At 40.5% G+C, this 72,089-nt stretch overlaps 2 protein-coding genes across 3 annotated transcripts in view; both read right to left on the reverse strand.

The window, feature by feature from the left end:
• Positions 1–1,257: 1,257 nt before the first annotated feature.
• On the reverse strand, positions 1,258–43,628 carry AFTPH (aftiphilin). Of its 2 annotated transcripts, XM_066546345.1 has the most exons (10): positions 43,581–43,628; positions 32,952–34,731; positions 23,111–23,262; positions 22,478–22,604; positions 22,106–22,162; positions 20,399–20,521; positions 13,910–13,970; positions 12,184–12,267; positions 8,154–8,277; positions 1,258–2,473 (listed from the first exon to the last, which is right to left on the reverse strand). In XM_066546345.1, exons 2-10 carry the CDS (start codon positions 34,698–34,700, stop codon positions 2,329–2,331), a joined length of 2,622 nt encoding a protein of 873 aa, XP_066402442.1. In that variant the 5' UTR covers positions 34,701–34,731; positions 43,581–43,628; the 3' UTR covers positions 1,258–2,328. The 2 variants fall into 2 exon arrangements, with proteins under 2 accessions (XP_066402442.1, XP_066402443.1); XM_066546346.1 differs by lacking the exon at positions 12,184–12,267.
• Positions 43,629–67,056: 23,428 nt separating this feature from the next.
• Positions 67,057–72,089, reverse strand: part of LGALSL (galectin like) — a 6,433-nt gene continuing 1,400 nt past the window's right edge. The window contains exon 5 of the mRNA XM_066547813.1: positions 67,057–69,450. Coding sequence (XP_066403910.1) covers positions 69,307–69,450 — 144 coding nt within the window. The 3' untranslated portion in view covers positions 67,057–69,306. The remainder of the gene's footprint in view (positions 69,451–72,089) is intronic.

Consider the following 72,089-nt stretch of genomic DNA (forward strand, 5'->3'; position numbering starts at 1 on the left):
CTCGCTGCCAGACAAGGATCATGAGTCAGCTCCTAAACATATTCTCCTTGGAACAATAGCTATAGCTCTGTGCTGCAGCTATCCCACTGCTCCAGCTCCCAGGGACATGCCACAGTCACGGAAACAAAGGCACCAATTTTAACCTAGGGCAGCCCGAGACCAGAACTGAAGGATACAAAAAGCATGCACTAAAGAATACTGTGCTAAACCTGGGAGATTAGCAAAGCTCATTTTGACATGTAATGGGCATGAAGTCAGTGCTGCAATGAAAATCTGCAGAAACAGCAAACAGAAGTGGGTTTGGGGCTACATGGTAAAGCAGATGGCTTTTGCTTAAACCTTTTCTGCTACATCAGGGTGCAGTTTGATACCACATCATTGTATACTGCAGTACTAATTAGAGGGCAAAGGAGACAATTTAGCCTTTACAAATTAACTTTACCATAACCACAGGAGCAGAATCTCCTGCACTCACAAAGATGGAACGCCAGCACTGGTCTCTCAAGGAGAGTAAAAAGCTTCCTTTTGCAAGGACAACCTTTCAGCTTACCCAGCTGATGACATCAAACTCAGGCTTTTCTGACCCAAGTGCTGTCAGACAATAAAGAATTCAAATGACAGATAAAAAAAAACACACTAGAGATTTCTCCGAACAAGATGTTAGGTGATGAACTGGTGGTGACTACTGAGCACTTAAAGAGTTGTGCACATAATAAAGACATGGAAGAGTTTATGTCCATGCACTATCAAGAAACAGCAGCACCTGAACATGCCTTACCTGCAGCAGTAGAGACCCTGAGTGCTCCAAGCCTTACCTCCACTGAGAGCCTCTGATGAGATGTTTACAGAGCTACAGTGCAAGCTAACGTGAGAGGAGAAATCTGTGACTGCTGTGTTTCTGGTTTTCTCTAGCTAAGAAATCAGCAAACCCAGTTGTCCTTTCTCACCTCACCATAGCTGGTGCTTCTTACGGCTGAATCTTGTCAATTACTTTGAAGAAGTCTCTAACCCTAAATATCATGAGCCACATTGCCCTACAAGCCAGAAGGGAAATTGGAGACAGAAGTAAAAGACTGACTCCCAACACGATAAAGAGATAGGAGAATTGAAGGAAAATCTGCAGGACCCTGCCAGGTGTGGTTTGTGGGACTGAGCAGCAGAAATCAGAAGGTCCTACAGCATATCAATTTTACCACTAACAGAAAAGTGAGCAATGCACACATTCTGTAAAAAAAGACAGCAAGCTGTATACATATGTATCTTTTAAATTATTTTATTTTGTGTAAGCTAAAAGGAAATTTACACACTTAAATCTCAAAAGACCTTGGGCATGCATATTGACCTTTTTAGAGGTTCTTTGACATAGCTCTCTTTTTTCCATAGGAATTTCCCCAGACATTTACAACCCATAGTTTTTTACTGTATATACAGCCTAAAACCATAGCAATCTATGATTATGTCATTTTACACTGTGCAAAATCAAACAGGAATAGTGGTACAATAGAACATAAAAATTTTTAACAGGTAAATTTCATTGTAAGACATTCATATTGTTTTGGTCCTTCATTTCCAAATCAAACTGATTAAGAGCAGACAACCTTCTAATGACCAAAAAAAAAAATAAATCAAGTGTTTAGACAGTAATCCATAACTGGAACAAGAAATTACTGACAGCATACCTTTCAAAAGGCTATATAGTGACAGAGCCATACTACTGAAGTTCAAGAACATAAAAACTGATCAGCCAACCAATCAAACAGGGGGAGGGGATGGGGGAAAAGAAAAGGAAGAACACATCTTAAGCTTGTTAAAACACAAAAGAAATTACTGGGTTTTAAAGAAACGATAACTGAAAAACCCACAAAAGGGACAATATTACCTTTTGATTTTTTTTCCAGCAAGAAATATTTTAATATATGCAGGAAAGAATAAGTTGCTCAATACAATCTGAAAGTCTTAAGGGGCAACTTCACAGATCGTGAAGATTGAAGTTTTCATTATGTGTTTATAGGTTTTTTTTTAAACTTTTAGAAGTTTTTTAAGAAGGACACCACCAGTGTATTTCACAAAGACATAAATGTATACAGCCCAGCACAACAAAAAGAATAGATCTTCAAAAAGATTTACCCCCAATTATTTACATTTTTCTCTAATATAAATTTAGGACTCCAGTATGTAAATAAATATACATTACTATGTATACCTTTCTAGTGCTGCTTACCAACAAATCATCTGAACTTGATATTTTTTTAATTAAAGCAAGATTGCTTTTTACGACCCGCAGAGGGAAGAAAAAAAATCAATAGAAAACGTCCAATTCACATCACTTTAGTCTACCTTTTCTTGGCAGCTTGTTGAAGGTGTTAATGTGGCTGGGAACATCAACACCTTGGCATGCATGAAAGTTAAGTCAGGAAGGCTAGAAATCACCTTGGCAGCCTCTTCACTAAGGTGTTCTTCCTTTTTAGGCTTCCTGTTGGGAAGAAGAGAACAAAGTGCATTAATCCAGTACCTAATATCCCTGGGATCACTGAAACAATCACTGATTGAAGCAATGTTCTGTCAGCTTGTCTCCCACTGACAGGCACTTCTGCAAGCTACTTGAAGGTAGTCTAATGTTATAATACCTACCTGCCTACCAATCGTGTGTTAACAGAGAGAGTCAGCAAAATGTTCCTGTGTATATTGTTGCAATAAGGAAAAAATGTCCTATTCAAATAATAATTTTTACAGATATTTTTTTTAGCAGCTTCAAGAGTCAAGGGACTCAGCTGAAGAGATAACCATGCCCATATTCTAGAGATAAAACAGTTGGAGCATTAGTTCTAAACTACCTAAATTTGGTACAATTCTTTAAAAATACAATGGAAAAGATCTTAAAAGGACATTAAGAAACGTCTAAGTTACTTCTCAGTAATTTTAAAATAAAAAAAGCACTTATGCTGTGTTTTCAACATGACTGTTCTCACACTGCCCATCATGCCACTCTACACTGTGATTCCAAAACCATTTTTCCCCTCAGGATTCAGCAGCAGCAGAAGGTGCCTCACAAATAAGTGTATCTACTTGCTTTGAAGTACAGGAGTATGAGCAGCCATGATGCATACAGCAGTTTGGGAATCACTAGGGTTTACTTTGCCTTTTGCATTATTCACAAGAATTACTGAGCACAAATGAATAAAGAAGTCTGAATCCCATGTCACTTGGTTCTCACTATTATGCAAAAAATTCACACTTCCCAAGTAAAATGAAGCCTGGCTCAGACTGCTATAGACCCCCCTCCTTTGCCCAAACATCCATACTTTACACATATCTGGCTTATCTTTGAAGAACACTGCCTACCACTAGAAATACTCAGTTTTCCATCAAACATTATTCCAGTTTCAAAAAGGCACCTGCTAAATCCTGTAATGATGTAAGAAATTGCAACTGCATAAGCTCCCTCACCTTTGTGGGAAAAAAAGCTGAGACAAAATGCTTGAACCAAAGAAACTGCTTTCCCTAGGGCACTTCAGAAATCTCCTTTCTGTATCTGGTCTTATTTATAAGCTTTAAACCAATCCCATGAGAGGGCAATGTCCACTCCAATCATGAAGCAGCATGTACTTTTTGTCAGCCCCCACGAGGATTGTTTCCTCAGCTGAGCAGAGACCAGTGGAAAGCAAGAGGCCACATGTTTGCTTCCACAAAGCTCAGAATTCCTTAGCTAGAAGAAAAAAAGAGCTGGAGTCAAATGCATCCTTGACATCTGATGATTGTGGTGACCATCACCACTGATCATAGTGCTGACACTGAACTATCACTTCTGTTTGCCACTGAAATCCCCACTCGATGAAAGTTCTCCAGATGAGGCAGCCTAAACACTAAATCTGACTTACCTTCACAGAACAGCAATATTTTTTTTTCTCTGCTACAGTGGAATTTCACGAGCTACTGACTAGGCAGATTACCAAATTCTGGAGGATAAACAAAGCTGTATGCTGGTTTTACTGAAGGAAGAAGCAGAGAGCCAATATGTGCCTCCTCTAACAACTTCACAGTCAGCTCTGTTTGCACTCAAAGGACTATCTCTGAGCTGTTGAAATGTGGTTCCCACCCACCCTGTGTTATCAGTATCTGGTGCCATTATTAATAATCACTTACCACAAGCCCCTTAAAGGTACCAACTCCTGATGATCAAGGACTTAGAGCTAACAAAGGAGTGTTTGGCAGAGGAAGCCAAGGGAAGAGGGCTGCATTGGAGATGTTCCTGTAATTGTTCATCAGGCTAGATGAAGCTCACACACTCCTTGCTATTTATATTCCTCTTCCTCCTCTGCTCAACTGCAGCATGCAAAGAAATGGCACTGCTGGGTCCCAGAGGCAGCGCTGCCTTTCACTCCACGGTCACATGCAGCACCTTTGTCACAGGACAGTGCCATCACTCCTGCTTTGCAGAACAGCACACCAGTGAGGGGTCAATCCCACCCAGTTACCCACTGCTCCCCTTCTGGCTGGAATATTCCCCTTTGCAATACTTTATCTACTCCAATGCAATGTAAATAGTATTTCTAAAGCAGGAGAAGCTAATGCACTAACACAGCAACCACTGCTTAACTGTGACCAAGACAGAACTATAGATACAATCACTAGGTAATGAGACTCAAACCCTTTTCTGAAATCATCTCAATGCAGAAAGGGATGAGATGGCCAAAATTCTCCATTCCTCAGTGGAGAGAGGCAGGTTCCTCTGCAATAAAACAAAACTGGACACTACGAGTACTCTTTCTGGGTAACAACCACCACTTCTGGTAGCAAATATCACCAGGACAACCCTAAAGAGTTCCTCATTAACTCTAATTTTAAAAGACAAAGTAGCATCATCACTGCAGACAGGTTTTACCTTTTAAAGGTGGCAAACTGCCCACTAACTGTGATGTCCATTAATAGAGGCAAGAGAAGTGACTGCGCATTAACTTCAGGCACCACTTTTGCTGAAGATTTCCCATTGCCAAGAGATTCTTTTGCTGAGCCCTGATCAGTGGAGAGGAGTCTTGCAGAGCTTTTCCTGCTCAAGCACTCCTCATTTCTAGGTGCCATGGCTTAAAGAACAGACACCTGAGTGAGTGGACTGTCAGTGGCAGCTGTCCTATTTCTATCTGCTTTGGAATCAGAACTTTTGATTACAAAACCATGAAAGGACCCATCCCTGGATCAAAACAAAGTCTCTGCCTCATTGAGGTTTCAAAATAATCCTCTACAGCACACTTTGCCCCTATCCATCTCTTTTCTTACACTAGGTTAGATACCCTCCCAAGAAGGACAGGAAGGATATACCCCTACCCAAGCATTTGTACCAGCCCCTCTGTCTGTAGGCACTAAATTTCCTTTTCAAAGGCATGTTAACACTAAGCCACAAGAAATGAACCAGACTTACAGGCAGGAAAGTTGCTGGAAGAAAATCAGGCAAGAAAGAGGGAATGCTTTGTCCATCCATCACTTGCATGTCACTGTTCTGTTTTGCATTCCAACCCCTTCCTGCAGCATTCAAGTCTTTCAGGGCTTCAGTCACCTCTCATGTTTGCAAAGAGTTTTTAGGATAGCACCAGCAAGGCCAGGCTTTATCAGCAACAATGATTAGAGAAATGCACTTTAAAAACACTCTGTAATTAAGAGTTAGCCTGCTCCATCCAACACCATCCCCAAGGAGTATTTCCAGTTTAAATGAAGGTTTTGGCCATTTCTTGGAAAGGTATCAGTGCTCTGCTTTCCTTCAAAAAGACAGCAGATAAACTTTTGATCTCTGCCAATTCTATGGAACTAGGCAAGGCTGGAGACTCTGCGGAATGCTGCTCTGGATCCCTGACCTTCAACACTTATTGCTGCTGTCAAAGTTTCAGGCTCAAGCTGAGGACCAAGTTTCCCTCCTCTCCCAATACTTTCCTGCTGAGAAACAGACTTTCTGGTTCAAGAGATGGCTTTGCAACAAAAGACAAGGCTACTTTAGACAAAGACAACTCTTCACACGGCATCCCACAGCTGAACAGTGGTGTTTTCACTCTAAACTTTACCCTAAAGATCCTGAGTTCAGCCAACAAACATGGGATAGCCTCAGCACTACTGAAGTTGCCATCAAAGTGATCCTAAATCCACTGATTTTGTCTTCCTCAGTCAGTTATCACTGATGTCTAATAGTTAACATTTCCAGGCTGGTGCATGAAGCTCATTGTCATTGACCTGGCTGTACCCAGCCACTCCTATTTTAAAGGCTCCAGTTCATTACAAAAGAATTTATAAAACTGAAAAGAAAAACAAATTTATTACAAAAAGCTAACATTGTACCACACTAGTTGGCATACTACTGAGCCTATACCTTCTTATTTTTCAGAAGGCTTCTGGCCTGAAAAAACAGACTGCTTTTCTTTTGGGGAGCATGAAATCAAGAAGAAAAAGCACATGAATTTTTTTTGTTTAACTCAGAGTTGATAAGAACATACAAAATGTATTAAACCATGAAAACAGCAAATCCTTGTGTGTGTCTGAACTTAGCCCCCAAGTCTGAGGTCCCAGCCTGGTACAATGCTACATCACAGATCTAGAACCAGTTCCTGCTGGTAAGCAATGCTCTCCAGAACAGGGGAAGAGCTCTGACATCTGGATAAAGAGCTTTAAGAGCACAGGTAAGAGCTTTCAAGTGCATTGTGGAAGCACTCAGGAAAAAAACAAACTCCTCATATCAAAAAAAACAGTACAGAAAAATGAGGGTCAACACTTATTTAAGCAAAGTTCCTTTGTAAACAAAAAGCTAAGACATCTTAAAGCAAGGTACAAATCTAAGAGTGCAGATATAACAAAGATACATTTAGAGTTTGCATGTCCTGCTGTGGTTACTTTTAAATTAAGCTTAGAATATAATACAAAAGTATTTCAACTGTAACTATGTTTTCTAATTCCTGAAAGCCAAACTTCCACTACAGTATCTCCAGGAAGAGCATGTGCACTCCATGGATAGAAAAAGAAGCAATCCAGAAGACCCAAAAATCAGCATCGAAGTGGGGAGTTCCCTCTACTGGTTCTCCCTTGAAATTTCATGGCTTGTTGATTTCATGCTCACTTTCAAAATTATCACTGCAGGAAAACTGGGAAGATAGTTTTCTTAGTAAAAGAGCATATTTGACAAGAACTCTTGAAAATTACAAATCAGTCATTTTAAGCAAGCCAGCTCCACCCCACCATTACTGTGCCTCCTCCTAAGGGCTGTTGCATGAAAACACATCTACTTTAAGAGTGCTGAATAAACCCTAAGGCTCACTTGGGAGTGAAGATATGTTATCATGCACTTGTTGCATGTTGAGGCACACATTTCCAAAAAACCAATGTTTTACTTGGTAAAGATTCCTCAGCATTTCTTTTGAAGGGCACAAACATTAATTATATGTTAAGACAGTCTAGGATCCTACTGCTAAGACACACATAAATAAATAAACCCAAAGAATACAAGCTTATAAATGGAGAGATGATTCTGGACCAAATCAAAGCCCAGACTTCAAGCAAGCCATTTCATGTCTAAAGCCTTTCTACAGATGCTGCCTATAAAAAAAAGCACAAAACTACTTTATGTGTGCTCCATTGAGGCAGAAGTGACATCCTAAACCAACTACACATTCAATTCTTAACATGCAACAGCAAAATTAAACTGATGTTTGCTCACTGAAGTTTTGACAGGTGTTAGGAATATTTGTGAAGGGACAAATATAGTCATAATTATTAGTCTGTTATCATTTTACTTGTGCAACATTCTGTATTTATAAATTACACAGAGACAAAGGAGAGTCTCCTGCCTCAGCCCTAGGTCACTGAGCTGATTCAGTTTACCCTGCCACTCTCAGCTCTGATGTTCAGAAAGTTGCTTCCTACAGTTCAGTCATTGGCTCTACCTTTTCAGCATAAGTCCTGGTGATCTTTTTCCTTCAGCTCATAAACTCTTACCCATCTCATTTTAGACTTCTGAGATAATTTGAAATAAGAACTACAGTACAACGAACTTCAGATTTAAAATCTAAAGCCTTTTGATCATTCAAGAACTTCTGCCCTAAAACTGCACACAAATTCACACCTCACATTTCACACCACCCTTAGAAACAGAAGAATAATGTGCAATGAAGAGCATTTACCTTGTGGACGTGCTTGCCTTCTCCACTGTGGACATGAGCCTTGCAAAAGCATCAGTCACTCTGCTGCTTGCATTGGAAGTTTCCAGTTTTGAGGTTGTCAATTCATACAACTCAGGATCCACACCTTATAGTATAAAACAATAATCAGTGATGGTTGGAGGCAAGTAAAGTCATAATTAGTCACAGACCAACTTGCTAGAAACTGCTTTCTGTAAACATCTGAATCATTTATAATTTGAAGATACATAAAAAGAACATGACAGAACATGTTTGTGTTTCTGAAGCATCATCCTCTCTCCCCATCATTTTTCAGCAGCTTTTTTAGCTGTAGTAGAAAACACGTGCCTTGGATCAAGTCTGGCATACAAGGTCTCAGTCTGTGAGTAAAAAAAAACACAGTCTGATTGACTTTTCAGAGTGAAACCTCTATAAAAATGTCAGCTGTGTCAAAAATGGATTGTTTCAATTATTTCAACTCAACTGCCTGTATTAAAAGAACACTGCATGTTAACAGGGACCAACTCTTCACCTAGAGATTACAAACAACACTGGCATGCAATAGAGTTCATTTAGTATCTGGCTTTTCACTAGGGGTTGTGTTAAAATTTTAAGTGAGGAAAAGAAGCTTTTATGAAACAGAAGTGGAATGGCATTAAAAAAAAGTTACATACTAATATGCACAGAACCACCAAAACTTTTAGTCTATGCTCCCTTTTCAACTTTCAAGTATTCATAAGTATTTCTAATGGCATTAAGAATCTGAATGTTTCAGCCTTGAATTTCTAGCTTCAGTTATCTGAGGTCAGATGCTGAATTTTGACATCACTTTTGCTGAAAATGGATTTCAAATTTTAGCAGCAGAGGTCATTCTGAAAACACTGCAAACAATGGAAAGCTATATGCAAAAAATACATATGTATGAGCTAAATTTATCTGTTTAGTATCAAGCATCACATCTCAGTAGGAAGCAGCTCTAGGATTTTTAAATATTACATACTGTTTCTTAAAAAAACTTCTAGGAATTAGAATTACCAAAATAAATCAAGAGGAAAGAGTGTTACAGCAAGTTTTGTTACATTTGAAATTGCTGATACTTCCCTAGCTACAGTTTCAGATATTTTATGCTTCACAGGTTTCATGAAGCGTACATATGTGCCATTCACAAGGTGTTTTCAAAGACAGCACAGAATTTTTGTTCATAAGCACTGTGTTTATTCAGAGAAACCTCTGAGCTAAACAGGTGTCACACTTGTGCCTGTTGATGTGGACAACACAAAAGCATTTCCTACTGCAGAACAAACACTGCAAATACTGGGACCTGGTGCTCCCATGCAGCTCCCCGATACAAAACCAGCATTTACTAATGTTTGCTGATGATTGTATCCAGTTTACTTCTCAGGATCAAGATGCTTTTAGAAGTATTCCTGAAACACCAAAAGATTACCAGAAATAAATGCCAGTGCCTATTGTCCTGCCTTTACCAGCAGTAACTGCAGCACTGTGTGTGCTAAGAGACGATGTTAATCATCCCCAAACCTGCTTTGCATGAGCTCTCTACAAGCAGTGTCTTGACCATTTATCCTTTTGGGACACAGTAATTCTTCTTTTATTGTGAGGAAACTTGGCTGACCAAAATGTGAAATAAAGAAAATCATCTGGTTAAGTTGCAGGACGTGGAAGATTTGTTCCACATAGTATGAGTTGATTAGAAATTAATCAGCTGTCCTTTTAACATACATGTTTTTTTAAGTCTGGATTTTCGCAATTGATTTGATGCAGTTCCATGCAAAATATCAAAATATGTGCTGTCCTGAGACCGGTATACCAAGACTTCTAGAAATGTCAGATGTTTACAGAACATAGAAATAGGAAAAAGCCTGAATATTCCATAAAATATCCACTTTCAATCAGGGAGAGGAAGCCTTGAAGAAATACACTTTGACTTGCAGAAGCCTGCGAGATCCCATTAAGGTACAAATTGGAAAGCTAATTGAAGGAAGGAGCCCTTTGACATGCAACTCTGCAACAAACATTAAATGCAACCTTGTAAGTTACATCATTTAGATATTCCCATTTACAGTCCTGTCTTGGGATGTCACTGCTCAATTTACTGCTCTTTAGGCACCTCTTACTCAGCTGCATTTATATTAAACTATTAACATGAAAAATAAAACAATACACTAAATCTGTGGGAAAATACGAGAAATGAGTAACTCCCTATTCATAACTTGGAATGAAAATTTTTATTAAAAAGTTATTTTGAGTACTGATGAAATCAGACTGAGAAGAATTCCATGTCAATCTATAGCAAGTAAAACTAAATCTCCAAAGAAAGAATAAACTTCTACTGAAAAAAGTATCTTCCTAAAGCAAAAAAAAAAAAATCTAGCAATTTGTCTTTCAATTATTTTATGTATTTTTTAAGAGTTGCATATTCTCCATTTTATTCAGATGATGAGAGAGTATTTAAGGAAACCACTGCAAAACCTTAATGAGATATTGAAGGAAAGTTAGCCAACCAAACCCCACACAAAGCTCCTAAACACACACACAAACACACGAGCTGCAAGCCATGAAACAAATGACTTTCCCAGAAACAAGTCAGTAAGAAAAAAAACCCAAAGCCAAACCAAAAGAAATGAAGGGAATAAAAAAAAAAAGGCACTATAGGGCATACCATAGAAGGTGATACCTGTAACTTGATGAAACAACAACATAAAAAATAAAATGCAATAAAAGACTAACAGAGTATTCCTCCAGTAACACCTTCCAGTGTGCACTCCTTCTGCACAAGCAATAATGCATGTACCCAACTACACAAGCAATAATAGGTGCAATGGGCACTGGTGACTTGTGTCAATGGACTTGGCACACACAAAAGAATCTGTAGGACTCAAGCACCTTGCCTTTGCTAGCTGTCACTTCCATGACAAATCTGCCCTCTTTCATCTGATAATGGTATTTCTCAAGGGTGGAATAAAAAGTCATTTAGATTGCCATGCCATAAAATTGCTTTCAGTGATTAGATTTTAAAACTAAAAAAGTGTGTTTCTAAAAAGAAAAAATACCATAATAATTATAATAATTTGTTTGAAATATGGGAGGACCCCAAACATCTTATGAATGGGTTCTAAAAATTAAAATCACTAAGAGGAAAAATATCTTTCCTGTGAAGAAATTGATTATCATGGCTTCAGGCATTGTATTGAAGGAGTACTTGCATTATCAATTTAACCTATGCACTGGAACAAATCCCCAAAGTGTTCCCTGAAATTCCTGCAGGAATTTATTCAAAGTGTAGGTTTTCACAAGCTAGTGCAAAATACTCAGAGCATGTAAAAACCACGTGAAAAATGAATTAAATTACTTTCACACGTTATTCATGGAGAGAGTGGTGTTTTCATCTCCTTTTTAAGGGAGTAAGTTGCAGTTAAAATGCTTTGGGTCCAAAATTAACATTCATGAACTTCTAATACCCCACAAACATGCAACTATCCTTCTTTTCTATTACAAAGGCTGTTAAAACACCTTTTTGACTGTATTATTGGTAGTAGCCCATGACCTCCTGAGCTGTCATGTATCAAGGTTGATAAATTTATATTCACACATGGCTTCCAAACATCGTCATAATCCTGTAATTTAGAGGCACTCAGAGAAGAGAGCAAGCCTCATCTTTTAGGAATTGCCACATCAACACCATTTTTCAAATTTCCTTAAGTGCTTAGAAGAGTTAACTTCTGGAATTTCTCATTTGAAACAAGTGTTTTAACATCTTATTTGCAAGAGCATAAAAGCCATTCATTCCTTCAGCAGGTGACAAATACAGAGCTGACAGTACCTTTTAAATACTTGTACTCGATACAAAACATCAGAAAACAGAACACAGATTAAAGGAAAAACGCAGTAGAGAGACATTTTAGAGAAATGCAATGTAAAACTTCTCCTTGTTTGTAGGAAAGTCAAGTGATGTGCTCATGCTTTTAGTAAGTCGTTATATTCGTAATAGTTGTGGTTTGAACACTCTGCTGACCTGGGATTGTGGTGGTGCTGCTAGAGCTACTGTCATCCACGGGCCCAAAGAAATCAAGGTTCAGAAGAGTGGAACCTCCACTAGCTTGAAATTCAGTGACCGTGTTGGTAGGCAGCCATATAGAAGGTAAGCCAAGGGAGGGGTTTATGTGTAAAAAGGGGTAAGACACACACTTGAACATGCAAGTTATAATTAGTACTCAGTACGCAATTTAAAAATCGACATGAAAACAATGCTTACAGTATTAGTTTGTACCTTCTAAAATGTTAACAACTTAATTCAATGCACATTTCCTCATGTACAATGCAGCAAGGAAATCAACACTAGTAACTTTAAAATAGAATATTTATTTCAATCTAAAAATGAAAGAGAACCAGCACGACCCAAAGAGAGAGATGTGACCAGTTAAAGGGAAACAATATATAAGTCAATTGACAGTTAAAATATAATGGGCTTTTTCTCCCCTCACTGAAATTGAAAGCCATTCTTTCATCAGGAAAACTTAGCAGATCCTCAAATAGCAAAGAACAAAAAGAAAAAAAAATTCAAAATTTTATTTAGCGGCTTTAAGCTATTAATTATCATTATCTTAAAGCAGTGTGACCACTGGGTAACAAAGGCCGCTCTTATATCCAGTTCCTCACTGGCAAATTATACTGTTCCCCTTTAGCACTAAAACAGAAATCAAACCAGGATACATTTTAAAGTTGTTTGTTAAAAGAAAGCATGATGATTGACTGAAGTAGTAAGACACCAGACAACAGCAAAAGGGTCCATCCAGGCTTTCCTTCAGCACCATGATATTGCTATCCAAACTCTTACACACCACACATTCTGCAACAACACAGTGTGGCAACACCAGTGCAGTAAGAGATGCACTTTATCTGAGCCTGCCTTTGAACTTGTGTGTAATCAATCAGTTGCTGTCAGAAGGCTCCTTGTAAAGGAGTTTCTTAATAGGTTTCTATTCTGTCAGTAAAACAAGTTTCTAGAACTTGTTTTATTTCCTTTGCATGCACTTACATTTCTGACACTAGAGGCAGAGGCACAACTCACTTTGCTATTAAAATAGACACAGGTGAAGGGTTTTTTAGGTGATAACTATATACATTTACAGCTATTAATAAGTTTGTAGCTACCTCTTTAATATAATAGCTATAATCAGCTCTTTAGTGTAAGCAAAAGTGATAATGAATGAAGTCACATTTTTGAAATATAAAATTATCTTTAAATCTGAAAACTTTCAGCTCAGGAAGTGTATATTTTACAAACAGTTTGTGGTTAAAATATTGTGCTTTGAAGTAGCCACTTTACAGAAGTTTGTCATTCAGAGGATGTCTAAAGAGATAGCTGACTGGTGAAAAATACTTTTAGGAAGTAAAACTCATCAACCTAAAATGCTCATTTGTTCAGAGTTTCATTATAATCTGCAGTTATATGTAATGAAGTGTTAATATTGCCACTGTGTCACTAGCATATGGCAGGAATTTAAATAATACTTAACTTGTATTTTTCAAGCTATGTAATACTTCACATAGGGGAACTGTAAATCAGAAAGAAAGCCTGAATTTCCAAAGTTAGGAGTAAGAAATAAGTATTATATATATTTTTATATATGTGTGTGTGTATATATCTTAAAAAAATAATCAGCAGATAGATGTTTGTCTGAACTTTGTAGCTTTCTTATCTCTAGCTCTGGTGCTAGAGGCTCTACGGAGAGACGTACCATCTAAAGGGTTAGTAAGGCCACTGCTACTCCAGTCAAACTGGACAGGTGGTAGAGATTCCTAGAGTTGAAAAGTCAGAAATCAGATTTTACAGTCAGTTCAGGTTACAACAATGCAAAGCAGTTCAAACAACAGATTCTTTAGCATCTAAACACTAAAAAAGACAACTAAATGATTAAGCCCCAACTTTTGGGAGGTGTGTCTTTTCATAATATGCACTAGAGATTCAAAGTAGATTTCTTCTACCACAGGAAGTCCATCAAATTCTGATCAACACAGATTAGGTAACTTCTAACTCAAACAGGATTTGCAAATTAACTGAAACATGAATTGAATAACAAACCTTAAGGCATCATTGAAAATTAAACTATTACTTTCATGGAAGATAAGGCACTTAGCATAAATAGTTATGTATACACAATTACAGGGCAAATTCAGAACAGTGAAAGCTGTCTGTGCATCCATTCTTTGTCTTGATCATATATATTATTTATCATCAAACAACCAATCATTCTTTTGGTTTGTTTTGCTCTTAAGAAACACAATCTCCACACATGAGGGACAAAGTATCAACACCCTCTCCACTCCACCCCCTTTAAAAATTAAAGTCTTGTGAGTTATTATCCTTTCACAGTTGATTCATCCCCATCTATATACAAACCATTGGCAGCAATGCTTGAACAAGAGGAGTATGGAAACACTGACTCCTCCTGGGAGTCCATCCTTGCCTTTTGATTCCCTCTTGTTAAGCCTTTTGGACACAAGCAAGCAGCAGGGGCCATGCTCTACAGGGGCAGTGTGAGTTGCAAGCACTGTCTTCCTGTACTCCCAGGACACAAACTGATGGGACAGTAGCAGAAATGTCTGGAAGAAGCTGAACCTTTCTACTTCTGTGCATTACACTCTGCTCTCTCCCCAGTGAAGTCAACTGTCATGAGGCACTGGGAAAGGATGTGCCCTCAACTTCTAAAGAAACAATCACAGTATGGAAGAAAAACAATGGATTTTCTCAGCAATATTCTTTAAAACACATCAGTACTTGTTAAGCTTCCAGTGGCTGAGCCATACCTTCTCTTTGCTTTTGTAGAAAATCAGCCTTCATTTTTAATTTTAAAGATTCCAACCATCTGACACTGAAGAAAAATGCAATTCACTAATCAAGACTGTAGCAACCTGAGGTAGCTTTGTAGCACAATTAAGCTCACTGCAAATTTCCTCAGTGCTAGATGTTTGCAGGAAGCAAAACAAAGGGAGCTGGAGACTTCTGTATTTATTTATAGGAAAGATCTTTCTAAGCAAGACATTTACTTTCTAATGTCTTAAAAATACTTTCAGTACTGAGCACAGCTTGAACAGTATTCTCTCCATGGAGGTTAATAAACTGATTCTTCACTTTTAACTTTGCCTTGGGAATGGTATTACTGAAATGATTTGCATGTAGATATAATGGCAGCAGTGTGGAAGCTCCACCGGATGAAGTAATGATCACCATTATCAGTAGCTTGTTTAAACTTTGTCACATGTAAAATATATTAACATTAAAAGGAGTTTGTAGGAAAAGAGAAGGGTAGTGAGTATAACAATTTAGCAGCTTTCTGCCCTGAGCAAAATGAACTCAAATTGAAATAAAGTGGCTTCCTACCAACTCTTACTGAGGAAAACACCCAGTAGATTTTGTGTCAAAGGCCTGAGTTAGGACTAATGACTGACAGAGCTGCATGGAAAAAGTGGCAGCAATGGTTTGCCAAGTCTTTGCCTTTAATGATGGCCTGACTCTCAGATTTGACAAGGAAAGGACACAGGATGTGACGAATTCTTCCTAAAATGGGAAAAAACGAGTCTGACTCCAAATCAATAAGAATACACCAAATATATTAGTCTGCTCTGTGGGATGAGGCCACCCTGCTGACTTCAAGTACTTTGCAAAAGAGAGGGTAAGTAAAGCAGCCCTCACCTATACAGATGCTGGCAAGTACCAGTCTATACACTAGCAAACCAAGTGAAAGGAAAAGGCAGAGGAAAAAGCAAAATTAAACTGAAAGTTTCCTGTTTCTTGCTACCTCAGCCCTAAGAAACACCTGAACACAGGCACTGAAACCTCAGCCAGTGGGAACATACCCAGCAAATGGGAATATAATGTTCAGCCTTTCTGAAACTGTGAGGTTGTTAGGTTACTGCAATTATTATTTTAGTAACACGCTTTAAGGAAAAGTGCCTAATCTATGAGAATATTGAGAAATGGAGCACATTGCTTTCACTCCTCAAGGCCTCCATCTTAGATTACAGGACACAGTACAGAAATGAAAAAGTATACTCAGCTGTCAGAATACTACTCTGAATGTTAAGGAAGTAAGAAAGAGGAAATTAAAATGCCTGCCTGTTTTACTGCATCATATTTCACTTTGATGCAAGTGAGAGATGTTTTCACACAGTAATTTTAGAATGTATTATGTAAGAGCTCTCATAATCCAAAAGAGTAAAATGTAAATGTTTGTGTCTGTGCCAATAATTACTCAAGGAAAATTAAACAAAATAAATAAAAAAGAAGCATTTTTCTGTCTTAAAGTTGGGCAAAAAGAATAAAAGGACTTGTAATACAAATATAATGTCAATATTCAGATGGATCCCAAAAATGAGCATCATACCCATTCCAGAAAAAGCTTTACATGCAAGTAATTCATACATTTCATTGTGTGTATTCATTGGCAAAATTTTATCAGTTCTGAAAACTGCTCTTTTCAGACAACCCCTTTACACAGCTGTCACATCTGAGAGAACACCAAGTTCTGTAGCATCTCTTACCTGCAAATCTTTCTTCCTTACTCTGTGAACAAAGCCATACACACTCTCACACTCTTGGATCTTTCTCACACATATAACTGGAGAGCAGTTCCTGATAGAGCCTTTGGCTGGTGGCCAATAATATGGTAGTTTGCATCTGTCATTGTTAGAAGTCCTGATGGTCTCTTATGTAATTAAAAGTGTTTTTAGAGACTGTCACCCCATGGGGTTTAATTAAGGTTCAGTCCCTAATAGCCACCAAGTGTAAGATGTATATTTCTGTTATAACCTGATCCCTAATTCAGTGGCTTACATGCAAGCAGATGTGCTGTAATGGGCACCTGCAGAAAAGAAGCACTGGTAATTTTCTTCTACAAAGGTCTGGGTCACTGCAGATTTTTATTCCAATATAAAACTTACTAAATAAAACTTGGCAGGTAACCCTACAAAAGAAACACAGTCCCAAATGGAGAGAAGAGAATGCTTTGAAGCAATAGCAGAAGAGCAGAAATATCTGGACAACTTTCTTCAAAATATCCAAAGAGAAGCAGATAAATAAACTTTAAAACAACATTAGCCAGAAAACAGTATCAAACCAAGAGAAAGCAGTTATCATTAAGTCCAGACAGCAACCCTTTAGACAAACACTGGAATGTAATTTGCATGCACTGCCTGAAGACTTGGCTGCAATTTAGAAGCCCACTAGAGCTGCACAAAAAAGAAGAGAAAGGCACCTGTCTTGGGTCTCACAATCAAAGGGTGCCTATTTCACCAGCCACTCCTTACACCTGATGTGCCTTGACAAAGCCTTTTACTTCAGCCTTGTGAAGTCTTTGAGACACCATGCTTAGATCAAGGCAACAGTAATCAGGGGATTATTTCATATTCTGTTTACTGCCTTACAGTTATGAGCACAGAGGAACAGAGAAATAAACCCCTCAATTGTCAAGATAAACAACAGATCAAAGAAGAATTTAGATTCTACCTTCAAATAAAAAAGAGAATGACTCTACAAAAATCATCTTTATACAATAAACTAATGCGACAATCCAGTGACTTGCTTGAGAACTCAATTTCAAAACCCTTGTCCTTATAGCTTAAATGGCTCAGATGGAAATTTGTCTACCCTATTTCCCCAGCCTAACTCAGTGAGACCCAGTGGAGGGAATGAAGGCAAAACATTCAGAGTTTATGTCATAACTAGGAAGAAACACTGCAGCTCATTTGTTGTTTTTTACCTCATTCTATTAGTTCTAAAGTTCTCCATTTTAAATCTCTGCATGGTTTTGTCTGTTTGCCTACAACAAAACCATTTAGGAGGCATTCCTGTGTTTCTACAAGTGTTCTTTCCAGTATTACTTTCACCTCATCAGTCTTCCAAAGTCTTATTCCCTTAGCAGGAAGTCATATGCACAGACACTGATCTGTATACAAGTGCCATAAATGCCAGCCCTCAGAGGAGAACTTTTCCCTGAGCAAAGAACATGAATCTATCAACCAGAGCCTCTCCTTCCAAAGACAATGTCAATATTCTGAAGTTTGTGAAAATACGGATAAATCTTCATTCTGAAAATGGAGGAATTTAGAAGTTTAACCAAATAATTACACATTAACCAGGTACACGAAAGAGATACTTGAATTGCTGCACCTAAATAACTTGCACTTAGAATAAGAAGTTTCAGACTAAGAATAATTTTAGAATAAGAAGTTTCAGAGTCCACTAAAACTGCCTGTATTTCTACTGAATAGTTTAACAATGTTTCTAGCATAGGTCCTAATGAAATGTTCAGGCACATCATCTTATCACCACAACAATCTGGAATATTCTGAAAGAGCCATTTGTACAATGTGATGTGAAACTGGATTTTCCCCAAAGCAAACAGAAGCCATCAGTCATTGACAGAAGATGAGACCAAGAAAGAAAGGCGGTCTCTGAGGTGGAGAATTGATTGCTCATGCCCTGAAACTTTCAGAATGTCATCTAACTGTAGCCTCCTAGAATTCTGAATGGTTACAATCTCTAACCCATTTCTTCCCCAAAAGCTTATTTTAGTGTTTGTCTTTTTGAAAAAGCTAGCCTAATGCCAACAGTGCAGACAGACAGCACACAAGCTTCTCAGATGTATTCATGGACCACAACTATTGAACAGAGACAGCCTTATCAGAAAAAGCTGTATGTCAAGATTATCACACCGTGACAAGTAATGGGATATTCTGTATCAGGAATTCATAATTACAGAAAAAGAGAGACTTTGGTAAGTAGAGGTTCTTTTTTTTCAGCACTATGACTGTCAAGCAACTGAGAAAATGGCACTTGTCAAAGATGCTGTTACTTCAGACTCTCACAGCTCTCTACACTGTTTAGTGTATGGCTTAATTTATGTTTCCTCCTCTGTAAAAAAGGGTACTTTGAATGCTGCAAAAAGACTGAAATGTTCCTACTTTCTTACCACACAGTAGATTTCTTCAGATCAGACTGCTTGCAGTAATCACTGTTGTTACCTTTTCTTATATCCACTTCAGCTCCACTGCATATGAGGAGCAGCACAGGAAGCACCAAATGTGTATTGCTGTATAAAGCAATGTGAGCTCTGAGCCCACTGACAAACTGCTGCTCAATAATGAAAAAGAATTCTCCTCTGCTACAAGCATGTCACACTTAGAGCTCTGCAATGTGGCAGAACAAGGACTGCAAGAACATCACTATAGTCACAAGTACCTAGTGTTAAGGTTAAGTGTAGCCCAAGAATAATCCTTTCTGGAATGCCTTCAATCAGAAGTCACAAGCATAGCAGGTAACTGAAGATGTTGGGTGGATTAAACAAGATCTGCACTAAGGAGGGACACAGCTGAGTCTCTGAATATGTACTGAGCATCACTGTAATGACACTGAAAATGAAATATCTCTGCATATCCCATTAGCTTGTTGACAACCACACACATTGAAACACGCATAGCATTCAAGTGCTCTTCTAATACCCTTACATCAAAACAACAGCAACAAAGAACTCAGGAAATTCAAAAGCTCACTCCTAAACTCCTCTGAATTCATTTTGTATCAGACTTTAAAGACAGAGAAGCCAGCAAAGCAACTGTGTGTAACAGATAATTCAATAAATCTGGCACAAAGAGCCAAGAGAATTCATACAATCAAAAAGTCAGACATGTATGCTTGTAATGACCACACCAACAATCTCTCTTGAGGCAGCTGGGCTGCTTTGCATGACACCCTGAAGAAGTAAGAAAGGGCAAAAGGAAATAAACATGAACAGTATAAATGTAAATAGGATCATTCAGAAAATTGAGTGCTAACCAACATGTAGAACAACCTCCAACAATGAGCTCCAGAATAAGCAAAGATGAAGAGCCCTAGCCAGAGGTCGGATGAGTCTAACATTACATATAAAATCTGTCTACCTGCCCACTGCCTTTGAGAGCAAACTGCTGTGTAACAGTAAGGATCATCAGGACTCTGAAATGGTGGCCACCAACTGCTACAGCCTCATCACAGGGACTCCCAGTCACACATGAAAAGCAGATCCAAGAGCAGGACTTCAATCTGACACAACCAACACCTGCCTTTTATATATAGGTGTCTTTGAATACACCATCCAGATATTTTAAACATAAAGAAAGAGACAATGCATCCCATTATTTCCCTCATTCTTTCTTTGCGTCTCCTCTCCCTTCTCTCCCTATTTTTTTACCTGGAACTGATCAGATGCACATGTGCTCATCTCTGGTGATACAGGAGGTGTCTGTCCTATTGAAGCTATTTTTTCTGCTGCAGATATTGGTTTCAATGGTTCCTTGGTAGGTTCTAACATGCCCTGAATAAACAAACAAGAAACAAATAAATAAATAATCCGATTTTTAAAAATGACTTGCACACACACAGACACACACATTTACAGACACTTCAAGAACTGCAGATGCCAAAAACTAGAACACACTACTAGGTAGTACTACCCTCAGCTAAGGGCTTGGGGGTAACCATGTATCTCTGGGACACTTTCACTGTGTTGAGAGAGGTGGGAGTAAATGGAGCAGGGGAAAATCATCATGGGTCCTTAGGCCTAAGAAATATTTTAGAGCTAGTAACAAAAACCCAAATGTTAAGCTGGAGCTTGCTTTTAACTTTCAGTAAGGTAATTTAAGCTGAAGAAAACAGTTACTTGATAAGGTCATGTCTTCTCCTCCCAATTGTGTGTAGACTATTCCAGAAATATCAAATGACCCATCACAAAAGTACAACTGCATTCATTCCATTTCAACAATTAAGTCATCCAAAATAAACAAACTAAATTATCAATTTTCAGAATGATACCAAGAACGATAATTACTGAGATGGCAATAAATGCATTAAGAACCATTAAGAAAATAAACACATATTTTAATTTTAAGCAAACATTTAAAATACAGATAGTATTATGAAAAATGTCTGAAATCTGATCTTGAAAAAAATGTAGGGTGAGAAGATCTACAGAAAGCCCAAAGTTTGCATTGAGACATGCCAACCACCCGAGAACAATGAGGAGCTCCCAAATAAAAGCACAGGATTTGCAACTACAGCATTTTAAACAATTTTCAGGAAGTCACTTGCCAAGATCAACTGTCCCACAAATGTTTCTACACCTTATCAGGGGAGCTTTGAATCTACCCACCAGTTCAATAATTTCTTTTGGACAGCTGAGAAACACAGAAAGCAATATGGAAACAGAAAGCAACAAGCCACTTTACTCCTACTCCTGCTGCTATCCAGCTTATTGTATGCAAAAGTATATAAAAAATTTAGGAGACAATTATCAGCAACAAAAATCTGCTGCAAAAAATAACTGCATGTGTTGCAAACATAGTCCCGCTCACAAACAGGAAGAAAAAAGCAGTATCTCAGAGTTGTTTTAACTACCTGTATCAGAATACCATGTTAACATCCAAAGAAGTACACAAGCTGACCTTGATGCACCAGAAAACTGTAGAAGTCACTCTATAAAATTAACCTACGTAATTAGATCAGCCTAATATAAACCAAAGAAAAGTATTTTTTTACTGTTCCATTTGTGGATGATCATATGAAAACAGAGGTGTGTTTGCCTGTGTGTATACATATACATGCACTGTTTTTTTGAGAAAAAAAGAACATTTATTCTGCTCAGACCAGCAAAAACCACAACCCTTATCTTCTCCTTGTTTTTACTGAATACTTCTTTCACTTAAAATCAAGTATTTGCTCGCACACATAATGAAAATTATTTATTTGGTAATTCTTTTCTAGCATTTCTACTGATGCCTAAGCCATAACTGTATATGCAAAAATATCTTTCAGCACACTTGGTGTTTAATGTCATTTAATATATTTCATTATATGATGTTGCCAGAATTATAACAAAAAAATAATACTAAAAAAAGCTTACCAGTCCTGCTGCATACATGGGTACTATAACAGGCTGCTTCTTGTTGCCTGTAAAGAGCTAATAAAACAACAAAGAATTTACTTAAGAGTTTCTTCTATGTCAGCAACAGAAATGTTTTTCAATGCTACATAACTTGAATAAGGTTAGTATCACAGAATAAATGCTATGTTAATTATAACACAATGGTTAAAAACTAATGCAACTTTTTACATTAATAGGGCTTGTAAAAGGTTGTCAGGTGGTCTGTCATGAACAACCATGTTCTGTGCAACTATGCAATTAGGAGAAGGCATTCACATAGAACACCTCCACCTGATTCTACATATAAAGCAGATTCCTTATTTAAAAAGCCAGTTTTACTGGCAGACTCACAATATTTCTTGTGTCAATTCCCAGGGAGCACAGAAGCTTTTTGTTGCTGTGGGAGCCACCCCACTGGTATCTCAGTCCATATGCATCGTGGATGTCCTGCAGCTCTGTCCACACGTCCATCAGTTCCCTGCACAACCCATCATAAATCAAGTTATCATTCAGAAATACAGCTTAGTAGCCTCGAATATTTATTCTGTTTTTTAATGCAAGTGACTTATTATACATTCCAATTAAATTTATGCCCAAGCACAATACCCAGGGGAACTAAAACTGCAGTGTTCTCAGAGCAATTATAGTTCAGACTTCTTACTGGAAAATGATGTCCATGGCAGGCAGGACAAAGACTGCTTAGACTTCATCATTACATGAATAAATACAGTAATTTATATAGCAAGTGTAACTAATAAGACATATTTGGTTAATTCAGAGACAAAATTGAAAAGAAGATGATAGGCTGCTGAGTTGCTAAGTGAAGTACTCCTGGTGTATGTAGTCACTGAAAACAAGAATTCTGATAGATAGCTGATTTTCACTCGATGGCTTCTCAAAATACTTGAAGCAAACACCTCATTTTAAATTACGGCCATATGTGTTTCAAGTTCATCTTATATTTGTTGCACTGTGGTTTCTTACCCAGTACTTCCTAAGGTCTCCTCAGTTGTTATCTGCTTTTCACCTGCTTCCAGCAAATGATTCAAGGAACTTATTTCTTCTTCAATTTCAGCAACAGGAATGGAAGGAAAACAGACTTCAAATATTCGTTCCAGACGACTTAGCAATGTTGTCTATACCAAAGAGAAAATATTTATGTCAAGTTTTGCTAACTGCTACAAAGACAAGTCCAATATTACAGCAAGATGGAAAACAACTTATAGCTAACACAAGATTTCACTCACCACAAAATATTAACTGCCAGAGGACCACAAGACTCTTTAAACACCAAATACAGGCTAGGATCCTGTATACAGGATCCTGTAAACAGTAAGGATCTTGCCCCCTGCAAAGTGAGTTGTAACAGAAGTGTCCAAAGTCACTCTGGTAGAAATTACCAGAAAATGCACACAACAAGATTTAGGCTATATAAGGATAATATCTCAGCAATATAAACAGCATATATTGGAACTAATGGTTTCCAGACATTTTAATTCCAAAGCATGCACTGGGCCTTGGCAGATGGATCTAACATGAAAAAGAAAACAAAAGTCAAACAACCTCCTGCCCTCACAAAAACAAAAAAAAAATCCCCCCTGTTTTTTCTGATAAGCAGAGTATGCTTTCTTCTTTTCAAGTTCTTCCCTTACATTTCTCTTTTCTCTTTAGTATTTCCATATAGACAGGATTTCAACTTCTTTTACCTCTGTTAACTGGTCTTGGACATCAGATGTACTAATGATATGGAATTTTTTTCAACCCATTAAAAACAGGTAAACATCAAGCTTTTATTATTTATTATAATACCAATTTCAATGGTATTTTTTCAAGATATGCTTGTAAAAATGAAAATAAAGCCTTTTTTAATGTACTCATTTTTGCCAGAAACACCTGAATCTCTTTTCTTGCTAAGGAAAGGAGGCACAAGCCTGGCATTCAGTGGAGTGTTTCCATCTTTCTAGTTTAGTGCTCCTCAACAACCACTTTCCCAGTGCTCTGCTGCAACACACACAGGGCAGCATCCAGCAGCTCCAGCACCTGCTTTTCTACTGGGGAAATGGAAAAGAAACAGAGTAGGCGGAAATCCCAGGAGCATCCCACAGCATGTGCTGTTTTAGCCGTGCCAGCAGAGCCCTCCTGTGGAGATGCAGCATATTCCAGCAACAATGTTGAATTTACACACATAAGCCTCAAAACAGAGGGGTTTTGTTACAACTGAGATGATTTACAGTTCAAAAAAGCAAGGCTGTAGGAGGAAGTTACCTATTTTAGTTAGGCCAATCAATACAACTGGGACAAACCTTCATGCAGCAAAATGTCTGCTTCACAATTCCAACAATTATCTGCAACATTTCTTATTTGAACTTTTAGCTGAAAATTTGCCTTGTCTCTCATCTCAGCTAAGCAACTCACTGACCATGTACATCAGCAAACATAACAGAGGTAAACATGTTATCAGAATATCTGGATTCTGTATTGGAGTTGGGATGATGAGTCAGGAACTGGGATGGAGTCTGTCCAGACTATTCTTTCTGTTCAGCCTCTAACTGTAAAAAATAGGAAAATGAATTGGCTTAGAGCATCAGCTCTTCGGTTTTACTGCCTGTGAAAGAAATGCCTGAGAGGGACAGCCACCAGGTACAGCCACTTGCAAACCATAATGTATAAATGTGCAAAGATCTGAATTCAGAGCATACCTGACTCATCCCCCCCACTTTTTTTTTTTTTCTTTTCTTTTCTTCTTCATTACCTCTCTGGTAAATTCTGACCATATTTCTGACCATAATGAGTCATGCTCTACAGTAAATAATTCTTTTTTTAATCATCTTTCAATGCTCAGTCATTCTGGCCATACACTAAGTTGCAATACTTGTAGGTTGTTTCCTGTTTGTTAACCAGAACTAAGACACTACCTTACATTTTTAGGAAGTAAAACTAAACACTATTCCAGATTCTAGCCTAATGCTTTAACACACTAAAGCATACTTTGCTTCAATTTTAAACCTTAACTTTGCCTACAATATCACTTCCCCTTATCTTACATTAACAGGTGATGCTTACTTCATTTCTGTAATACAGCAAGAGTACAAATCCCCAGGGAAAAGCAAGAGGCAGATGAATGGCATTGGATCACAGAAACAGCAAGGCATCACATTTCTTGAAAAGGGTCAACATTTGAGAACATGCTAGTGACTAAAAATATGCTTGCTTAGGTAATGAAAGAACTAACAGAACATCTCTAAGAACCAAGCAGAATCTCAGTCAGTGTCACATTTCAAATTTGAGTTTAAGAATTGTGCCAAAATTTCAGGAACAGTTTAACTATAGCATTCTTTACACTTCCTGTCATCTTTTCTAAATTCCCAGCGATGCTCAGCCCTTATTTCTATATGATAAAGAATGGTTTCCATAGCAAACCAAAAAAATTAATTCTGTATGTGCAAATGGACAAAGGGATGAGTGCAAAAACACACATCTCGACACAGTGGCAATGGAAGCAGCTGAACTTGTTTTTGTAATGAAATTACAAATCAACTGAACTTATTTTGGTGATGAAATCCTGTGGTCACAGCTTCCAGGTATTAAGGGCATCACCAAGATTTTAATGCTGGTGTCAATGTCCACCTCCTACAAACTCTAATCTATTGTTGCATAAATCAGACTGCAAGAAAATACTGTGCATGACCAGAAGTAATGTCATGTCTTTCTGGAAAAAAAAAGGCAGAAACCAATAATTTTTATTCACTTCTCATGTCACTAAAAGTATCTGATACATGATTGCTCTGCATGGCCATTCAAGAAGAATAATTCTTGAAGGCACTTACAGAAGATGTGAAAAGGCTACAGCTGCCATTAAACATTAGCTGTGATTCTCCAAACAAATGATAAATAGATAAATACATTTATTTATTAATAAATTTAAAGACTCATAGTTTCTCTAAATGCATTTTGGCAGACACTTAAGACATGGTAATCACCACCAGAACCAAACAAAGTATCAGAGATGCTTTTTTAAAATAAGCATAACCACAGGATTAGAATTTATCTATGTGGCAATTAAACAGGGGTCAAGATCCATCCCTCAGAGCTGAAAGCCCAAAGTACTTGGTTTACACAATTTGGTTTTTTTTCTTCTCCACCACAAGGTCATAGAATCCAAGAACTCCTTCAACACAGCAATTCTTCACTGACCACTCAGCACACCAAATCCTCCCCAGGTGCCCCCACATGAACCCAACAGTGACAGGTCACTGCCTTTCTTCAGAGCTATGACAAGAGGAGATAATAAAATTTGCCATAAAAACAACACACTTGAGCCCCACTACAGAAACAGTGGACACAAATGGCAGTTTTCAACATGTAACTGCTGTAATGCTTCTGTGGGTAAAGTTTTGGGGAACTCTGTGTGCAAGAGTGGAAAAAACCCAGTCTTGCTTCTCTCCACGGCTCTGGTCCCATATAACCTGTGGAGCAGAACCAAGAACTCATCCAGGTGAGCTCCCTTTCAAAGAGTGGAGTGGCTCTTTGTCCTTCCACCCTCTCCCCTTTCCACTGGAGGGCACAGCCCCAATTTTTAACACAAGCCCTTATCTTCCCTTAGGAAATCTCTTATATTGCACAGCATCTCTGCTCTGGCAGCCTCCAGAGGTACTTTAAGAAGGGGAGAGTCAAAAACAGAGGCATGCCTTCAACCCTCCTCATCCTGCTGCCAAGCAAAGAGGCCACAGAGGAAGCAACACAAACTCTGGGCTCTTTGCCTCTACCAAACACAAAACTGGAAGATCTAAGAATAAATAAAACCAGTGTAATAGTTAAATTGTTGAGCATGTTTAGATATTCAAGTTTATGTGAAAAGTAATAAAAGAAAAAACATATTAAAGGGGATGGAAAAGAACCTATGAAAGATCCAAAATGCTAAACATATAAAGTAGGAAAGGAATAAAGTCCATGTGGACATGATTGGCTTCTGATTGGAACTCAAAAGCTGAATGAAAGCTCTCAAAAAATGACAGAACAAAGCTGAGGGGCCAAGAAAAGAAAATTATTAACCACTGAGATTTTATTTAACTGAAATCATGAACTCACTGTTCTGCAGAGTGCCTAGCACAGCTTTTTATGACTATTTTAATAAAATAAAGGTTAAATGAGAAGCTCCCTTTGCTGGGTTTTTTAACAACCAAACCACATTTTCCAGCAACACGTTTGCCTGTAAAAAGCTAAGTAGCCATTTACTCTTCTACCTTCACCATGTGTGTGCATGGGATGGGTGTATTTGGGGTTTTTGTTTGAACAGCTTTATTGATGTTCTTGGAGTATTTTGTGGGGGTGGGTTTGGGGATTTTTTAAGAGCTAAACTTCATGACCATATAGACCACACAAGGGAGCGAAGAACCAGTTTCAATGGATGTAACTCACCATGGGGAACACACCAATTGACTTCCTCAAAATTTTCTGGACTCAAGCATTAAAGCTAAATGGTCAACTAAAACCCCACAAGCAAACGAACAAATCCCTAAGTTCTCAATTGAATGGGGACAGTTTTTTCCTTGAAACAGCTTATGGACTGTTTAAACTATGAATCCATTTCCTTTTCACATAGCAACAATTTGTTTCTTTGTCTGAAGCACAGGCAACACCTCCTCAAAAGCAACGGGAGAACAGCTGCAGGCAGAAAAACTCCTGAGTAAAGAAGACAAGCAAAGCTTACAAAGAAAACTAGTTTAACTTCTCATGTTTCAAATGTGATGGCTTGTCTCCATCCCCACTTTAAAAGCAGGTTAATATAACGTAGTGCCATATATTTCTTAAATGTAAAAAACTGAATTGAAATGGGTGTTTTTATTTACATGGGAAATTTATAATGGAAACACTCATCCTAAACTGAGATTTGCAAATCAGAAAGAGGATGCCACAAGAGCTAAAAAAACCTTCATCAACATAAAATGAGGAATCAGATTTTTTTTTACCAATAATTTAAAGAAGTAAAGAAGGCAATGTTAGTCCTAAACATCCCAAACCCATTTTAAAAGAGTAACTATAAAAGTTTTGAGTTCAGCTGCAAAGCAAATCTGAAAATGTAGTGGCTTAAGGGGAAAAAAAAAGGTTAAGACTTCTTTGCTCTTTTTACTGCTTGATCTGAGAGAGTTAGAAACTGCAGGGAAGTTCAGGCTAGAAATATGAAGCTGTCTCTATCCTTCGTGCTGGAAGCTTCACCATTTATTCTCCCTCAGCTGAAGAATGCATCAAATATTGCATCTTCCATGCAAGCAAAGTCCAGTTTAACAGTTATTTATTGTGACTACATAAAACTCACTGACCATTCTAGTTTGTCATGCTGTTGATATCTACTGGTGTTATACTAACTTTTCAGTCAGACTCCGAGAGGAAATACAGCAGATGACACTTACGTGTACAAAATGGAAAATAATTTTGTCCATAAATAGTAATGCTAAAACAACCCCCTCTCAAACGATTTTCTTTTGCAAGATTCCCCCCTCAGCCAGTGTGTTCTGAAAACCAGCAATTACTGGCTAATTTTAATAGTATGATTTTTACTGTTATACAGCTGCAAATACTTCAGAACTGTGTTGTGGCCTTAAAACCCCCAAACCATTCCAGAAGGGTATATTTATGTAAGTAGCCAGTACTATTTTAATTTACCTTACTGAACTGAGGGGCTGAAGTCTTTATGGTTATAATTACTTTTCTCCAAAAGGATGCTCATTGTCCAAGACAGAGTACACTCCAAATGACAGCGATCCAGGGTTTTCTTTGTCTGGGTGCCTATTCATGGCTCAGTAACTGTGCCTCGCCCACACTGATTAATCTGAAGAGGCAGAGCGTGCACAGGCTCTCTAATAAGTGGAGAACCTCAAAACCCACTTGGACGACTGCTCACCTTTTCCTTCATCCCTTGCCAGGATTTGTTAAGTCTCAGGTAAGATCTGGCCTTCCAACCAAGCCCTTCTTTAGCTCCTATTGCTCTGGAGATGCCCATGCTCCTTGCACACAGGCAGGCACAGCCATATTCCCCACCCACACGATTACCATGGATTATTACTGCTCTTGTGCCTCACTGCTGAATCCTATATATGTATATATATATATATATATATATACACACATGTATATTCTTAATGCAGCAGAGTTACCCCCTCAGCTGACTAATGTTCAGCATTATCTCATGGAAAAAGCTGCACTACAAGCCTTATATTCATCATAAACAAAACTTGGTAGTGTGCAATGAGATTTCATAGAAAGGACTAATGCTTGTGCAGATTTGCTCAAGACTCGTTGGATCAACCATTTCACCCACAACTACATCCTAAATCTGTTACTGAACACAAAGGCACATCTCAAATGCAAAGTGCAGCCATACTGAAACCAATCATTAGATCTTTTCAGCTGCAGACAAACTAAATGGATTAAGGTATATGTAGCATTAATATGGGTTCAGATGGTAGTTTGTGTGCACACCATGCCCTTCCTCCTCTCCCCTCCACACAGAACTACTGAACAGAACAGGTCAGCATGTTACAAATCCTGCACTGCAAATTGTGGGCAGAATTCAGAGAGCCTGAGACCAAAGGCAAGGAAGAAAAGACCATGATCTTTTTGCCACTACATGTGACTATATAAGGTAATTTTTGTGAACTTCCCGCCTCTTAGTTTCATCCTTTATGTTGTATATTTTCTAATAAAAACTGGATTAAGTAGTTGAATTGAAGCAAAGCCTATTTTTAATTAAAGATTATACCAAATCCACAGTCTTTAAACAGTTTGCCCATCATACATACATCATGCAATCAAGACTGCATCCAGAAAGCACAATATTTTACTGCCATCTCCACACTCAGAATCTACAAACTAAGAAACAAAGGAAATAACACAGAGACTTTTTCAATGGAAACTTGAGCTACTGATAAATAACTTTGCTTTCATGCTGCATTCTGATGGATGAAAATTGCTATATACATTATTTCCACATTTAAACAGCAGTGCTGCTGGCTAAGTATCCTTTTCAATTTTCTGCCTTTGCAAAGAATTCCATTAGGATCATTCTGTTTATAAACCATTCAGGATTCTTTCATCACCACATTACAGTGACTCTCCCAGCCTCACCATCACTGATCAAGTGTATTCAGTATCTTGTAAATGATCCCAGCTCACCTTTAGCCTAAGCTAAGATCTCAATTTTCCCATCTATCTCAAGTGTCAAACACATGCACTATTTGTACACAGCCTGCTCCCTTTGGGTTGCTACAGCAAATCCTTTTTAGATCTGCCAGCAATACATTGATGCAAGTAATCCCCTCCTCCCTATCATTCTTTAGGCTGGGTAATAAAAAACTTTGTTCTCTTCCCTCTCACCAGATTTATCTTGCCTGCCAGTATTTCTGCTCTAGCATCAAATAGCTGCAGAACCAAGTTTAATACCTGCCAAACAGAAGATTGGCAACTACTTTAAAATGCCATATTTTGTGTTTTGACCTCAGTGACAACTTCTTAAAAGACAGCAAGGAAGCTGATCAAAATCTGAGTTTAATTTTACTAAGATTCTGCACTCAGAGTACCAGGGCTGTCTGCTGGCTCATGCTGACTCATTAGTTAACCTCTGTCTCTAACAGCAATTTAGCAAACTGTGGCTGAATGGATTATAAACAGAATTACTATTTAATTTTAAAACAAGGATTTTTTAATATAAAAAAAGTTTTAGTAGATCCCTCCGAAACTTCAAGCACTTACAAAATAACTACTGCTTTTAAGAGTTAACCGAAAAAAAATGTAGCAATTGACATTGCAAGGCTAAGGAAACTATTGCAACAGAGAAAACACGTCCAGCTCAACTTCCTCTCCAGTTTATTTGTGTAAAACATTCTCTCAGCTGTACTTCCTCACTGGCAGAGGAAGGAGAACATCACTTTAGATCCAAACAGTCACAACTGACTGTAGCATAAAGAAAAGGAACGAAAAAACTTGAAGTCTTAAAATTTGCTTTACAATTAGACTTCATGGTAGACTTTAAGTAAGGAACTTCCAATTTACTTGACTTTTATCTTTTGTTAAGGCAGGCTTGGGGAGGGAAAACTTAATTACAGAGCTTCTGATGGTTCTGTTTTTATAAAAATCTACATACAGAAGTGTTTTCTATTGAAAACCTATAATACAATTACAGAAAACTTTAAGTGAAAATAAATATTCGAAATCTTCAGGCTATCCCTTAATATTAATTACGACAAAAAAGGGATGATTTTCTAGAATCATCTCCCCACCCCATTTCTTTCTCAGATTCTGGACAGTCTTTCAAGTGGCAAGAGAAACAATTGAGATTAATTGCAATAATCTTAGTATTCTCCAAGTTTATGGGTGAATAGGTAACAATAGATTTGTGCTTTCAACTTAAGAAACCGACCAACACATTCAGGTGATAAGCAAGGTCTTACACTGACACAAAAATCTGCCTGCAGGTTTACTCAGGAGCCTTTTTTTTTGCTTGTGAAATCTCTTTGAGGTTTGGAGTGCTAGTCATTGCACGGAACAGCAAGCAGGAAGAGCAAGGACCTGAGGCTCACAGCTTTTAACGTGACAAGAAATCAGTGCTAAGTCCCAAAAGCTCCATTCCATTTGCTGATGCTGGCAGAGCTCCAGCTGGCACAACCTTCTGAAAAGCCATTTCACCTGTCACTGGTAGGAAATGGGAAGAGGCAGGGCTGTCACCGAGCAAGGTCCTGAAAGAAAGGACTTACCTCATTTCCTTTTATTGCCAGAGAAGATCCAAACCTTGCAGACACATATTACCACTAACATCCTTTACTACTGGTTCTGCTGCACTCTTCAAAAAGGCAGGGCATACTCTAAACTACTCACATGGAAGGAATGACATGAATAAAAAGAAGCTTTGAAGAAAATTCTAAACTGAAATTCTTGTTCTGAATTTTGTAAAAGTATTATTAAATGCTTAACAAAAAAAGTCTTTGTATGAATAGCCACAGATCTCAAAATGACTGTTAAAAATGCTTAGGAAGTAACTAATTACAAATGAATGAATATTTAGCAATGAAAGCAGAAAACATAGGAGAGGTAGTAAGAAATAAACTTATTTACTTCCCTCTCCTGGAAGCTTCTAATTATAAATAGCAGCAGCTTTAACAAATCACCAGTCCTCTGTGATGTTGCTATAATGTGCAGCTTCCCACAATTAATACCTAACAGAGACTTATTTTTAAAGAACTTTTGAAGAGTTAACTTCCCAGGAGTTTGAATACCCAAGACAGAATTCCACAGCTTGTGTTTTATCATGCTGTCTGCTCTAAGTGAATTAGTGCAGCTATTTACAAATCAAATAATCATTTTTAATCAGGTTTTGAAAACATTGATAGAGAATGGTGATGGAAAATTTTGGGAACCAGTAATCCCAGCTTCCGGTCACACCACTATTTTACAAAAAGGCAACAAGTGCATCCCCAAAAGGCAGTAAACAATGAAGCAAAAGGAAAAACTATCACAGGCTCTGAAATGTTCATGTTGGCTTATTCCTTTGATCAATTTATGTAAATGATCACATGTAATCATCAAAACACATTCCTCTAAGTTCCAGCACACCCTGCTCATTTGTCTGTGGGAAGTAACAGTGCTGCAAAGATCTGCACGATCCAAACACAGCATAATGTTTCATACCAGCCCGTCTCACAGAGCACATTAAATCTCTCCTGAAAGGCAAACAAGGACTATTCAAATATTTGTTGTACGCAGAAGCAGGAACCAGGAAGTACTGTATGCATAAGAGCAGAACAAGACTGAGGAAAACAAAGCAAACTCTTACCTGAACTGAAGGTGATAGCTCTTGCTTACTGGTAGTCCCTTGGAAAGATGCTAGAGCAACACTGTCAGTCTTGTGTAACACTGGACCATCGCTCCTGGCAGACACATCTGTCCTATGTGACTGCCACGTCTCTTTTCTGTGATGAGATTCACCAGCCTGCTCATCTCCAAAGGCAGCCCAAGAACAGCTGTCTTTTTGTTCATCTTCAAAAGCATTCCAGTCTGTAGCCTGGTTACAACCTGCTGAACTGAAGTCCGCAAAGTCATCCGAGTCCTGGAAAGCAACACTCTCATCTTGAGGTTTTGGCACTGAATCAAAGTCTCCAAATTCAGTATTGTCACCATTTTCTACCTCAGTAGTATGCTGGAAGTCTACCCCAGAAGTTTTACTGGTAGTATCACATTCTAAAGTGTCAGCAGCCTGATTTAGTTCAGCTTGGTCCAAACTTGCTGGCTGCTGACAAACAGTACTCGTGTCCCTGAATTCACCAAATTCCTCGTTAGGTTCGCTAATGTGTGCGGGCTGCTCAGAAGTTCTTTCTGAATCAAGAGCGTTTATTGAGTCTTCAGCATTCCTGAAGGTGGGAGACACACTGCTGACTGAACCAAAGTCACCAAACACATCATCTTGTTTGTCACTGCAAACTAAAACTTCAGTGCTACTTCCACCATTCTTGAGATCTTCATCACCACCCAGTTTGTCTCCTGCAGGATCACAGCTGAGGCTTTGGATCTTATCAGCCTTGATGTCTGCTGCTTTTGAAGAATCCTCAGACCTACTAAAATCTTTGCCATTCTCTATGTGATGTTGTCTTCTCCTCCCACTGTGCTCTCCATTCTCTGTAGTGCATATTGAACTTCCAGTTGTTTGAGACGTACTAGAAATTGCAAATTCCAGTGCTGAGGGATCCTGTTCACAACTAATTTCTGAAATGCAAAGCTCTTCTTCACTATGAGTTACTCTGTTTATTCTGTTGTTCTCCTGAATGCTCACTGAGTCTCTTTCATTAAGAACACTGCATATTGTAGGCTCTGTTCCCTCTAAATGGATTGGGGTTTTGTTTGAGAAGGTAGCAAAATCTGCAACATCTGCACCTGAGCTAGGCATTGAGTTCAAATTTTGCTCAGTACTATGGGTGCTAACAGTTTTCAGTCCCTTTGAGTCACCAATACTGTCTAGATCTTCTGTTCCCTGAGGATTTACAGGGTCTGATGCTGCAAATCCATTTGTTAGAATCTCTAGACACGGAAGTTTCTCACCATTACAAGCATCTATTTGCTTATCCTGCCTCTCAACTGTTACACCAGTTCTAACCACACGAGAAGAAAAACCCTCTGATTTTCCAGTGTTGTCTCTTTGTTCCCCCCTTCTGTTTACATCTTCTAAAGCGGTACCTGAAGTTCTAAACTTAGATTTTTCTTTGATAGTACTAGTAGCTGACATATCAGAAAGCTCCTTAGTATGAGTAGGAAGCTCTGCAATGCAGTCTTTATCTTTACCATTTTTAACAGATGTGAAAGTTGCAATGCTAGCTACATTGTCAGAATAATCATGGAGTGGGATGAAATGATTTGTGGGTATAAACTCTTCCTTTGGATGACTGTAGTCCGCTGTATCAAAATCAGCAAAAGCTACATCAGCAGTGCTCACACCAGAAAATCCTCCAAACTCATCTTCATCATCATCATCAGCTCCATTGTCAAGTGGTGGAGGGGATGAGGAGTACATTCGAATAATGTCTGGTTCCATTGTTCAGTTCTGCTTCAACATTAATATATTTCTGTATGAGGGAAAAACAGAGCTACGTTAGAACTTGGCTAGCTTTCATCTTCTTACATATTTCATTTTTACAGTTTCATGCCTCATTTTTAAAGTGTGTATATAGGTCAATATCTGTATTAGATATCAGAAAGAAACACTCCCCAAACCCATGTGTTTTACAGATCACAAAGAATCTATTGGGACAGTTCAAGTCTCTTCTAAACTATTACATGATCAAATTGTCAGCAGACAGTGCTGAAATTATCACCTTGCGCTGTTGTGCAACACACACTGGCACAACTAAATTCAGTTTTAAGCCATCAATTCTCTACCTCCCATCACCAGCAGTTCACAGAAGTGTCAGTGACCCTGGTCCATGTTCTGCCACTCCTTGTGCGCTCAGGTGTGTGACAGGCATTAAGCCACTCCATGGGCAATGCCACAAGAGCCATACACGTAAGGGACCTCCATCACTGTCAAAGACTTCAAAAAGTGCTTCCAGAAGCTCTGAAATTGTGAAGGAGTGGAGGAAGGAGCTGCTGTTAGAACCACTAGCTATGATCTGCTGCCCTGCTCTCTACCAGTCCACGGGTTTCAGTTTGGTTGCCCTGTTCTCTGGATTTCCTACCCACAAGCCAACACACTGCCTCCACTGCTGCTGCCACCAGCCTGCTTCTGTCTTAGGAACCAGCTGAGAAATGCCATCATCATGCCACCAGTAAAGCCTAGAGCCAAACACACTTCATCAAAACTTATTCTCAAACAGAGAGCTGAGCGTGATTATTCATAAAATATTTAACCACAAATCACTAAACCACAGGGGGAAAAGAAAAAAGAAGAAAGTATTCCCATGGCCTAGATAGAAACAGATGAAGGACTTTCTCTGTCTTAACATTGCAAACCATTGCAGGAACAAGCCAGGTATAGATGGAAAATTTTCTTTCCTAAAGAATGATCTTGACTTTTTCAATGCTGTGTGCAATTAATGAAATAATAACTACTAGTATGTATAAATTCACAGTTGTACACATCACTGAATTAGTCCATACCTTAAAACCCTTCAAAGAAGAGCTCACACCAATCTCTCTCCATTTCAAATGACACTTGACATGAATGAACCGTAATAACACTCAGCCTCGCCTATAGAAAAAGAGTGGAAACAACCTATACATGTTGGCAAATATTTGAACTTCTAACCACCAGAATAAGTGCAAACTTTACAACACTAGTTATGCAACACAGATAAAACACGACCCTTATATCTAGTGCCTCTAGCAAACAACTTTGTAAAAGCACCTTAAGAGCAGCATACAAAGGGTAAAAAAGCAACAAATGGAGCTCTGCAGTTCTTCTCAAGCACAACATACCAAGCACTTGATATTTGCCAGAAAACTGGGATCCTTAAGGTGACTAACATAAAATTTCTTTTTGAAAGGGTAGTTTGCAGTTACAAAAGTACATCATGCTTATCAGATGAAAGCATGAAGTAATTTGTAACATAACATGCAAACTGAAGAGAACTGCAAAGGGATTTTGTTTAGAATAAAGCCTAAGTTGTCAACAAGCTCCCACATAGGCTTACTCAGCACCAGCTGCTTAACAAGGTATTTGAGAGGAGAGCTTCACTCACTCTAAACTTCTGAACTTTCCCATTAAAAGAAAAATTTGTCCATATGGTTCATCAAAAACCATGTGTTTTAAGTCTTTTCAGATTTAGAGGTTGGTTTTCACCAGAGTAATTTGAAATATCACATTCAGGTCTGTGTTACTAACTACACCATTTTACATTAGCGGATCTCATTTTGGCAAGACATGCCAAGAAAAATTCATATACTATCCATCATAACAACTCTACCCATTTTTTGGGTGACCATTTACTGTATGACTATTTTAACCTCAGCCAAAAATAAATCCCAATAGAGTTGAGAACATCCTTGGAGGCAAGGATGATCTAAAATAACCCAAATATGCAGTTTAGAAAACAAACTGAATAATGTGAGAGGAGCAAGCATCACAATCACAGGGAATTTACCCACAAGACTCCTTTTCTTTCCAGTTAACATTAAAAAGGGGAGACAAGGAACAAGAATAATAAGGATAAGCACAGGACAAAGATAACTGCATGGGAGCTGAAGCAAACAGCCAAAACCCAATTGAACATGTAGGATGACATCTGACCATTTAAAAATTTTCTCTCCTGCAACTTCTGACATAGAGCAGAAGAAACTTCCTTCAATTTTACATTTCAAAGAACTTTTAAAACATCACAGGGACCATTTACAAAGCAGCAGTCCAGCAGCACAATGCTCCAGCTACATTTCAGTAACAGTTGCCAAAACAGGATCTGCAAGGAACATTAACTGTACATTTAAAAATTTGATCACAGGTTTGATAGTCTACTATGTGTTTAATCCACAAGAACCCACTGCATAACCAACTGTATGGGTTTCTGTATAATTATTTTTTAAATGTCAGGTATTTCCAGTTATGCTACTGCTGCATTTTAAAAGCCAAACACTGAGAGCTCCAAAACGTATGAATCTGCTTATGAGTGTAAGGTTACAACTCAAACAATTTAATTGTTGTTGACAGAACTCAAACTGTAAGAAAAGGAAAAAAGTCATAATAGTATTCCCCCTCCTCCTGACTAATCAGTGATAAATTTTTAAACTGGGCATAATCCCAATTCTCCTCACAATATAAAACAGCATGGGTATTTTATAGTCTTAATGTAGCTTTCTTCAGAAAGAACTTCATTATGGTCCTCTTTCGTGACTTCCAAAAGTGTTCTATCTACCAACTAGAAATCAAATTAGTTATTGTCCATTGAAACCTTTGGTGAAAACCCACAGGTCTGACAGAACAACTACTTTGTTCCTTATTTCACTTAGTTAATCCCTGCTTTGTCTGGCATTTCAAATACAGCTGGAACTATGGCTTCATCTTTTGAAGTCTTTTTACCCAGCTCAGACATACTCTTCATCAAGACATTCTGCTAGATTATTTTGTAAACCTGGTATTTGAGTGATGTTTACAATGTGATTTAACCCAAAGTAGAATTTGAACAAGTTCTATGACCAATAATATGGATTATTCATCATCTTGTTTTTGAGCCAATTGGTGACCAAATTTAAAAGTCTAGTATAAAGTTAACTCTGTTCACTTATAGATTCTTTAAACATATACTACTGAAAAGTAACCACCAATTTTTCAGTACACTATATAATAAGGATTGCGATTTGAAGGAAATTATAACAGCCTTTACTTGTGTAACAGAGCATAACTTGCCTAACTTCTGTGATTTGTAATAAGTAACAACCCAGGTTTCTGGCATCAGACCTTACACCCCGAGGTGAGGAATCTGACACAGTTAAAGTGTTCATGTTTAGTGGATTGCTTTAGTCACAAACACAGATTTATGCTGACAAATGCCAGTAACTTCTGCAGATCTCAACAGTTTAAGATTAGACTGAAGACAGATTTCTATCAATTGCTCATGGCATGTGGTTGTAGCAAGGTTTTCTAGGAAAAATAAAGAATTGTATTCTGTCTCAGATGCCATTTTCTGTATTTCTTTCTTTTACCTGTTGGCTTGTTGGGTTCTTATTAACTGGAAATGCTAGTTCTTGGTTCCACGTGCTTCTTTATATTCAAATTCTAAAATTCAACATCAAGGGATTTCTCAAAAAATTTCAGTACCACAAACAGGAGACCACTGGGTAAGTCATACTATATATGCAATTCACCAATACACTCACAAAACATATTGACATTGTACTCTAAAGAAAAAAAAAGCTGATTAATTAAGATTCAAGGTTCAAACCTTTTTTCTCAAGTCACATGCATTTAAGAATGCAATTCAAGTTAATTTGAAACATTAAAAGAAGAGAAAACAAATCAGTAATGCTAGAAAAATTTTGATAGGCAAGGAACTGGAAAGAGAAAATGCAAATCCTCCTTTTCTGATCACTAACTAGCTTTTCAAAACATTTACAACAAAACCAGGCTATCTGCTTATTTGTTTGCAGTAAATAGGGAACAATATGTGCTTTCCTCACACACAGATCACACCCTTGTTCACTACCGTTTTGTAGAGTAATAGCAACAGCTTAACAAAGACTAGGCAGCATAGAGAACAATGCAATTACACTACACAAAAGCAGGTATAAATAGTTCCTTCTCTGTGTATCTTCTATGGCAAGACTTGAAACAGCATGTTTGGCTCTTACATAACACCTAAAAAATCAGGAGGTCTCAAAGAGTATCTCTAAAGAAACACTTGAGGCATGGAAATTCAAAAGAAACCCCTAGTAAAGCAGAATGTTTCCTTTAACTTGAGAGGAAGCAAAGCAATGAATAACCTCTCAGCTGTGGACTATTCTGAAGAAAAGCTGAGTTAAGCAAACCACCTCCTTAAAGCATACAGGAAACACAATAATCAGAAATGGCACAATCAAGATCTCCATGACAGAAATTACAATGTCACTGAAACACCTTACAGTAAAAGCCTTGCAATGGCAAGGAGATGGATTCAAGTCATTAGCTGCTAGCATCTGATCCTTCCAAGAACATTTAACTCTTACTGCAAGGGAATTCCTCTAGCAAATGCCAAAAATATCATAGTAAGGACCAGATTTAGACTTCTTATTACAGCACAGTGTTGGCTTCCAGTAGGAAAAGCTATCCTCTTCCATTATCTCTTTGCCTTTTCTTTGGCTTATGAACAATGGAAATGAGATTCCCAGTCTTTCTGCACCTGAGAACCTATTTCTAGAATGGTAGTTGTAGATGAGGAGAGCCTGTCTGTTAGAACAGCATTTCTGCAACCCAAATCCACTCTAGAGAGAGTCTGTCCAGGCTGAAGTCAATATGTTCTTAAATTGGTTTAATAAGCTTACTTTTATTTTTGGAAATAGTTACCAGCAAACAAAATACAGCAAGAAAATGTTTACTTCATAAAGCCTCCAAGAAATCAATGTTTTCAATTTTGAACTTAATGCTGTTACAGCCAGAAGGCCCATTACCCAAAGCAGGAGTTTCAAAGCACCTTTTCTTGGACATGTATGAGTTGAGGAAAACAATATTCTCCAGTTCCAGTAAGGCAAACATATCTAAGCCTTATTTCTCGCTACCAAACATTTGGAATTAATCAATTCCACCGTGCATTACTGTGGTTTCAAACACTAAATTTGCTGGACACTTTCTATTACGAAGTGTTGTATGTATAATGAACATTAAAGTAACAGAACTCAGGACAGCTTCACCAAGAATCTGGCACTAATCTCAGGCAGCTCATTCTTCCTGTTCTCCTGTGCTCCCCAGGCTGGCATTAAACACCAGGCACCCCTAGACAATCCAGCCTATTCCATATTCAAACCTCTTTGACAGTGCTGCTCTTCCTCTCATCATTGACAATGCAGGAAGACCAAGTTAGGTGGCACACATGAGAAATTTAAACAGATCTTGGATATAAGCACTTTCATTTTAAATGCTGTTAAACTATATAAAGAAGCAAACATGTATTTTCAGTAGTTGTGCTGCTTCACTTCTCCCTGTTTCATTTTGGCTTAGCTGTAGAATCAGAGGAGCTGTTGGAAAATATGAATCTAAATGTTCTGTTGTTTCATTAAACTCCTCTTAAACCAAGAACAGCATTACTCCCCAAACCTAAAAGACCAGGTTGTCCTCAAAGTTACTAAAAGCAAAAAAATGTTTCAACTCAAAGTCTACTGATATGCTTTAACAGCTGCAGATGAAGATGCTGCCTGTACATAAATCTGTAAGCAGAAAGTGGGGAAAATGTTGTAAGAACAAGCACATCTTAAATTCATATGGGCAAACACAAGTGGCTGGGACAGTCAATCAGGTTACAGTCTGGCTCTGTGGAATGCAGCATTTGTGTCCAACATACAGCACACAGCCACACAATGTGTAAAGATGGATGTTACAAGTAACACATAACTCAGATGTTTTCATTCTTATGATTTCTTAAATTCCTTTAAAAACGGTGCTTAACTCAGCGAGAAATCTATTTCTGGCTGTTACCCTCAAACATACTAGCTGGGAATGTGTTCTAAATTAGGATAAAAAGATGCTAGATTAGAAAGTATTAGAACTAGATTACCTAGGGTCAAGTGTTCTCAGAGACTCCCTCACAGAGCAGTATGATCTCCATCACATATAAACCCTTCAAACTTCACACAGGCTGCAGCACAGAGTGGATCAGAACTGCCCAGGGCTGCACTCTGCTGTGACAGCTTCTCCCACAGCCTGGCAGAGGAAGTACAGCTGCACAAGGAAAACAGCCATGGGTCTGCTTCCCATTACTGCAAATGTACTCATTGCTTGTTTTCCAGTGAGCAGGCTTACTTATTCACCATTTATCCCACCTACAGACATTACCTCATATTAAAAACACAATACAGGAGGGACACCTAATACTCCAAAGAATAAAATCTATTTTCCATTGCTTATCAACAGACATATGAACTTGAGGTGTCACGTTTCCTTCACCCTACTTCCAAACATACTGAAGTGAAGAGAGGATTTGCTCTTCCCTGTGGTTCTCCCAACACGGGACTCTGATTTGAAAAACTCAAATTAGATCTAAGAAATCTAATTTCTTAGATCAGCTTGCAAGTGGCACCAATACAGAAATATTCCTTGCAATTGAAAATTTTAATTGCCAAAAACATTAGCATGAAAGAAAGTCTACAGAAAATGAAAATGTCAGTTTTCAAACAAGGCATTTCAAGGCTTTTTTCTCTGTGTGTGTGCAATAGCAGCAGCTTACTCAGTGTGGTTTTTTGCACAAAGGAGAAAATCTAACAGACAAAATTTCTAACACCTAGGAATGAGTAGGATCTAAGGCACTTCTCTGACTATCCAGAAAAATTGTAAGTATTTTGAATCCCCATGAAAGGGTGAGCATGTCATTGCACTGAAATGTTCACAAAGAAGCAGTTTAAGTTGTCAAACAGCACAATAGCACAGAGAGGAATGAACATTCTGTCGAGATAGATAATGGTATCTGCAAGAAAATTATGCTGCTGAGTGTAGTGAAAACAACTCCATCGAGCATCAGTTTCTTTACCACTGGATTTCCAACTGATACCAGCACAGCTCTGCAAGGACAGCTCAATGAATATTTCAAGAGGAAAAGGCAGAGTTCACTGAGGTCCATCTAAGGTGCTCTATTATTTCCACTGTGAAAGACAAGTCTTTTCAAAGTACTGAAAGTTTCAGAATATTACTTTGGGCAATTAAGGTGTTAAAAGGCTTGTGTTAGCTTAGTAAGCTACTGGTGGAGTTTTTAAGCAGAAATGTAGAGATCACATAGAGCCCTCATCACCAGCAATATGTAACACAAGTATGATTCACTGTGTGAACTCCAGATTTCATAGTCTATTAAATCCTTTGCTAAACAAAAACACAATCTGAGCAAAACCAAAGTACATTAAAAAAAAACAAATGAGGCTGAGATCCTTCAACTGCTTACTTATAAACAAATTAAGGAAATAAAACCAAGAGGTCATACTTTCACATGACCTTAAAAGGTCATACAATGTGTACTTTATGCAACTATCAGTGCAGAATGAAAACACCAGAGCTCCATTAGTTTTTCTACATATTTTTAAGTCTCATTCTCACATTCATGCTATTTAATCTTACTGACATGACTGTTTAAAATAAACAAAACAAACCCTCAGTAGCCACAGGTACTCCAACTCTTCCCCAGGCTCCCACAATTAATGTCACATTCCTCCAGGTACAGCTCCAACTTCAGGAGGAGAAACTGCTACCTGTGCATTGCATGAGCAACCCTCTCTGCCTGTGCTGACAATACAACAGACCATTTTTATTTTTAAAGTAGGCTAATTGCCTTTCCAAGTCTAGTTCATATGTCCAGAGAATAAAACAAGGAGGAAATACTTTTAATTTTGTTCAACCTCCAAGGACCAATCCAGCTAAAAAGCAGCATCCATCAAACTCACTTTACCATGGGCTCAACAGCTGAAAAATGAGTTCTAATGAAGCATGTTGGGCTCTAAACCATGCATGGAAACAAAACTTGTAAAACTAACCCAGCACAGCTCCTGTCAGCAATGTTTCTCTACTCACTCCAGTCATTTATGAACAGATGTTTGCTTAAGGAGCATTAAACTGCCGGTTTCCATTTCTGTGCTGAAAATGGAAGGAAGGGCTGTCACTATTAAGAGGCCAATTTACTGACACTTTGAAAGAATCCCAAGGTTTAACCATTGTTTTTAAGGCACTGTCTTCTCTAAAGAAAAAATTCTATTTTGGTTCATCAAGTAGATACTTCTCATAACAAACTGAAGTGTCAGGACCTAACAGCATTTGAGCAATTTCGCCTCATTTCAGAATGAAATTACCTCTTCTACAAAAAGAAAAATACCACACTTAAATTATCGTAACTTTGTTCAGTCTGTCATGTCCAGATGCATTTAGCAACAGACACGCTCTACGCCCCTCGAAAGAGAAAGCTTGTCAGGAAAAGCCAAACACACAGGACAGCTGAACTTCTTGCACCACATCCTTGCGCCCTCTCCCAGCTGCGGCGCCGCTGAACCCCAGGAAACCGCGGGCCCCGCCGCAGGACAAAGCCGAGCCCCCCGCTCCGGCTGCGGCGGGACGAGCCCGGGGAGCCGCGGGGCTCCCCCTGCCCTGCCCTGCCCTGCCCCGCCCGGGCCCCGCCGCCCTCCCCCGCGGGCCCACGGCAAGGACGGCACTGCCCCGACAGGCCCCGGCCGCCACCGCCGCGCTCCGGGGGCAGCGCCCAGGGGTCCCCGGCGCCCTTCCGCGGCCGGGCCCGGCGGGAACGAGCCGCCCCCCGCCGTCTCTTACCTGCGGGCTGCGCGGGGGGCGGCGGGGCCCGGGCGGGCATGGCGGCGGGCGGGGAGGGGGAGGGAAGGAGGGAGGAAGGGGAGAGGGGCCGCGGCCGGTTATCTGCGGCCTCCCGCGGCAACCGCCATGGAGGGGAGCCCCTGTGGGCGACAGGAACCGCGTCGCTGCGGCCCGGCCCCCTCCGGCCGCCGCCTCCCGCCCGCCACCGCCCACCGCGCTCCCGGCACGCACCGCGCCGCCGCCCCCGCCCGCGTCACGTCCGGCCCGGCCCGCGCCCCGCCGCCAGCAGCGCTGCGGAGAAAGCGCTGAGGGAGCGGGTGCAGCGTTGTTGGGTGTCCTGCTGTGCCGTGCCGGCGGCACTCAGGGCCCTAGAGCCGCTTGGGGCTGGAAGGGACCCTAAACGTCAGCTGGTTCCAAGCCTCAGCGAGCGTGTGTTAGCATTGTAAAGAATAACGTTTAAAAGAGTAGCATTTAAGTAGCGTGCAAAGCCTGCCGTTTATCCTGGGGCTGTGGTTAACTGAGCTCCGTACAGCGGTCACATCGCGGCCCGAATTGCGTTAATAAAATAGCGAGCGAAGCGTAATATTAGAGCTTGGTTACGGAATCACGGAATGAATTCAGTTGGGAAAGACCTCTGAGGTCACCGGGCCCAGCCTGTGACCCGGCACCGCGGTGTCAGCCGGACACGGCACCGAGAGCCACCTCCAGGGACCGTGACTCCACCGCCTCCCGGGCAGCCCATTCCGAGGCTTAATCACCTTTTCTGTGAAGAAATTCCTCCCAGTGTCCAACGTAAACCTTCTCTTGCTTACAACTATGGCCTCTTGTCCTGTCACTGGTGGCCTGGAGGAGAGGCCGACCCCATCTGTAGGAGCAATAAGGTCACCCCAGAGCCTGTGCTCCCCCAGAGGCTCTAGATACATACACACCATGTTTAAACACGCAGTAGTTTGGATGAGAAAGGCTTAAAACATAGAACATTTCATGTTTCAGATAGGTTAGTGGAATAAAAATACCTCAAATGCATTTAAGGGTAATTATAATTAATCTGGTAATTTAATCAGCAATAGAAGGTTTCAGTGAAGCAGGGGGGAATTATATCCTTAATGCAACGTTTCTGTGACGTTCTGAATCCTGTTAAAATAGCTGAAGATAATAATGGATGACTATTAATGAGTCTGTGTGACTATTAATGAGGCTCTATTACTTCGCCTCCTGGTGGCTGCTCTTTTTACAGCTTAGTGTCAGAAGCGCAGAGTGAAGCTAGTGCTGACCCGGCAGGACAGAAGGAGAAGCCTGAGGGAACAGGAAATAGGATAATTTAGCGTTCAGCGACCTTCACCCTGTGTACAACAATGTGATTTCCAAATCGTAAGGGTATAGAGAAGATCGTGTAAAAAACAGTGAAATACTTTGCTGTAAAGCAACAGAGAAACGAGATCTTCCCCGCCCCCCCCCCCCCCCCCCCCAATACCTGGCAGTAGCCATGAAGTTCCAGGGGCCCGAAGCCTCCCTTACTGTATGGTGCTACTTCGTGAAGATTCATTTTCCATTCCAGCTGTGTTTAATTGGTGGTCATTGGCTATGACTGTTAATGTTCCTGTTGTGAATAATACAATTGGACAAGGTAAAAGAATAATTACCTTCTCTTTTACATCTGCCTTACCAATTTATTTCAATGATACATGAAATAAACGTGCTGCCTGTAAACTCTGCAGACAGCAACATAAGTCCCAGTGTTGTCCAAAAGAATCAGATTTTTTTACCCAGTGCAACAAGCCATTAATTACACACTCAAGAGAGACTTTGGTTATTTATCTTGGAGTTGCACAAGCTTGGATCCTCTGTGGTATTCCACAAATCAAGCACACCGACTATAAAAACTTTTTACTATTTATACATTTTAGCAAACAAAGGAATTAGTGTTCATTAGCTACAAGTAACAGAGTTCTCTTTCTAATTGGTATTCTCCCCTCTATTGTTTAATGACTCTCTCACTTCTCATGCTGATTAGTCTGCATGCCCAGGCTTTCTCTTGCTCTGAGGTGGGCTCTCAGCTGGTGGTTGTGATCTGTCCCTGCTGGAATTACCTTTTACCCAGGCAGAGCTGATTCAGCATGGTCACCGAGTTGTCTTTATTGGTTTCTGCCTTATCTTGGGAGTTCTGCTAAATGTCCTTGGGGCCCATAAATTCTGCATTCTTTGTGTCCACTATCAGTGGTACCTCCTTCTTCCCAAGCCTGGTTAACCTCCCCCTGGGTCTGAGATCATTGAAGCAAGTCCAGCCCTAAACCTTAAGAAGGCAATTCTACCCACAAGTAATTTGTTTTTCTAACACCTGTATATCAGAGCTTGTTAGCTGCTCTCTGTTTAAATCTCCCTTCTTGTTGATTTGGCTTGAAAGTATATAAAGACTAAACATTAAAGAACATCCTTTCTTTAGAAAATTTTACATATTACACATTTTGCAACACTGGCACCCTAAAGAAAAACAAAATAGTTAGGCCCTTCTTGTGCAAAAGCCCACAGTTGCAGAACAATCATGCATCTCAGAAGAAAATCCAGGAAGATAAATGGTATCAGGAATCAGGTTCTAGATTAGAAGGAAATTTGTTAAGTAAAATTTCAGATGCTTTGAAGAAGTGACTCATATCCTAAGCTATAAAGAAAGGCAAAAAATTCCTCCAAATAGTCCCTGCCAGTCTGGTGTGGTGAAAATTTCCTTCTCTTTCTTGGTGGCATTCAGAAGTTTCCAGGACCAGAAGCGTTAATCAATCTGCAGTTGTGAGTCCATAAAATTCACTTAACTTGAATGCAAGATCAGATGGGAGGTAAGCATGTCACACAAAAAAATGAAGTTAATATTCACTTAGGCATAGTGTGAATGATTGACAAGATGTGTGGGATTTCTTCAGTCATTTCTGCATAAGCTTTGCTGGCTGAAGGAGATTACATTTGCTTGTGAAGACAGACTGACTCTTTATAATCGCATTAGCCATATCATGTATTAGCTCTGTGAACTGGAATTCATGGGTTAGAACAGTAATTTCAAGGTTATATTTTTAACATATGAAAGTTTCCTTTACAGAATTGCATGGATTGTAAACACTGTATCTTTTTTAGAGATGATTCTAGCACAGTGTTCTATCCATTTTCAAATAAATGTTGAGGTGTTTTTAAAGCAAATACTTTCAAGCAATTTGTTTTCCTAAAGCATGGTAATAAAATTTGTAATTTTGATATGTCCATCTCAACGTGAATCCCTTCTGCAGTAGTGGTTTTAAGTCGAGCTGGTCTGGTCTTGGTAGGTCTGAGGCTGAGCCTTGACTTGTTGACTGCAGCAAAGTGGCTTTATCAGTCACTGCTACCGAGTCCTGAACAGTCAGGAGAGGGCGCAGCCTTCCCAGAAGTCTCAGATGGAAAAAGGTACTCTGGTGTGTCAGAATGATTCAGAAAGCTTCTCCCAAAACCCTGTGTGGTCTGGGAGACACAGACACTCCTCCTCCTGGTTTGGGAATTGAGGACAGCGGAAAGAACCTGCTGTGGTCTGCACGCATGTCCTTCATAAAACTGAGTCATTCATAGTTCTCAAAAAAATGGAGAATGTAGTATTTACAGAGAAGAAATTTAGGGTTTATTTATCATTTTGAAGACTACAACATGGCTCCTGATTTTTAATTTAGTAAATTTTAGTTTTATATAAGCTGTACCATATATTGTGTAGTGTGATGCAGAAAATCTTCTGAAAGATCTTGTACTGCTGGTAGTGGATAGTGCAGCTCTTTTTTTCTCTTTAATTTCAAAATTACATACAGTGCAACATGGCTCATGCCAGTGCAAACTTTTTTGGCTTCCCCACTAAGTGAGGAAGAAATTTGCTATAATCAAAGGCTAGATAAGTCTCCAAAATTCAGGCAATGTGCTTCCCTCTCTGCTGTGTCTGGCAATGCTGCTGATCAGAAACTAGTCAGTGTCCTGAGAAATTATAATCCTTGGTTTTCCTTATTATTTTTTTTTAATTCACATTCCAATCAGACATTTAAAGATTTTATATTATCCATAGAATGAATTTTAAATGGTCTTTTAAGACACCAAATAGTTTAATTTCATTAATGCCTTATGCTTTCATTTCTGCTATTGGCTCCATTCTCGGCCAAGTGCTCTTCAACACCTATTTTAACACCTTGGATGCAGGACTCAAAGGAATACTAAGTTTGCTGCTGTCACTAAATTGAGATGAACTGTTGACTCCCTTAAGGCCAGAGATGCCCTGCAGAGACACCTTGAGGAACTAGAAAGCTGGGCAGTCACCAACCATATGAAGTTTAACAAGGGCAAATGCCAGATTCTGCACCTGGGATGGGGCAGCCCTGGATGTACAGCCTGGGGAATGAGAGGTTGGAGAGCAGTGCCGTGGAAAGGGACCTGGGTCTCCTGGTCCATGGCAAGTTGAACATGAGCCAGCAGTGCCCTGGCAGCCAGGAGGGCGACCTGTGTCCTGGGGGACATCAGGGACAGCATCCCCAGCTGGGCAAGGGAGGCGATTGTCCTGCTCTGCTCTGCACTGGGGCAGCCTCACCTCAAGTGCTTGGGGCAGCTTTGGGTGCCATGATATAAAAAAGACATTAAGGTATTAGAGAGTGTCCAAGGGAGGCCACAGGGATGGTGAAGGGTCTGGGGGGGGAGATGTGAGGAGTGGCTGAGATCCCTTGGTCTGTCCAGCCTGGAGAAGAGGAGACTGAGGAGAAAGCTCAGTGGGGTTTTTGACCTCCTCAGTGGGGGAAGCATGAATCTCTGCTAATGACCAGTGATAGGAGTTGAGGAAACAGCCTGAAGCTGAACTGGGGGAGGTTTAGGTTGGATATTAGGAAAAGGTTCTTCACCCAGAGAATGGTTGGGCACTGGAACAGCTCCCCAGGAAAGTGGTCACAGCACCAAGCCTGGCAGAGTTCAAGACAGATTTGAACAAGACTCTCAGGCACATTGTGTGATTGTTGGGATGTCATGTGCAGGGCCAGGAGCTGGAACTCAACCATCCTGATGTGTCCCTTCCAACTCAGCATATTCTATGATTCTAATATTCTGTGAAATCATTGCAATTCATCTTCCCAGAGTGTTTTGACTTTTTCTCATTCTGACATGAAACTGAATTGGCACATTTATCTGAAATGTTTTAAATTCAGTAAAACTGCATTTATTTTAGACCCTTATAGCTGAAATAACCCTACAACTGCATTATCAAGCAGAAAGGTCTTTTCTGACTGAATTCACCAGTCAGCCTCAAAAGCTTTATATTTAAGTTTTTTGTGGCTGTGGTTTCATGAGGTGGGCTAGTTGAATGAATAATATGTGCTTTCTGCTGGCTTCTAAATGGGCATCAGTCAATAAAAGAAAAATTCTATAGTCACTGCTAGCTGAGTTAAACAAAGCTGCAGCTGAGCAGAGAATGGACTGTTGCTAAAGCAGCCTGTTGCTGAACCCCACTGTCCTTTGGCATGGAAAGGTGATAAAACAGATTTATGAGCGGTGGATACTTGTTTCTTTGGGGAGTGGTTGGTGCTTGGAGCTCCACCCCGAATCAGTGCACACTGCCTGTCTCCTCCCCAGGGCAGCGCTGGGCTCTCATCTGTGTTAGAGTTGAGGGAGCCAAGAGTGCCTCTCTTGGCCCCAGGGCACCACCCAGCCACATCAGAGACCCCTTGTGAAGAGCCCATCCGGGTCTGCAAACTTCCCCACATCTTCTGCATCACTGCTACTCCCTTTAGCACTGACCTCTGGGCTTACAGAATGACCAGGCACTGGTTTCTCTGGTTTTGGGGATCCAGTAAAGGTGCTTTAGCTTTTCCCAGCTCCCCAAGCAAGGGACTGTTTCCATTCTGTTCCAGTTGCAATGGCATAAAATATAAAACATTGTTCCATATGTTTCAGATGCAACATGTAAGTATTCTGTTTGATGCAGTGCAAGTTTGTTACAACTTTTCACAAGTCTCCCTGGATATCTTTGCTGGAGTCCTAATACAAAAGTAAGAAGGCATTGCTATGTCAGCAGCTCATTCTCTTGTGATTAACAAGCCATTAAAATTTTCAGAGTTGTCCCTAAACAGACCTGAATGTATTAACTACAAAGAACACAGTGTAGTTACAGAGAACAGAAATAACAGTTATTTTAGAAGTGTCTTACATCTGAATGTAGGTTCTGTGGGGTTTGGCTCAGGCTTATTTGGGCAAGAATACGATTGTTGACACTCAACAGTGTTAGGAGGCTTGAGAGTTTTGTGGTGGTGGGGGGGGTTTGTGAGGTGGTGCTTTTTTTGTGTGTGTGTGTGTCTGTGTGTGTTTGTGTGTGTTTTGTTTTGGACTGGCTCTTTGGTTTGGCTTGGTTTGCTGGTATGTGTCTTTTAAAGAGGTTCTTTCTGAATCTTGACCATGTTTGCAGCTGATTTGGAGCATCTAATGAAGATGAAGACTCACATTCTTGCCATATGAGGGCTTACCCAGTGGATTAACCAGATCATGAATGTCTAAAGAGCCCCATTTTACCTGCTGTGGCCTAGACCACATCCTCCAAGTGGCACAAGTTAACGACTTCAGTGTGGCAATGCTACGTGTGCACCTGGCCTCAACATACTTGCATACATAACTCATCAGCAAGGTGTGCAAAATGTATTTTAGTGTATGTACGTATTAATGGTGATGAGTGAGGCTTGTCAGCAGAGTCTGTAACCAAACCCAGGTCTGACAATACTTCCTTCTCCAAGAAGATGGTATTGAGTACCTCAGCTGTCAGCAGGAAAGCAAGATTTCTCATGCCCACAGCAGCAAAACATTCCAGTGCAACTAATTGTTTTGGTTTGGTTCTTTTTGTTTTTTGTTTTAAGTTTTTTTTTAGTGCAGGGTCTAAATGCAGAAAGCCCATAAAAAAAGAAATCAAAACAATTCATTTCTTGACAGTCCCTTGCCTTTAAGAGGTATGGCTTGTGAGCTTTTTACATTTAAGATGAAAAGTGCTTAAAAGAGGTAAAGACCATTATTCTGTTTTAATGGTCTCATTCATTTATTGGGCAAATGTGAGCTGATTTCCAAAGTCATCCTCCTCCCTGCTGCGTCAGTTCCTTTCTGTGAGGGTGGAGTCAAGAGCCTCCAACACCCTTGAAGATCAGCTGATAGGAAATTCCAAGGTACAAACTATTCACTCTTTGTGTGTAATAAATATGTGTGTAATAGGCACTATGACAGCAGTCACTTGCATACCAACCTGTGCAGGGTAGTAGTATACATTCCTGTATTCTCCATTGACGTCCATTTGAAGACATTTTCATTTCTAAGACATTTTGGGGTTTGGGGATATTTTGTTTGGTTGGGTCTTTTTGAGGTTTAGGATACCTGAAACTTACCTCTGCCACTGTTTTTTTTTCCCCCAAATATTTAAGAAGACCTGCAATATCCTGTTTTAACCACACAAGTTCATTTCACTTCTGTGTGTCAACACAGTCACTGAAATTCCAGTGTCAGGTTCAGATGTTTTGATTAAGTTTTCCTAATAGACTAATGTTGTGTGACTGGCAGTGATTCTTATCAATAAAAATAATTTGAGATTTTTTTTTGCAAAGGTCATGTCCTTTCTTTTCTACAGTGAATGACAAAATGTCCATTAAACACATAGTAGCATTCAGTTCCAGGTTTAAAAATGGAAATGGCAGAGGTTTTTCTGGGTTAATGACAACTTATGTCTCAAATGCAACTGCTGTGCAAGGAAAGTGCTTTCTTTCATAGGTATTTGTCAAAATCCTTCTCATTGTCTTTTAGACTCATATCTGTTGCCTTGTTTATTTGTATAAATCCTTCTCGTCTTTCAGGCTCATATCTGATGCCTTGTTTTAGAGCCATATGTTCCAATTTTATCCTCTCTCATATTTTTCTGTAATAGGTTTGCTTTCTTGATCTACATTCATTGAGATGCAAAGCATCTGGGATGTAGGCACAGGAGAAGGCTAAATCTCAGAAAAAAGAGCATTTCTTCCTTGAAAGCTCTTACACAAGAAATGTGTGAGATTGGCTGTACCTGACCCTAAACTACCTGACAAGGCTGTTGTCATAAGCAAGAAGACAGAATCAGAGGAAATGCCACGCTCCAAGTAGATAAAATGTGTTTGAATGCTAACAGAATGTCAGCCCTAGCTGCCAGAGTCCTGCATGCAACAACCTTTGGCTGCACCAGCAGTCAGGATGAGACCTTCAGATGGAGGAATCTGTTGGTCTCTGTGTCATCCCATTGTTGTCTCACAAGCAGAAAGAAGAGAGAGTGAACACCTGACATTTGTATCAAGAACAGGCTGAGTGGGAGAAGGAGCAGGCAGAGAGGGGTGTGGAGAACAGGGAGGGAAACAACAGAGTTCCAAAGACAAGCACAGAAAGTGGGGCAGATGAGGAGATGAAAAGTCCAACCTCCACCCTTTCTATATCCAGGATCAGTCAGAGATCTCTGGAGAGCAGCTGAACCAGCTCTGTTTCCATGAAAAGAGCTAGGAAAGATGAGATTAGGTAAATCCAAGTACCTGAGCAATCTGTTTAAGGTCATTAGGCTCCTCTTTCTAAATCATGGCTAACTGGGTTTCAGCAGTGGGAAAAGGATGCTGTCTCTGAGTCAGCTTCTTTGTTCTGGGAAGCAAATGTAATCTCATCAAACTTACTTGGAGTCACTGATGTGGTCTGCAGGAGCCCTTGCCTTGTCTCCTCACCATTTTCTGCATCTTTGCACCAAACATGCAATCTAAGGGCAGCCTGTGGCACTTCAAAGGAGCAGTGAGCTGCAGTCACCCCATCTCTAAAGTTAATGAACTCAAGGGATGTGCATCAGCAGTGAATTTGGCTCACGGTTTTCAGTTTTTAACTACTGAGCTGAAAAAAAGTGTAATACACATAATAAACCTTTTAATTTATAGGGTTTGGTGTTTCTTTCAAAGAGCCTTGATTCCCAGCACAGGCTGATCACCAAGCTGATATTCTGAAGGAGACTCTTTTGTCTCGATTTCCCTGCATTTATCGAATTGTTTATAATGTAGGCCACAGGGTCTTTTCTGTCTGTTTGGTCTGATGTAGGTCAGCAGTTCAGTGGATTCAAATGAACGACTGATAGCAACCTCCAATTGGTTTCCATGGAAATGGCATTGGGCCAATTGCCCAGTTGTGGAATGTTGTTGCAAAGGAGACATAATTATTTCCAAATTTGGCCACAATCCATATTATATCCATATTTATCCATATTTTACTGCAAATGCCTTGTCTTCTTTGGCAAGATATCCCGTGGGCAGAGAACATATCCTTAGTAACTCACTGTTCTTATACTGGGTATAAACCATGTTCCATGTTCCATGCTGGGTGGAGTTTCCAACAAGTTCTCCTCTGTGGAGAGGCCAAGATTCACAACCCTTGCTAGGCATGCAGCTGTGTCCCAGAATCAGGCCTCTGGCTCCCTGGCAGCGTGTCTCTAATGCTGCTCTTTATGGGATCACTCACAGACCTTTGAGCAGCAATTTAATCTTGGTACAAAACCTGTATTAAGGTTTTTCGAGGAGCAAAGGCTCCTGTGCATATCCTCATGTGAAGCAGGAAAGAGTTTCAGGAGCACTGCAGAGTTCTCCCACCTGTCAAATGCTTGTTCCTCTTATTCAAAGAGGTCACCACCTCTTTGAATATGAACCAGCTTTTGTTTTAAAACGTCAGCATTTTAGCACATGACAGCCCCCAACATATCCTCTTGTACCTTCTGGGATCATTTTGTCTGAATTGTGCTGATGGAACCCAGTTGCTATCAGATGGCCCTTTGCAGAGTTGCTTCAGGGGTGAGGGAGATGTGGACTGAATGTGCTGGGGTAGCTGTCACAAACTGGCCTATTCTTCTCATGCTTGTGGCCAGCCAGTCAGGGATGGTTGGTGTATCCACTTCATGGCTGCTGAGCCATGAGTCTTTGATCTTTTTTCTCTATAAATGTCTTGAGATGCAATTTGACAGCAGGTTGCTCTCAGAAGATTTTTCCACTCTGTAGTGGAAGACATCAAGACATGCTTAAATTATCCTAGAGGCCATGCCTTCAGAGAGGCCTGGGTTAGTTACACATCTCTGGTTTTGACTGACAATTTAAACACCCTCTCTAGCTAGGCCACTTCTCTGGAGAGTCCCTGTTTCTTGATCTGACAGAGATGCAGGCAGACAGAGCTACAACCCTGCACTATATAGAACAAAACCAGGGTGATAACCCCTACAAAACGTGACAGAGTCACTGCATGCTTGGGTTTGCCTTGGAGCTGGTTTGCTTTTACAGAGCTAGACCAGATCCTTCTGAGTCAGATCCTGTTATATGCACACTATTGTAGTGCCTTTAATTCATTTTAAGAGTGGTACAGATAGGTTTCTTCCCCTTTCACAATTATTACCTTGTTATGTCTTTGCTTTCTAAAGTGTTCTGGTTGCCTCTCACAGCTGCAAGCATGCCCCAGGGCCTGGTGCAGTGAAGTGTCTGTGTGTGTTTTGCTCTCTTGGTTGTATGGAAGGAGTCATCACTGCATTATAAACTCATCTCTATAGTTTTCAAAGCTCATTTTGGCCTATGGAAAAGCTTCATTGTGTGAAAAGTGTCAGGTTCCTTGTGGGATGGGGTGGACTGTTACATCCCGAGCTGCATCTTGCCATTTCTTTTTCTGCACTAGAATTGGGAAGAGGGAGCAGATAGGAGAAAGTCAGAGCTGTATTGGACCCCAGTGTAATGCTGGGCCAAGGTAAGCCTCTGGAGCAGTCTCCAAGTTTCTCTTGGAAGTCAAAAATTATAATATTGAATGAGTAAGTTTCATGAAAAACAGGAAATAATCTGCAGTTGTGGCAGGCAGCGTGTGGGAAACATGCAGCATTTGTGTGAACTGTTGAGTACCAGTTGTATTCCTGTGAATTCTCTTAGGCTGATCTAGGTTGAATTCAACCATCTCACCTCCCAGGAAGCATGACCACCACAGGACTTTCACTGGTGCACAAAGGTGCTCATTGTGCTTTCCATTGCACTGGTATTGCTCAGTTATGAAAAACCAGAATCACTGTTTTTAACAAGAAAACGGTTGCTAGATGAGAGGGGTCTCCCAAGGGATTGTAGGTGGTAAGTTGTTCTATTGGTAGAAAGCAACAAGCTGTGTTGATATCTACCTAACACACATATAGGCTTTGGACTCTTTGGTGTTAAAACAATTTTGAAGATCAGGAATAATGCTGTGTATGATTGCCTTTATGTATTTACACTTTTCTTGCACAGGACAAAAAGGAAAGAGATGCCTGTTTTGGTTTTTTTGGTGGTTTGTTTGTTTGTTTGTTTGTTTTTGGTTTTGTGGGGTTTTTTGTTGTTGTTGTTTGTTTGTTTGTTTGTTTTGATGAGTAATATTGTTTGTCTGCATGAAGATTGTTTACTCTGAGGCTTTGGTGCATGGTCTTTTATAGCTACTGGGCTGCTCCCATGTAAGATTCTTCCAAAGGATACTGCAGAGCAGCCAGCTGCAATTAAAACTGAGAAGACAGTGTCCAAGTCCTTTGACTTCCAATTCTTTGACTTCCATTATCTTTAAATTACACCTTTAGTGCTGCCACTCTGTCAGAGTAGGATCACTCTTGCCCATGGTTTACTACAGTCCTAACCTGATTAGAAATCTGAGGGTTTTCTCCTCATTTCATTAGGGAGTATTAAAATTATCCTGATATGGAGACTATAAAATAGGTAAAAAAAATTAAATAAAATAAATTCAAGCACTGATTCTCTGTGTGCCAAAGACCTCATCATCCAGAGCTCCATTAGCAATAAAAAAATGTTTGAAGAGGCAAAATGTTGCATGTCTGAAGTCTTCAGGTTTAACGAAATGTCATTGTCCCTTTGTTGAGTGTCCAGTCCCAAATCTTTTCTTAGTCTTTGCCAGGATGAAGTAGACAAGGAACTTAGAGTGGGTTAGAACACATCAAGACTCCTGAGTTTAGCGAAGACTGCATATAAAAATAATATTGTCTTAGAAAGTAAAAAGACTGTGTCCTGCATTTGCTGAGCAAGGGTTTCAATCCAATGGTTTTTTTCAGTGTGCTGGCAGGTTCACAAAATAGGATGCATTCTGACTATAGCTAAACAAACAGCTGGAGGGGTGTTGTCTCTGCAGAGCCACAGGCCTGTCCCTTTCTGTTTGCAGGCACTCTGCCCATTCCCTGTCCTTTGTAAAGGCTCCAGCCTTACAGGGGGGTGAGCATGCTCACACACAACATTGGTGTGACCTGAAACTGAGCCCAACAAGTGCTTTCTGTCCCACTCCCCCAGAGCTGGTCACTTAATCTCTGACATATGGATATTCTGGCACAGCACTCTGAAACACCCATCAGGCTGCATCAGGCTTTGTGTGGGTAGTGATCATTCACGCATCCCTGGCATTCAGCTCTTTTGGAATCAAGGGAGGGGATTGTCCAGCTCTGCCCTGCACTGGTGTGGCCTCACCTCAAGCCCTGCGTGCGGTTTGGGGCACCACAATATAAAAAAGACATTAATCTATTTCAGTGTGTCCAAAGGAGGGCTGTGAGGGTGATGAAGGGCCTGGAGGGGAAGCCATATGAGGAATGGCTGAGGTCACTTGGTCTGTTCAGCCTGGAGAAGAGGAGACTGAGGGGAGACCCTACTGGGGTCTTCCACATCCCCACAAGGGGAAGTGGAAGGGCAAGCACTGATCTCTTCACTCTTGTGATCAGTGACTTGAGGAAAAGGCATGAAGCTGGGTTTGGAGTGGTTTAAGTTGGATATCAGGAAAAGGTTCTTCTTCCAGAGAGTGGTTGGGCACTGAGCAGGCTCCCCAGGGCAGTGGTCATAGCACCAAGCCTGACAGAGTTCAAGAAGTATTTGTACAATGCTCTCAAGCACAGGATATGACTCTTGGGATGACCTGTCCAGGGCCAGGAGTTGGACTTGATGATCCAGATGTGTCCCTTCTAACTCAACAGATTCTGTGATTCTATGGTTCTATGAAAAAATGGTGAGCGACACACAAAATTGGCAACCCAAAGCAGCTCAGCTCAGATTTGTTTGCTGCTGTAACCTCCTCAATATCTGTGGAGCACCAGCATTGTTTCTTCTACATTCAAGTGTAGGAGAACACCAAGGAATGAAGGCTCAATACTGAGACATTTGTCATTTCTGGTGCTGTTTGTAAATAAACTCCTCAGCCAAGAGCTATTGCATATTTTGAGAAGAAGGCAAGAAGGCAATGTTCTGCGTCTTCCTACACGTGCCAGTGCTGGACAGTTCAAAAAGGACAGAGAAAAAAAATTACCCTGTTAGGTCTAAAAAAAGTGATAAATCTATTCTCTTGAAACACAGTTCTGCTTTATCTGGCTTTACTTTCAGTGGAAGGGGAGACACACAGTGCTTTCCTATTGCCACCTGTTTCTGGCAATGCAGGCCCTACTTGTAAGCCATTCAAAGTTCCCATAATCTGCTCTCAGAATATGGAAAAGAATTGAAAGTAAATAGAGGTCACATGTTTACAGAGCCCTTCCCACGTCATTAGCATTTCTAATTGATAGAGGGTATTGTTTCTTACTCCTGTGTGTAGAAGATGCTTGCACTGCCTGTGGAATGTTGTGCAGGCACTCCCTAAGTGCCTTGGCTCCTTCAAGAGCCTTTTATTCAGAACTTTTTCCAAGTCTGGCAGGATAGGTGAACCTCTGTGGAAGCAAAATTGCAAGTGTCTTCTTTATTTTGTTATTTATGCATAACCTTCTCTCTGCCTTCAGCACTGAAAGGTTTTGCTGGTTTTCACTTTCTTAGGTTGTGGTTTCTTTCTTAATAGGTACTTAAGGAAACACCTGGAGTCACCTATCTCTGGTCTACTGTTTCCATATCTGGTTTATTTATTTTTTTAACTTCAAACACAGGATGTGCATGTGTGTGAAAAGGAGATCAGGCATCTACATTTAGATGTTTGGTAGGAAGTGAGTGTCTTCCAGGTTATTTTATAATCACTGGAGCTAAGGCCTCTAGAAAACTATTCAGGACATCAAAATCATCCCTGCTATATCATCCTCTGGAGAAGCATCTCTCTTTCCACTGCCAGTATTGGGAACCCACAGAGAGGAGACTGAATTGCCACAGCTGAAATAAGATGCTGCAGAAGGTGGCATAAATACCCCTGCAGTTTGAGCTACTATTCACCCACTGAAAGGCTTGAAAGGCTTCCATTTTTCCCATTAATGTAGTCACTCTGCTCACCTAAGCAAAAAATTTTGTAAAAGTGCATCTTTGCAGAAAATTGTGTATTAAGCACCAGTCTTTATTGCACCAAACAGCACTTTTAAATCCTCTTCCCAGGAAGCTGTTGACACATGTTGGGTTGGAGTCACTCTACCACCTTCTCCCAAGAAATGCGTCTATAATTGTATTTGTTTGGTTACACGTTGCTGTGGAGGTGTTGGCATGCTGATCCAGACCTGCAAGCCAACCAGCACAGCAGGTGGCTTCATGGCCCTATATGGCATTTCACCTGTGAAGGTAACCAGGATCTCCCTCTGAATCTCTTTGAGGTCCAAACTAAGCAGCCTAGAAGATGTCAAATGGAGCTGCTCCATGCCTGAGATGGGTGGCAGTCTCTGGCAGTGAAAGCTGTGACCTCCTGTTTGAAACCTGGCTCACATCACCCCAAATGTTGTGAAGGATGGTTCTTCTTGCCATGCCCTCTACAGAACAAGATGTTGTCTGCGGAGCAGTATGCTCTGAAAGGCCAGGTCTGGCTGCTCCCTTCCAGCACTGCAGGTAGAAGAAGATGGCTTTAACATAAAGGAAGACACAAAAATTATCTGGAGGCTGGCCAGAGGCAGGTGGGAACAGGCTGAGAAGGTGGAGGTCTGTTTGGTCTGGTGACACAGCTATGTAGATTCACTGTCTAAAATCCCTTGTGGGGAGAGAAAGACATGGAAGGAGTCATTGGCTGCAGTTAGTTTGGGGTGGAGGGAGTTTTCTTAAGGCCAGGCGTAGGAAAGCTTGAAAGCACACATTTCAGCATAATTAGAGGCTTTTCTGACATGAAGATAAAACTTGATATGCAAAGTCTGTACATTTGGATTTCGTGTTGCGCTACACCCCCAGATTTGGCCTTTATCTTACCTTTACATCAGGATGTTAGGCAATTCACCACCACTTGCAATTTACTTTGACTCTGGTGACTGTTAATTCTTACTGTGTGGATTGAAGACTTCTTTTAGAAAAGTTTCCAGTTTGTTATTTTGTCATTAAGTTGAAAAAGTCTGTGCACCTTTAAAAAGGTGATAATAAACATGATGAAAGTGTAAAGAAAGCTAAGTGATACTAAGAAGTTAGGTTATGGTCTTCTCTTTATTCATCCACCTATTAGAGGATGAAAGAGCATATAATGAGACAGAAGAGTGGGACATTGAAAGCAGACAGGGATTTTCTTTGCATGTGGTATGTTGCCATTCCTGAGCAATATCCACATGCATAAACGTAACAGGATCTGGCAAAAGGTCAGGCATTAAATAGCCTCCAACACCAATTGCAATAGCAGTGATAAGAATATAAATTTCAAGATTATTGAATGGGCTTCTGAGGTCAGCTATGCTGTAGCTGTCTGTCACAGCATTCCATGTCCTGTCCTCCAAAACACGTTCCAGTTAACACACCCAAAGCCTGGGAGCTATTTGCTCTGCCCGTTTTATCAAATGTAATAGTCACCATGCTCCTGGGATGGTCTGTGACCATCAGTTTATTTGTACTGGATACAATAACAGTCTGCTGGGATTCTGGCATTCTGACACTACCTGAGTGACTGCTGAATGCTTTAAGTGTACTTCAGTTATTTCTTCCACAAGTGAACTCATATTCTGCTCTACTTACAGATACTTGTGTTGGCTCTTAGTGGAAAGTTTCAGACCTCTTCTGGTCCTGTACAAGTCCTGTCTAAACCAACACAATGGCAGGACTGTTAACCTGGCTGATATAAATCCCAGAGAGTCTGGAACAGTTTCTCTTATATGAGATATATAAATGCTTTATGAGACCTGGAAGTTGCTGACAGATGCTGCTACACTTTGGCCCTGCAGAGGCAGCTCCAGCTTTGCTTAGAGTCAACTTGGCCCTCCCAGCTGTCTGCCCACATCTGTTTTCTTCCTAGGAATAAGCCTTGCACTTTTGCAGTCCTGGTGAGGTTTAGAGAGCCAGGGACCTCTGCACCATGCTTGGCTGTGCAGCATGGGCACCCCAAACACTGCCCATTGGTAGCTGAGACGCAGGACTGAGCACTTGAAGGATGCCAAGGGATGGCCATCAGTTCTCTCCACTGGAACAGAGATAATTTCATGTATGATGGGATCAGGTAAGACAGGAGACATATAGGCCCTCTGACCTCAAATCCTTTCATCCTAGAAAGGAAAGGGAAAAGATTCAGCCTTTTCACAGCTTCCCTCAGAGGACACTCTCAGACATAAAACCCCTATGCTTGCAGTTGTTGAATTTCTGAGCTGTGCATTCTCGCCCTTTCCTCCTACCCCAAGCAGTGAAATGTTTGTTGGTACTGTCCAGGAATTCATCTGTTGGTATTTTAATATGCATGTGTATGATCACCCAGTTGCTACAATTACACTGTGGGAATCTTGTTTCTAAAAATACACCAATCTCTGCTGCTCTCCAACACAAGCATGAGATAATGGATCATGTTCCCCAGTTGCCAGTCACACACAGGAAGAAGGAAATCAATACAGCTGGCAATACAGAAAGACTACAAAAATTGTAATTAGAACTAATTTCCCTTTCACTTAAAAACATCATCTTCTAGCCTGCATTATCACAGCTTCAGCTTTACAGTGCATTAAAACAATAATGGGCTTCCCTTTGCTAGATAAAATCCTGTTATTCTGCTTGAGAGCATCTTTGGAGGAGCTCAAAGTGGTGAGGTTTATTATGAGAACCTTAAACCAGCTCCTACTCCAGCAGGTAGTCTGTTGCTATCAGTGTACTTCCACCAAAACTGGGAGAGATTTTGCATCACTCAGGTTGTGATTGCTGTATTTTGTCTAGGGAAACACGTGTGCACACCAGCTTTTAGATTTGAGGTGCAGAAAACTCCCTGATCTTGTTCTATCTCCTCTTCTGCATTATTTAAATGGCAGTTGAAAGCACTGTGAGTCAGTGGAGGCTGCAAAAAAATTGACGGAATGCCATTCATTTTACTATTATAAAAAGCTGTATTTTGGAATGATTTTGCATTACAAATAGTGCCTCTGATTCCAGAGGAGCTACTTAGTGTATAGCCTTACTCAACCTTACCATTGTATATTTTGTCCAAATAATGTCTGCCTGGTGAGCAAAGGAGGGGGCATGGGAGCCTGAACTTCAATGTTGTAGCCAAAAGTCATGTGATGAGACATTGTATGGAAATCAGTGTATTCCAAATTACAGCACTGACTGCTGAGTTTGGCTGCTGCATCTCTGTTTTTCCCTCTCCCTGCCCATAGAATAAGAGCAATAATGTTAGAAATGGCAAGGGGCATTCATGAATTAATGCTAATTTTAGATTTTGTCAGTGCTTTGAAGTTTTTCAGTGAGCTACATAAAGTGTAGCTCACTGAACAACTGTGCTACATAAAGTACACCTTGGTCAGTGTCTGCTAGAAGACACAGAAAGGTCTGAAGCCACAGAAGAATTCTTCTGGCAGTGGGGTTTCCAGCCATGGTTCTCCTGCAGGGAGAGGAGTGGCCATCCTTGAGAAAAGGCAATGGAAATAGAGGGGAATGCATGTGGAAGCTGTGTTCTGCATTCACACAGTAATCCAAAGCTGCTCCCAGTTTTGCCCCTCAGAGTCTGTTTGATAACCACTGTAGCTCATTGTATCTTTCTTCCAAAAATTGGGTGTAAAAGGAACCCCTCTATCCTTGCTATAGGCTTTTTACTTTTAAATTAAAATACTTTGTTTTCCCCTAGATGTTGTAGTCTGGTTGTAATCTGTTACTTTCCCAAGAGTGTTTTTTTCTACCTAGAGCCATATTCTGTCCTTAGTTCTGGTCTCTCTGAGATCTCTCTTAGACAGCATTATCTTTCCCACTGAACAGAAAACTTCTTAGAGAGCAGCCAGGAAAGAATCCTCTCTGCCTCTTGGAGCATGCAGTGCTGGAGCTGCTACTGGAGCTGGTCATACATTACAACACTGTCAGCACTGGCTTTTCGCCCATCAAAGGGGTTTTTGGAGCCAGGCGAAGGCAGAGCCACTGAGCACTGTCAGAAACCTCCAGCATCTCCATCCATGCTTGGCAAGAGGCTGCTCCACAAGAATGGAGCTTTACTTCTCTGCTCCATTGAAACAACACCTGCCCGTGGCTCTGCTGTTAGTATCAGATTGCTTAGTCCTGAAATCCTGCTTTTCTCTGCTGCTTAGATCTGCTGTTCAGCTTCAGTGGAGTTTTTCTGATTAACCAGGCTTTTGTTCCTGCCTTTCAGAGTCACAAGGAAGCCCTGCTCTGCCAACCAGGAGTCAGCACAGCTCTGGTTTGCTGTCATTTCTTACCCCTGAGAGAGCAGCCTTCTGCCTGCTGGGAGGAGAGCTGCTGAAAGACACCTCTTTCTTGGGGTCTTTCACAGAATGACCCCTCCTAGCATCACAGCCCTGGTCTAGCAAGGCACCAGTGAGGAAACTGAAGCCTCAAAACTTCAACAGGATAAGAAATGTGTAACTTCTGAAGCATGCTGGAGCCAATGTGATGTTTCAGAGCCAGCCTCTATTCTTAGAAAAATGGTGAAAGTCATAATTTAAAAATAAAATCAAGTGCAGTGCTAGCAAAGAGTCATATTGGTGGTATTCCTGTGAGTAAATCCCTCAACATGAATTGGCTTCACTTGAAGTTCAGCAACACTCCACCAAAATAAGGCCCAGCTGTGAGGTGTCTGTAGTACTGATCTGAACAGGACAGAAGTACACATGGCTCTTGCCACATCAGGTGTCCTCCTTGCCCCTTCTCTTCCCCCCAGAACATGCCTGTAGTTCACTTTAGTATTACTGGTCAAACCAAAGCTTTCCAAGGGTCTCTGAAGGAGTTAGCCCATGCAAGTGGTGAAATTTAATGTATATCCCTCTAGGCACCTCTGCAGGAGCTGTGCTTCTGCTGTCTGGTGGGGACTAGATGATGCTTTTGTACCATTCACAGCCATTTCTGGTTTGCATTGAGGTTACCAAATACCATACTTTATCTCAGAATCTCCTGATGTCAACATATTCCTTCTTAGGGCTGTGTGCAGTAAGCAAAGGGCCAGTCTCTGTCTGGCTTTGAGCAGGGATGGCCACAGATTAATACTTAGAGCTAGGATGAACTTCCTGTGCAGCATCTGAATCAGTCATTTTATTGGCAGAAAAACCACTGAACTGGCTGTATGCAAATCCTGTTCATCTGCTGCTTTAGTACTGTTTGAATTCTGAAGTTTCCTTCAGAAAAGCTTCCCTGTGTTTTACAGCCACAAAAGGCTGTAGGCATAACCCTTTACCCTCTTGGGTCACGCAGAATTTTTCCAATAACTTTAACTGAGAGAAGCTGAAACCTAAAAGTTTCCTCTTGCACTCAGTCAGGCCAATGTGAACATTACTTACGGTGACGCCAAAAAGTGAAACACTGGATCTCATAATACAGTGCCTCTGGAGCTGATCTGGTGGTTTAACTCACCCTGTAACATTCACCCATGAATCCAGCCCCACCAGGGTGAGATGAAACACGTGTGAGTTACACTGCTGTTTCACCCTGTGCAGAAGTGATCAGTGAGCTGTGCCTCTGGCTCTGAGTTGTGCCTGTTAACTCCTGAGGCTTACACTGCCCAGTGATGTCACCAGGAGTCTTGCAAGAGTCAGCAAGCTTTTTTTTCCTCTAATGAAGTTATTTGATTATTCTGCATGGTGCATTTAAACTGTAAAGGAATTTTGCACAAGCTGCTACCAAAGATGCACATCTCATTCTAAAGTTCCACACTACAGTCTAACGAGGAGAAGAGTCTGAAAAACAGTCAGGAGATAAAAAAGCCAGAAGTTAAAGAAGTCAAGAGGGTATGTAATGAGCATTGATAGTTCAGATAAAAGACAGAACAAACTAGTGAAGATTTCATGTTTTATTGTTATTAAAAGTTCATTATGAAATCAGCACAACACATAAAAATAGATCTGTGGTGAATGATACATATTACTGTTATTGCCCGGTCATTTTGTGCACACTCTCACTTTTTAAAATCAGAAGGTAATGAATACAAGACATTTCACCAGTGAACTGTGAAACCCGTGTTCCTGCAGCAGAGAGAGGCTGTGCTTCCTGTTGACTCTATCCAATGTATAATGCAGTCAGAAATAGTCCTCTATTCACACTTAAAAATAAACTCAGTTTTAGAGTGTGCCCTAGCTGAAAATAACTGGAGAGTGAGAGCTAGAAATAACTCTTTTCTTAGGGACCTATTTCCATGAAAGTCAAAGGGATTTTTGACATGGATTTTAAAAGCAGAAGGACATAGCTATTTGTTGATAGACAGATTGAGAGGCCTAGCAACAGGAGCTAGGGAGGACCTGTGGCAAATAGGAGTTTATTATTTTGATCTTGCACATGCTGCTGAATCTCCTTGTTGTAACAATTGTCTATGTTCATTGCAGCAGTGATTGCTGGGAGGAGCTGAGAGGGTGTATCAAAGCCAGATAGGGCGTCTGCAGCTCATTTTTTTTCTCCCTGTTTGGGTTGGCCATGGTTCTAACCCTGCACACTATTCATTGCAAAGTGACTTTCACCTGGGTGCTTTCTGATCCATGTGAGAAAATCAGAACAATACCATGATTACAAAACCCCTCAGCAGGTCACTTACTGTTCCTACACTGGTGTAAGCTTTTCTTCCTTGCTTCTGTGCTTTTCACAGCAGACATTTGAGGCTGCCTTCAGCCCCTGACTCTTGTTCCTTACATTGTCACGTCAACTCCAGGGCTGCTGGGAGGTTGCTAACTGGCTCAGCAAAATTGTTGTTCTGCAGTTTTCTGCATGGAAAGGTCTCTGTGCAGCTTCAGTGCAGAAAGCAGTGCTGGAGTTCTCTATGGGGAGCATTTCCTGTGGATAGGAGGCCAAATAAGCCCCACATCAGATATCCTGCTTGCATGTCTGTGGGAAAAAGAATACCTTAGTGGTGTGGCTACTCCTACATTCTCCTGTTATTTATTTGGGAGCTTCTTTTACATCAGGTGAGTAGGAACATGAACCAATCCATGCTGTCCAAGCTTGTAAGCTATGCTGGGTTTTTTGCCACAAGTCCTGGTAGGGAGCTACAGAAGGTGGCAGCTAAAAATGTGGGAAAAGCCCATCCCTAGGAAGCTGCCCTGCATCTCCACAGCCTGTGCCCTTGTCTGGCCCTGAAGTGCCCTCTAACATTCTCTGAACTCCTGCTCCCTTAGGACTACAGCACATCTACACATGCTACCCCAGCCTCACTACCAAGCTGATGTGGCCACTCTGGCCTTGTTTCCTCCACAGTGAACAGTTTCAAAGCTGAAGATAAAAATCTCAGTGCTGTTCCCTGTGTGGAAAATCTCCGGGCTTCAGTCTCAGCCTCACAGCAGGAGAGTGACAAGGGTGGAAAGCTGTCACAGCAGAGTGGTGATTAAGGCTCTCCCTTTGGTTTTCAGGCTGTTTACTCAAAACAGCCCTTGAGAAAGATGCTAGGCCTCAAGCACATGCCACATTCAACCGGTTTAGCAATATTACGCCTGTTTCTGCTCAAACTAGCCAGGGAGGGGAGGGACAGTATAATATGTTAGTGCAGGTTCTCATAGACAATATATTAATATTTAGTACAAAATGTTCTTTCAAGGTGGGGCAAACATTTCTAATTGTGACACAAAAAGAAGGTATTTTGTAACAGTTTTAACAAGTTGCCTGTGAAAAAGCGTTTGTGTGAAATATGTTTAGACAGACTACCTCACATGACACTGAAATATTTCAAGGCTCTTTCTGAGCAGGCAATAACCTAGTTTTGTTTTTTGTAAATCAAATCAGCTTTATCACAGCCAATCCCAAACATAATTAAATAATTTGGTTGTGATTTTTTTGGTTAGTTGTATTTTTTTTTCCTCTTTGGAAAAATAAAGCTATGCTGAGTGTTTCCACTCCACATGGGTTTTACCCATTCAAGACTTCTTTCATTGCAGAATCAACTTCCTCATTCAGAGGAAACCACAGAAATATTCAGCCAATAAATTTTAGCAAAAGATTTCAAAGGCTGGTTCATTCACTACTGAAGTCCTGAAGAATTGCAATTTCCAAGAGGCTCACAGACTACTTCTCCCTACTGAAAAGCATTTTATAAACCTGGCCTAATTTGGAAACAGTAGTTATTTCATGTCTATTAGGGCTTACATCCAAAACCAAGATGTGAATAATCCCTAAATTGTGCAGAGTGAAAAATTCAGGCATAAATTTTGCAGTGCAGTCTCCCATTTGAAACGTTTGGATTTGACCCAAAGTCCAACTAAGTAGAAACAATTAAGGCCTCAGTTTTCTCTGACTTACACAGCATGTGCAAGTGTTCTGCAGTTGCATTTTAACATGATCAGCCCGTGTAAGTCAAGCACGAGTGGAACAGCCCTTGGTTACACAGATATCATCCTTTTTTCGCCTGCCATTGCCTGGTAGTGCCAAGAGCAAAAAAAAAAAAAAAAAAAAAAAAGAGGCTTCCAATCAGGTGATAGACAGATAGATGTGTAAGTTTTCTTTAACTGTGACTTTCTGCCCTTTCTTGAGCTCTCAGCGAAGCCGTAACCCATCAGAAGAGGATTCACAGTCATTCTTGCCTCGAAGCCTGGCTCAGAAACCACAACAGGGCAGGATCAGGTGGTGGAGTTATGCAAAGGCAAAACCAGAATCAGGGTCAAAAGAGCATTTTCCCCAGAGAGCAAACTCCTGGAGCAGAAACACTGCTGGGAGTGCCCAGCAGAGCAGGTGGGAACAGGAGCAAGGCAGGAACACCAGGCCCTGGCTCCTACCAGAGATGCCCCTGACACTGCACTGAGCTCACCTTGGCATCCCTGGTGTAGGCACTGTGCTGCACCAGGCCCCTGTGGGAGAGCGAATCCATGGGGGCAGTGAAAATCCAAGGCAGCCAAAATGCTTTTTCCAGGATACAGTAAAAGCATGGAGGGGGAATCTCTACTGGTGGGCTGTCAGGGAGATTCCCTTTGGGTTTGTGCTACTGTAGGGTCATGGTGCCACTCACACTTCCCAGTGTGAGTGGGGCCCAAGCACCAGCCCTGCATCAGCAAACCTGGCTTTGGATGGCCAGCTGGAGAAAGCACTAGGCACAAAGGGTACTAAATTTCTCTCCAAACAGAATTCATCTCCTGCCTGCATCAGCTTTGGAACCATAGGGAATTTCCAAGCTGGAGAAAAATCCAAAATACCTCATGTAGAAGCACCTTTCCCTTGGATTTTTATTATAATAATTTTTAAGAATATATTTTGTATCGAAACACTGTCAGCATTCTTTATACAATGGAAAATTACACAGTCATTATGTATCATGTAAAAGAGTAAAAACAGAGCAAGATAGGAACATTTCAGTTCATTCTGGAGTACAAATAGAATCTGATGTACAGCTTAAAAGCTACACACCAGAGTGTGTGTTCACTGGAACACAAAATGTTCATCTGGAAAACAGCAGGTTCTTTTATCTTGGAAGTAGGAAGAAAAGCCAGGGAACGTCAAATGTTAAGGCTAAAAATTAAAATTTTAACATGTATTTTACAGGTGGTAGCCTGATTCTTAATTCATCTGCAGTAGCAGCAACAATCCCCCTGCTTTACAAACAGATTTGCACTTGCAAGAAATAAGAATCAGGCTTCTATGCTTGGAGGACTCTGATTGACCTCAACAGGCTTTGGACAAGAGCCACAGCTGGAATTTCAGCTTGCAAGTCTAAGGCTTCTTAACTGCAGGCCAAATTAGCACAAAATGAGGCTTTGCATTGGCATTCTACCCTTAACTTTGAATATTCCAGTTCTGGTTGCTTTAAACCACACTTTTATTGCAGGTTTAACATAGTTCTGTTTGTGAGATACTTTTTTTTTCTTAAATACTGTGCTACAGAGAATGTTTTTATAGTCTGTTTTTTAGTCCCTATATTATGTGTTTTCAAAATTGCCTAAATGTATGTTTATATCATGATTACAACTACTCAGAAAGACCCACTGAAGTCCACTGTGAGCAGCCAAGGAAAAAAGTGTATTTAGTTCTAAAGAAGTCAAGAAAAGTGGCTGTGTTCATTTATAGTGTAGCACAATGACTGTGTTTATACAGCTATACCTACTATTTAAAAAGCTACTTGAAAAGTTACTATTCATGTGCCGTAGCTGATTTTCAAGCATTAATAACTTGGCTGTCTAGACAAGTTTTAATTGTCATATCAAAGGCCAAATATGTTCTCAAACAAGTGTTTGAGAACATATCTCCCTTGGAAAGAGGCTGGTTCTCTTTCTGAATGAAGAGATTGCCAAATTTAACTTTTTCTCAGGTTATGAAAGCACAGTAAAACCCACAAATTTGCCGTTTAAGTTTTTAAAATGGATCGACTTCAACTCAAACCTATCCTGCGCAGCAAAGTTAGTAAGCCCTGAAAAACAGATCCTAGTGAATATGCAGAGTTCCCCCCCACCAACTACCATGCCCACATTTTCCCAGGGCCTAGAGGGCTCCATTAAAATGTAACTAAATGTGCGATAGGAAACATGGTTTTTCAAGAATGATATGTAAAGTTTACCCAAAGAACCTAAGACATTTTGTACATTCAAAATGTTTACACTTTGCTGTTCTTAATCTTAAGATTGTTCATTTTTACTAATAATACATACAATGAGTATAAATAAATAAACTACAGATAAGTTTTAAAAATTGTATTAACAATACATTGTGCAAAAACTCATAACAATCTACATTCTATGCAAATACCCTGACTAAAATACACAGGCTGTGTCCACACACCCTCAGTCAGTTTTTGCACAGTCCATGGGCCAAACCAGTGGCTGAGGGCAATCAGCAAAATTCCATTACGAGCTATGGAAGTAATGCTGATTTACACCAGCAGAAGAGCAGGCCCCAAGGTTTGTGCAAAAATGCCATAGAAATCAGTGGGAATTGTGCTTGACTTAGGACTAGACAGTTTGATTGTACCCCATTAAAGTGAGTGGGAGTTTTGCCATTGATTTCCATGGAACCAGGCTCAGGCCCTGGGTAAGGACATCAGCACATGGCCCTATGTTGTGCTACACTACTCCACTTCAGTGCAGAAACAATATTTGCAAAAGAAAAACTTGGTTTTGTCGTCACTACTGTTCAGTAACCGGTTTTAGCGCTGCATTTCAGAGATTGCCTTTTCTGTGAGATTTGAAACAAGACTGCAAGTCTTTCTGAATCCATTCCAATTTGATTATCCAGCACAGGTGGGCTATTTTGATCCAAGAAAAACAGCTCAATGTCTATAAACCAACAGTGCTCTTCGTTAGGATAAAACACAGCCCGGTTCATCGGCACAGGAGTGAAGAACTGCATGCGGAAAAGGAAGAGGGCAGCCTTCCTACCATAGCTGTGTCCAGAGCCGGCTGTCACTGCTCCCAACGGACCATGGCACCTGAGCTGGTTTGGAATCTGCAGTCCTAACAAGCTCAGCCCAGTTTTGTAAGCTGAAGATCTCCATTTATCTTTATTGTATCAATTGCTGACAGTGTTTCAATACGGTGGTAAAAATCAAAGAGCTGATGTCCATCCACAAATATTCTAAAACGGGGATGCTCGCAAAGTATCTCAACCTGCAAAAGATAAAATGTTGAAGCACGTTGTTCACAGTGTAACTGAGAAGTTGTTTCACAGCACACAAAGAGCCTTTGTGCAGCTGTACACTGACATTGTGCTACTTATGTGCCACGCAAGAGACAAAGGTGAGACCAGTTTGCCCCCTTGACACCAGTTACACTATGATGGATCTGCTCTTACTGCACAAGGAAATTAATCCAATCTCAAATCTCATGTCCTAGCAGTAAGCATGCTGCAACCCAGTCCACTGGCTACTGGGATGTTTTGTGCCTTGGAATTATGCCAGAAACAGACTCAAACTGCTAATCACAGTAGGAGGAAATTTAACCTCCAACCCAAACCTTGCATTCCTTGTGTGATGGTTTCAGTTTGAACTGGGCAGAAAAGACTACAGAGTTGTTGGTTTTGGTGGTGGTTTGTTGGTTTTTTTTTTCCTGCATAAGGAGGCAGCTCCCTCTGCAATGCTTTCCACACTACTTTTAATTTACTGGAAGGGAGTAAACAAGGAAAGGGGATATAACTTTGTTCTCCCCTCCCACACATACACAGCTGCTGCAGAACTAAAACCCTTTCACTCCTGTGGCTGCAGACAGTCGCTGTCAGACTAGACTCCATCCTGGGGCTGCAGTGAAGGAAATGCAGTGCAGGATTGCTGGGAATTCAGCTAGACAGTTCTCAGGAGGCACAAACAGGATCAGGGAGAGACACAGCTCATCCCTCTTCCTGAGAGACCTGCAGAAATGCTCTGGAAAAGCAACAAACCTGGAGCTGAACGAGCTTGGACACGTTGGGAGATTCCTGATATTTGGGGTGGCTTGAGAGGGTGCCCTGTTGTTAAGCTTTGCTTGGAACTGCCCCAGCAGGAAGCTGGGACATGGGGGCACAAAATGTGCACTTTTACAGGCTCTTGGAGACCTCCAGGTCTGAACACACTAAGGAGAAAATCTTCAGGGAAGCCACATGTAAATCCTGGGTCATTTCCAGAAGCTGGAAGTCCAGAGTGAAGTGCTGCTACCAAACACTTGACTCTGCTGCTATTACAGTGTATAAAAATGGGAACAGGGCCCATGACAGACTGACTGTGCCAAAGCCCAAGTGACTTAGAGCACGTTGCACCAGGAGAAGTGGCAGCAGGCAGTCCAGGAGAGCTGGAAGCCCTGGATCCCTGGTAGTGCACCAGGTACCAAGAAGAGGCTGTGCTGCCATGGAGCTCCTGTGTCACTGCAGCAGCGCATGCCTGAGGCCTTGTTATGTAAAAGATATGGTTAACACTGCTCACGGTCCGCTTTTCACATCACCTGCGGCCACGCCACAGTGCTAATTGGACTGGATCACAAGTAATTGGCAAGAACACTTAATAGTCTTAATTTATTCACTGAGATGGAGACCATCAAAGGTACAAAGTCACTTGGAAGCCTCAATTCTGTTTAGGCATTTGGAAAAAAAGGCAAAATAACTCCCCTTGTACAGTCTTCCATCCTAGATGTGCAATTTTGCTTTCCTGTAACATCATCTCTCATTAGTGGGACATGCACAAAACTTGCTCTGGGTAATTTGTCTGGCTCGTCTGAGGGCCCAGTCACCACCCAGTGCAGAAGGCAGTGGAACCCTTTCAGATGGAGCAGGACCCAGCCTCCAAGCCTTTTCAAGTACATTTCCCACACCACCAAAGGGTGTTCCCAGTTCTGATGGGAGGGTGAGTTTGTAGAAACAAGTAGAGCGCAACCAATTTGCAGCAAAACCAGTCGTATAAACACCCTCTTAACACCAAGCATCTGGGGAGATGGTGAGCCTTTGGGGTTGGGGGAGATTATCTTGGGGGCAAGAAGGATTAAGAGAGTTTGGCAGCTGGTCATAGCACTGGCATTTAGCAGAGGGGCCAGTGAGGTTTTGTAAGAGGGACGGGGAGGAGGAGGGGTTTTCTGGGTCAGCTGCATGGAAAAGGTATGCAGCCTTTTTTCCTCAATGTAGTGAGAGGGAAGCAGCCCTCTGCAACCGCATACTTTGTTAGTCCTGATTTGCAAAGACATCTTCACATAACCATAAACACTACAGATGGGATTCTGCTTCTAGGTCAACCCAGTCCATCCACAGCACCACAGCACTTCCATGTACACTGTTGTCAAGTGACTACAGATTTAAATTTGACGGAAGGTTTAATCCCAGGGTTCAGAAAAGAATACCACTATTGCTTAGCTGTTTAATCTGCTAACATGAAGAGCTACGGTCAACCTTAACGTAACATCCCTGGGGACAAAGGATGAATGTGATCCTTATTAGCTGCACTAAATTGCGAACAGTATGTCCATTAAAAAAACCATCAATATATACAGCAGCCCCACTGAATATTAACATTCTCCAGTAATAACTTGTAATGCACTAATAACATAGAGGTACCTCTTAATTTATGGTTATAAAACTAAGCTCAGGAAGTTGCGCTTCATCACACAGTATTACAACCTCCGACTTGTCATAGCACCCAGGTGAGGTGTTCACAGCCCCATCCGAACTGCCTGCAGCTGCACGTAGCAGCGGGATCTCCATGCAACTCGATGGATACAAACAAACCAGCAACTGGTGTCTCAACTCAAGCAGTGTGGGCTGCACTGTGATTTCATGAAAGGCATGTCAGGTT

This window comes from Molothrus aeneus, chromosome 3 (assembly GCF_037042795.1).
Source record: "Molothrus aeneus isolate 106 chromosome 3, BPBGC_Maene_1.0, whole genome shotgun sequence".
Lineage (NCBI taxonomy): Eukaryota > Metazoa > Chordata > Aves > Passeriformes > Icteridae > Molothrus > Molothrus aeneus.

Bases quoted from the DNA above. Each gene is read 5' to 3' on its own strand.
- AFTPH (XM_066546345.1), bottom strand. From the start codon at position 34,700: ATGGAACCAGACATTATTCGAATGTACTCCTCATCCCCTCCACCACTT. The intron at 22,163-22,477 runs GTGAGTCTGCCA...TTGTTTTATTAG, and splicing joins GAATTGACACAAGAAATATT to CTCTTTACAGGCAACAAGAA. The intron at 8,278-12,183 runs GTCAGCAGAGTG...TTATACTATAAG, and splicing joins CAGCACCACCACAATCCCAG to GTGTGGATCCTGAGTTGTAT.